This window comes from Aulonocara stuartgranti (genome assembly GCF_965226115.1).
Source record: "Aulonocara stuartgranti genome assembly, chromosome: 9".
NCBI lineage: Eukaryota > Metazoa > Chordata > Actinopteri > Cichliformes > Cichlidae > Aulonocara > Aulonocara stuartgranti.
Window position 1 is genome coordinate 9,267,700 of NC_138960.1, and position 72,089 is coordinate 9,339,788.

Below are 72,089 nucleotides of genomic sequence, written 5' to 3' on the forward strand. Positions count from 1 at the left end.
TCCCTCTCCTTGGGTTGCTCTTCCCCCTCCAAACCCATCACTTCCTGGTGTTCCGGCTTAAAGCTTTACCCTGTGGGGTCCCAACAGGCTGGAATAAAACACGAGTGGATGCGGCAAGTTGCCATGGAAACTTAATAAGCCGGCAGTTGTAGTGAGAGAGGGAGTCAACTACAGTACCCGGTGAAGCATGCGTCTGAAGGAAATAAATTGAATGCTGCGGAGGGGAAGAAGACGGAGGGAGACGGGAGGGGAGGAAAAAGAGGCAAGAGGGACCGGGTGCTATTGTGAAATAACCTTTTAAGTCGGAATTAAATATTTTGTCGAGAGCGCGCGACTCTGATGTCCCACCCAGGCCTCCCTCCGCCCCTCTGCGATGTGCCTGAGGAGGGTTGGAGGTTAAATGGTTGTCTGCGTTGTCACAAGGACACTCTGAGCCGTCTTCTGCCGTGCGTCTCAACTTGTGACCAAGGGGCGCCTGACTGCTACCTCCAGCCCCACCCCCCAGCTTCCCCTAACCTCACCTACAACTGTCACGGCTGTCGGGCCATTACGCAGGCGCTCGTCTCCAGGGCGCAATTGATGTGCCTTTAGCTGTCAAAGCTCAAAAGCCTCCAACATGCTACAATATTGCCGAGCATCCTTTACGCCACGTTCATTAACCGCCAATCTATCATTAATTATTGGCTCCTGGCATTTATGGAGAGGTGGGGAGATTGATAGGGTGGGGGCTGGGTTGCTGATTGAGCCTGTGTATAATGATTCACAACAAGGAGGATCCCTCTTAGCTTTTATTTATAAGGCATGGAGTGAGAGGGGGGAGGGTTCTTCTCACCACTTGCCAGAGGTGTTGTACGTCGGTCTAGCTAACCCGATAAGTCCTCACGGCAGCTGGAAAACAGCTTTATCTTCATTCTCCGCGTCTCTCAGGGTCCGTCTCCATATGTTTTTGGACAGCTCGATGATCATCTCTCTTTACCTCTGCGGGCTCCTCTTTCCCCCCGGCCCCCTTAACAGAAACAAATTAATTCCCCTCTGAGGCTTAAGCCCTGGACCCCGCAACTTTAAAGGTGATGAGCTTCCTGCTCTTGATTCAGGGGCCAGGCGACTGCCACCTTTCTGTTATTGGGCTTTGAATAGAATTAGCTATCTGCTTCAATAGCAAAAAAACCCCTAAATAACAGTGTCAATGACACTCTTATGTCGCTGTAGCTCTAAATACAATAAAACCAGGCCTTGCTGAGTCTATAAATCATCAGGAAACCTTGGCCTAAAAGTGCCAGCAAAAAAACCCAAAAAACCTGAAACGTCTTCCTTCTCTTTTTACACCCTAATTCTTTTTCATCCCCCTCTCTCCCCGGACCTAAAACTATTTACAGCTTTTCAGATGCTCAAGCCACCAAATTATAGCGTTGTTTTATCTTTAGACAAGTCGATAAGGGACCATATTGGTTTTCTGCTAAAAGCTACGGATTGCGCTGCCTGTATTGACTCATCAGTCGGGCAGTTCAGACCGCAGCCCAGGGAGGCACATCCGTCCACACACACAGGCACACACATAGTCCTCAGTTGCTCACAGCGTTTCATTTTCTGAGATTCACCTGGTGGAGAGAAAGATATTAAAACTAAGAACAAGGATCAGAGCCGGGATAACACAGTGTAACAAGAAAGAGGTAGCGAGCGGGAGCAAGAGAGAACAGAGAGGTACGAGACAGAGGCAGACGGAGTGAGACAGGGGAACAGGAATAGACATGAAATGAACACCCCTCCAGAGCGCTTCATCCTGCATTGTCACGCTCTGTTATACCAGCGGTCTGCTTGATATTTAGTGACAAAGACTAGATTAGGGCTGCCTGCCTATCGCTGCTGTCCCCAATCAACCCAGCGGTGCACAAGCAGTCACACGGAAACCTGCTTCTGCTGGGAGCTAGTGAAAGCTCCTGGAGGCATCAGGTGAGAGTTAAGATATTGTCAGAGAGGCCAGAGAGGGAGACGGACAGATTCGTTACATCGGTTATTATTCCAGGTCGCGTCACAGTGGAATGGGAGACCTCAGCAGGTTTCATTAAAGCCCCCAGAGTGAGTTGTTCAGCGGGCTGGTTAGTGTGCAGATTCTGGGAAAGCACTGAATAGATGGAGGGTTACTGGAGGTGACTGAGATAAAATGAACTAGTGTGTTTTGGCCCGCAGAGGTTATTATATGTTGTTGCACTGAGGGCTCACAAAAGGCTGGCCTGAGCTACAGCTCGGTCAAGCTGTTTATTACGAACTAGGTTGATGTAACCAGAAATATCCAGAGGCTGAGAAGCCAAATGGACAGCTGCCATTTAAAATAATAAAAAATAATGCATGGGTGACTATCACAGGCAACAGGATAAGCTTTCAGAAGATGATTTTATGCATTATTCTGTACCGTCGCTCATAAAAGTATTCCGGGAGATGGAAATCTGCCTCCGAAAGACTTTCATCTGCAGGCTGCTACGGTTCCCATGTTAACCTGGGAAAGATGAGTGTTGAGCAGCAGAAAGGCACAATAGTAGAATTAGGATTCATATAGTGTTGGCTTTACAGGTACTCTTCCAAATGACTCCATGGAGCCCTTCAGGCTACTGTCAGCAGAAACCCTCACAGGAGATATACAGCTTATATGCCCTTGGTGTTTCACAGCACTGGAGCAGATGGTTATGATATGGATTACACTGACAGTAAGTCAATAAGACCCAGATCTTGGGTTTGCACCGGATTAGTCAATTGTCTCTGCCCCGTCCCGTCCCCCACACACACACACTGTTTTTATGATTTTGTTTGCTGACTGTTCGTGCCTCTCAGCTTTTTGACTCGATTTGAAGCCACTCTGCCAACCAGGCTATGAAACAGTCTCCATGTCCGGATAAACAGGGGATGCTCATCCCGACGCCGTAACCCACCAGCACAACCCGCACAAATCTCATTTATTGCTCCCGTGCCATATGTTACATGTCCACATGCTTTTACTCTGATATATGCGCTCAAAACCAAGCTTGCAGGCCAGCTTTGGTTGCAATTAACCAGTGCACCATCCAACCAGAGCGCGGCAATTAAACAGCATCCAATCAAATTTGCGTGACAACCAGACGCCTTTCATCACAGCGGGAAACCAGACGTGCTCCGTGCAGCCCACCTGCCCCGAGCACTGTCTCGGAGATGGTCTGGAATAGCTAATTAGGCAGGGCCGCTTTCAACCATCCAGCACGGGACACTCACACCGAGCCGACACAGAAAAAAATTCCACTTGATCTCGTCGTCGTGCTTTGCTGTTTTTTTATGTGTCAGCATTCTCCTGTTTGATCCTGCATCCACGCAGGCAGAAGAGAGAGACGAGCAGTTATGGTTTGTTTAACAGAGTTTCAGAGGAGTTTGGAAACACCTGCTGTGCACGTCGCACCGCATGCTTTTCAACCGCAGTCCCACCCAGGGAAGGGGGATGGGGGGAGGGGTGGACTGTGCAATAAATTTTTTTTTAAAGTCTTTTCATTTCGGGAGGTTTTTTTGTAAACGGTGGACTCGTCTTTCTCAGCTAACACGTTTAAACTGGTTGTCATGTTGTTGCGAGAGCATTCGGGAGGTGATGCGCTGCAACTCCGGCGCTTTGAGCCGCAGGAAGTGCACTTCAAAGAACTGTGCCTCTGCTGCGAGGCTCTTTGGTTACACTTTTGTTAAAAGCAATCCATTTTTAGCTATTGTTCCAGGTTTTGTTAATGCAAAAGCATCGAGGGGTGGCGGTGGGGGGCTATCTTACCACAGAAAGGATAAATATATGCATATGTAAATAATTTCAACAAAAGCATCGAGTCAAGTCACCTCTCGCTTAGCTGTAAACAGACAAAACTCCTCTCCGTCCTGGTGTTTGGAGAGGTGAAGAGTGGAGTTCTCACTCACAGCTGGAAAACAATAAAGCAACAAATAATGTATGAGGGGCCAGCAAAGGGGGAGCGCACCGCAGTGAACACAAACACGAATTACTCATTATATATGCAATATTCGCTCAGTTTGTGTGAGTGAGCAAGTGAGCTCACCTCAGTTAATATGCAGTGTTTTCCATAAGTCAGGCAGGGTAACTCACCCTTGCTTCTAGCAGGAACCCTGTGAACCCACCTCCTTCTTTAGCTTTCCGACTTCCTCCCTGCCCCTACCCCCGACGTCCTGCGCTCACAATAAATTGATGCGAACGCTGTTTTATCACTAGAATACCAACTTGTCAGTAATGTGCAGGAATGTGCCCACAGTCAGCAAGCCTCTTTCCCTGTCCGCTTTCTTTAATGTCTGGCCTTGACAGGGAAAAAAAAGGCATACGTTGGGCCTCAAAACTGAGCAGCTCATCAGTCATGACATACCATTAGTGTTCAAAAGGCCAATTACAAAAACCTACAAGCCACTCCTAGTCACTAAACGGCAGACTTCAATTGGAGCTTGACCTCGCTGCGATTTGTGTGCACAGCTAAGCACCAAATAATAGATAAAAGATCTTTAACATAATTACGCTTTAATGGACGCTGAAGCCACGCTGTCAAAAATTGATATGCAGGCCTTGGTGCATTTAAGACGAGATGGCAGAGCACATTTATCTCCACGTCAAAGAGGAACCGAGAGAGAGGGGAGGACAGCTAGAGGAGTGACACACCAGGATGTGGATTGCACCACCCGCTGTAAGATCTTCTCCCATCAAGCAATTGTGTGTTAGTGCTATCTAGTCTAATTGCAGTGCAAATATCCACCCTTCACCCCTACCAACCCTTTTTTATATTTAATCATATCCTGCTATTCTGTTGACAAAGCCTGATGAACATCATTTCTACCGCCGGGTCTTCTGCCGGGCCGTATTAGCGCCAATGTTGACCAACTCCACCAAGGTGACCGCCAATAACTGTGGTCAGCTCCAGTTGGCCGCATTTAGCAAAGACTTTTTGTGAAGTCAGCCCCATTAAGTCAGGGATAATTGTGTGTGTGTTCTCCGTGGTGAATATTTGATCTGCTGTTTGCCCTTTGCTGGCCACACAGTGCAGAATAATGGCCCTCTTTGAGCGGTGCGAGGCAAAACCTTCGACTCCTTCGGCCCAGTAAGAGGCCAACGCAATTACTCTATCAATTATTAATTCATCATAAAGGTCGTCCCTTTGCTCCATTATCCACACCAGTCTAAGCATGCCAATGCCATGAGTGTTAACAGGCCCCCCGGGTCAAACGCCACCCAGACAGAGAGCTATACAGACACTTCACAGGATTCAACTCATTGTCAGAAGCAGTGGAAGCCATATGCGTATAATTAAGAGCGTGAAATTTTATTATTTGAAAATTCTGAGAGTAGTAAGGAGTCTGAATTAAACTTTAATTGAAGGTTTTACTAAAGTGTCATTTAGCGCTAGCTAGCTAACTGAAGGCTAAAGAAGGAGCAATTAGCTTGGAGCTGTATTGTACCAAGTAGCCTAGCTAGCAACTGGGTCTAGTGGACAAAATGTTTTATATTAAATGTGAATCTACAACATTTTGTTAGTTAAAGGTTTTGTTCTCTTCCTATGATATTTCACCTCAGTGAGCAGGCTTGCTACCTAGCAAGCTATGATATATGAGAAGGGGACAGACATGAGTGTGATAGACTGAATTTAAAGAGTGAAAGAGGAGAAAATAGGAAATGAGATTTGAAAACCTGTTGAGAAGAACAGGGACAAGACTTGAAAATGTCTTCAGAATTTAAAAAAAAGAAGAACAGAGGAGGATATGAGAGCAGAGGTGTCAGGAGCTGATACAAGAGAATAAAATATGCAGTTCATCTTTTGTGCATCTTAAGTTACTGATCAAAAATATTAATGTTTTTTTTTTAAAATATTTTCTTATTTCAGTGGAGGACATTTTCAGGCTTCAACGAGTGAAGCTGAGAGTGAAAGAAGTGAACGATGAATGGCAAGGAATATATAAGTAATACTGTAAGTGTGCACTATTAGGCTCCCGTTGGTCTGATAGTCACTTTAGTGTGGTGTTATTGGACATGATTAGATTTTTACACCGTACCTTCTGTAACTTAAAAAATATGAACATCAGAGAGATTTTGCCTTTGGTTTGGTAGCAGAGGGAAACATTTATTGCTTGCTGTGTTATTTTTGCTGGTTTTACAGTGAAGAACAACAAAGTATCTTTGCTCTGAAGCAGTTTTTTTCTGTCTGAAATGATAGACCTGTTTGACGTTCCATTAGCTCAGTTTAAAAATAACTTAGGAGACCTTTAGGGCTGGGCTAAAGGTCTCCCCAGTTATTCTCGTATCTAGTTACTGCTCTCAACCTGACCCTGGTTACAGAATTCAAACCAGTGGTTCCTAAACATTTTAATCCAATGTACTATGACATGCCAAACAACTCAGAACCTTGATCCAACAAGACATCCAGTCAAGCTCCAACAGCTTGAGGTCCCAGGTGCTAGCTGCGTGGCGAGTCAGGTTGCGGTGCATATGAGCTCAGACACACTGTTTTGGTCAACCTTTGAACTGTTTGGCCTCCAAAACATATCTAAAGCTCAGGCAGACTCATCAGCATTATGCTCACATTTGTTCATTTGAAGTAACTTTGTGTGTAACACCCAACGTGTAATGCATAACTTTGCATGTGACAAATAAAGTGATCTAGACTTCTTTCAGCATAGCTTCTACTTTTAGTTTATTTATGGTCAACCAATCATCTTAAACATTCATCCAAAACTGTTGACCTGCTATTTGAATCATTTGTCCACAATTTATTTTAATTACTAATACATTTAGCAATTAATAATTGTTCCATCCTTGGCAGCAAGAACTGCCGCCAAGTATTTGTAATAACTAGCAGTGAGTCGTTGATGGGGCTGTGTAGGTATTTTGGTCTTCTTTCCTTTTACAGAATTCTTTGAATTCAACCACATTGGACATTTTTTTAAACATGAACCACACGTTTAAGGTTACGCCAAAGCATCTCACTCTGATTTGAGTCTGGATTTTGAAAAGCCAACTGCAAAACATTTGTTTTTGATTTTGTTTGTCTTTTTCAACCATTCAGAGGTGGATTTTTTTGTGTTTTGTATTATTGCTGTGCTGCAGAACCCAAGAGTACTTGAGCTTCGGGGCACAAATCAATGGCAGGACAGAGGACTGCACCAGAAAGTCCTCAGAATTTGTCAATTATGGCAAATCATCCTGCTCCTGAAGCAGCAAAGCAGCCCCAGATCATCACACTACCACCACCATGTTTAACTGTTATTATCGGGTTCTTTTTCCATGTGGTGCTGTTTTGCCAGATGTAACAGGGCTCCCCATGTTTTAATGTTTGATGAGTCTTTGTGTTCTTCTTGGTCAGTAGTTTTTATCTTGAACTCTCCCACGGATGCCATTTTTGTTCATTCTCTTTCTTGTTGTTGAATCATGAACACTGACCGAAACTGAGCCAAGTGAGGCCTGCATTTGTTTGGATGGTTTGGGGCTTTTCTGTAACTTCTTAGATGAGTCATCAATGAGCTCCGGGAGTATTTTTGGTAAGCCGGCTCCTGGGAAAGTTCACCACTGTTCAATGTTTTATTGCCTCACTGGAGTCCCAAAGCCATAGAAATGTCTTTGTAACCCTTTCCAAAGTGACAGATTTCAATGACTCTCAGCTGTTCTTGAGTTTCTTTAGATTGTGAGATCTTTTAGCCCACTTCACTTTGTCAGAGTGTCTCTATTTAAGTGATATCTTGATTCAACAGGCAATAATCAGGCCACAGCATTTTGTACTTCATCGGGTCATCCTTGGCTAATGTTAAAATGTTTTTGATGACCTGAAACATTTAAGAGTGAAAATATGGAAAAGATAACATTTTTGGAAAGGGAGAAATGCTTTTCGTAACGCTGTATACAGCAGTCTCTCATGTCTTATGGGCACAGGCTAAACAGATTGACTGAAGCAAACCACATGAGCTTTGCAAGCGGATCAATCCGCTTTGACCATGACCAGTGGTGAGTTTGTGGTCCTGTGTGGCTACATGTCAGCGCCGTGGCAAATGTTAAATGTGTCGTCTGGTTTGACCTTTAGTTAATGGTGCTGGCGCTCCTTAGCAAAGGTCACATTCTACATTTCAACCAATCGCCGTTCATTGCATTAACCGTCTGCCCGCTGGCGACCAACCGAAACAACCCCCCCGAAAAGATCAAAATACACTACGTAGTATGTGGCCCATCTCACAAATAATGATGTGATCGGTGCGCGGTGAGGTGATGGTGATAATCAGTTTCATGAAGGATTTGATAGCGTGACATGCTACGACCTTTAAAGAGCCTGATAATGTATGTGTGCTGGGTCAGGGTTATATTACAACATCAATATTTATGATAATAACAGCTAAGCATGTTATTACCCTCTTCATCTGGAACAGACCACCTGTATTTTTTAGTGTGCTGTCAACAACTAGAGTGAATGCAGTTGGGGGAATTGGATAGCAGGAGGATTAAATATTTTTCCACACATTTACTGCCAAAGCAGATTTTCAATTAAAGCAAAGCAGTCTACTTTGGTAAATTATAAATTGTCAAGGCTGTCTTCATTAAATTGTATTATTAGTCGTATTAGCATTAAGTGCATAATTTAATACAATTATCCCTAATTATTCACATAAATTACATTTAGGCCACTGAAGAAGAAAAAAAGGAGAAGTTTCCGTGGTGTATTTTTCCTGCTCTAATTTGACTGTCCCGTTAAGAAGAACGCCCCCCCCCCCAAACAAAGCCAGCATTAATATTCATTTCCCACATTTCACTTTCACTGAGGAGTTTACAAAACTCCTCTCAAACTTTCTCTTGCTCGTCTATTAACAATATTTTTTATATAACATTATCTTCCAGAGCCACGACGTTGCTGCTGAATATGTGCAGCTTGAGCAATTACAAAGAAGTATGAGGACCTGACAGCTTAAATACCAAATGATATTTTTATTACTATCAATTCTCATGCAGTGTTAAATTGAGGGCGTAAAAAAGCATTAATACAGTTATAATTCATGACATGTCGTGATTCGTGACTGTGAACAGAGTGATGACTGCTTTTATAACCGAAACAGACCTACACGTCTCTTTCATATCATTTCGGCTCGCCGGGATACAAGAGCACGGGGGCATTTTCGTGCAGTGTGTCGCATCGTCATGGCAACATGGGAAAGCAAAAGCCAATATGTTTGAGAAAATGTTAAAAAGGACGAAAAAAAAAAGTGCCAGATCTTTTCTGTGGACTCGGTGAGGTAGTGAGAAAGTCTGCCAGCCACCGGTGGAGGAGACAAAACCGAAACAAAGCGGGCGTGTGAGCGTGCACGTAAACTGTGTGTGTGTGCAGGAAAGTGCTGACTGGGAAAATGTGGGGTTTCTTCAAGAGCTCACAAAGCCATGAAAGCGTGTGATGACAGAGTCTGGTGAACACACTCCATCACTGATGTGGGCACACATGCCCGCCCACGTGCACACACGCACACGTGCACACGAAGACGCATTCACACTCACAAATGCAATAGAGGCTGTCACAGCAGATGGAGACACTTAAATTTTGTTACAAGTACCTGCCTGGAATATGAGACCTGTTTGAAATCTGCGATACCATCTTGTAGCCAGCGTAGGTGTTTTGTAGAGTAACTGTATCCTCAGATTATACTGCGGTTATAAAAACAGAGGTAGTGCTTTTTACACGAATGCCGAAGCCATAAGCATCCTGCACAAATGTGTTTCTGCAAGGCCATTATTTATTGGATTACTGTCTTCTACAGTAGGCATATTTATCAGCACCTTTGCAGGCTATTACTTTAATTTTAGATGAAAAATAAAAGCACATCTCTATGTTTATATTTAGACACCTTGGGCTGTCGACTGAATATTCCTCTGTGATGGGTGGGCTGCGAGTAACACTTTACATAAAAGCCCTGAGACTCAAGTGACTGGCATGTTGTTGCACAAGAACCATTTTTAATAATCAAATTCCCCTGTGGCTTGAGAAAGAAATATGTTTGCGTGCATGCGTGCGCGTCTGTGTGTGCGCCCGTGTGTCTGTTCGTTCCTGTTCTCATTAGGATCTAGAGTACAGGGCGCTGCTTCAATGTTGTTTCCTGTATAGCCCATTACTGCTACCTGCCCCGGGGTTGGAAGTTGAAGCCTGAGACAAACAGCGAGCCGTGTGCAGCAAAATGCACCCGGGAGATTAGCGTGGCGAGGAAATCGGGGTGTGTGTAAGAGGGGTGAACTTAAGGTTGAGTCAACCTGAGGCCACAATGGGCTGTTGTGGAGAGACAATTTCCAGCAAGGCTTTTAGCGTGGAGGGGTGGTGACAAGTGAGAGGCAGAGAGAGGGATCATTTTGTGTAATTTAGTTGAGAAAATAGAGAGATACATTATTAAAAGTCATAGAATTGAGCAAAGCACAAAAAAGTCACCTTGAAAAAGGGCCACGCAATGCAAACAATATAAAAAACTGCACACACAACATTTCCTTTAATAAGGTCAGTAACTTTAGAGCCTGTTCAAATCCATGTGAAGTGAATGTTCCAGCCACAAAGTTTCACTTTTGAGTCACACAGGCAGTGTTAGTATGGTTAGCTGAAGCTAGCTAGCAATCAAAAAGCTGCATTTGTTTTTTAAACAGCTTAATGACGGTTACATTAAATTCTAATGCCAACGTTACATCAAGTAGACAAGTCGACATAAAAGTTGCCATTTGTTGGTCATTGCAAGTCTTAAAACTTCAAAGTTTGAAAACGTATCACAAAAACTATGAAGTATTATGCTACATATCTTAGGCTATAACGACATGCTTAAGCAGGCATTGATGCCACACTCATCACTTCCAGTCAGTGCACCTAACATGCATGTTTTTGGACCAAGAACGTTTTTTTGGGTAATTTTCCCTCAACATTCTTTAGTCAAAGAATCGAGGTGTGATTGAAGTGCAGACGCAGCTTGTGTTTTTGTACATAGTCGCCGTTTTCAGCGGCTCAAACGTAATTTGACAAGCTAACATAATTTTAAAGATCAGGATTGTTTTTACTACTGGTTTGAAAATTCTTTGCATTCACTGCCTAAAGTTTAGAACCCGTGGACATCACCAACCACTGCACGTCTTCCCTTGAGACACTCTGCCAGACCTTTACTGCAGCCACCTTCAGCTGGCTGACTGGCTGGCCATCAAAGAACATCATTTTCTTTGTCTTTTGGTTTTCTATCTTGTATCTGACTGGATGCAAAAACTCATCCAGTCGGTTTAGTAGCATTTGAATAAATCTGAGAACTACTTCTATTAGCAGTCATATCATCAGTAAGCACTAGTGACCTGGCACAAGGCCTTTTGGTTGTTATGTATCACATTGCCTCTAAAAACTGGAAACCAGTGTGCACTTCAATCAAATCTTGATTGGTTGATTTAAAAATAACCATGGCAGTGTACAGATGCAAAATTACAAAATATGTATACATATATGTCATTTTCCAAATGTTCTAGCTGAACACATGCTAGGAGAGGTGAGGCATGCAATGCTAAAATGAAGAATTTCCAAAGCATGAGGTATTTGGCAGGTTTTGCTGCAGTACCTGGATGCAATGAGATACGCCGGGTTACAGATGTGTCTCTTAACTGCCTGTGCTGGCTGCAGAAACGTTCCTAATCACACTGTGTGATTATGGATGAAAAATTCTGTCTGGGTTAGCTAGCTACCGAGACTCATGCTAATGCTGAATAAGCATGAGTCTCGTTAGCCTGCTACTGAGACTTATGCTAATGCTGAATTAGCACAATAAACAGACAGTACACCGCGTACCCATAGATGGGACCAAAAGTTAAAGGACAGGAAAGTTAAATGCAGAGGTGGAAACGGGCAGGTGTTGTAAGTTGTGCTTTAAATGCTGCTCGTACTTTTTACCATGACTTATCTGAGCAGCGATGAAATCTAAACCAACATGAGACATTTTGCGAGAAGAGAGGGTTAATATAGAAAGACAGCATGTGTCTGTTCTGACTCAGTGCTCTGTACACAGTCCGATCTGCCCCATATTCCCCTTCTTCAGTCACGGGCAGTACTTTCCCTCCACATTAATATCAAAAGGCTAGTCCGTTAGCATGGCGTGACTCAGCTCATACTATGCCTGTGTTGTGCCAGTTGCAATTTAGCAGGTGTTTGGTGGGGATGGCTCACACTGATACTGTCAGTCACCATGTTTTCCAATTACCATAGCCTGCACACCAACATGATTGCTTGATTGGCAGCGTTATTTCCGTGGCAATTATTACGATTTTGATTATGTCAATCATTTCACTCTTTGCTCCACGTGGCATCGACTCGCAGCAGCTCACATTGCTCCCTTCTTCGTTCCCCCTCATGTGTCTGATGGCTGAGGTATATTCTCTCTTTTTACAGTAGAAAAACTTTTTAAAAATTCATGCTCTGCCCGCCTCTAGCACTATTACCTTTGAGCTTGGTAGCTCATTCTAAATTACTAACGGCCTGTATATGGTCCCCATAATGATCATTTTCACTCTGTGTCAGTAATAATTGCGAGGTTAGTTCTATTTTAGTGCAAGCTCAGGGCTTCTAGTTTTATCTTGCTACTTCTTGTATTATTCATGTCATCGCTGTGTCTTTGACTTTTCCTACAGCGCCCTCCATTTAAACTGCAATTACTACTATTACCTCTTCGACACTCCTCCAGAAAAAAAGGAGAGGGAAAAAAAGCTATTTTCTTCATTACCGTCGTCATCACTGCCACCACCATCATCATCTATTTACTACATGATTCAATTAGTGAGCCATCAGATAAAAGGTCACAACCGTAATCAGTCCTTTAAGAACATGTTTTTCTCTGAACGCCTTCCACTGGGCCCTGGCTTTATATCCAAGGATGGCTAATGACCTCGCCTTTCTATTTTGTGACTGCGACTCGAACGCCTGCATTTTTTTAAACTAATGCAGTATCCACAGCAACAAATGTCTTTGGCTGTGAGGCCTTAATAGTTGGTACAGAATCAGCAGAAATGCAGATATTGGCCAGGCTTCACTCCCGCACTCTTCATGTGATGCTTTATTTATTAAAACCTTCCTTCCTGATTTAATTCTTTCTCATAAATTTTGCAAAGGGATTGAACTGATTGAAGCTTAATATGCAATATTCCAGCTCATGTCAGTGCTCTATGCTAAGGTGAATGTAGGTGGACATGTGACGGCTGTTTACCGTGTGTACTCTACCTGCAATTAGGCACACTTAAATAACTGCATGCCACATTTTTCTTATCCTTTATGAATGATCAGACTCCTTGATCAGACTGCAACAAGAACTACTGAATGAATTACTTTTGTTGCTTTGTTCAGGTATCCGTGTTCCCAGTGATGCATGTGAACCTTTAAGTTTTTACTGTTAAATGGACTTCCATGAAATTTCGACGTTCCCCAGAGGTTGAACCCTAATAACTTTGATGAGCTATTAGAAGCTCTGAGACTTAATTTCTCCCATCTACTGATGGAGATCCCATCCCCATTTTTTTGTTGTTGTTGGAACTGAGAAATTCTTGGAATGACCGTTATTATTTTTTAGTACCTACCTCAGGGTAAAAAACATTTTCCAGTCGTTGAGGAACCTTTGAGTGATAAATGTACGTTGGTCGGTCCAGGCACGCTCGCGTGCATCGACTACATCTCTGTAGTTATTAACTAGCTATTAAAGTCAACCTCAAAAATTCCTAAAACATGAAACTGACTCATATACGAATTACCAACCTGCTATTTCTATGTCCCTTCCATATTGGCGGCAATGGCAGTTTTATTTGTACAGCACATTTCATTACACAATAAAGATAAAAACATGAAAACCTATTTAGGTCTAGTATCGTTTAAGGTCATAAAAACAAAAACTTTACAAACTGGTTAATTTAACATACACACACACAGTATATTATCAAGTGTTATTAAGAAATTCTGTAAGTTTGTTTTTGACTCATGTCTAATTGATCCTGGGTCAGCGGCAGCTCGTTCGAAAGAACAGGACCACAGTAACTGAGACTCTTGGTGACTGGAAAAGAAAAAATAATCCTTTGAAGGCAGTGGCAGGTCAGGAGCACCTGGAATTTTCCAAGTGGTCAGATAAAGTTTAACAAGGTACCTGATGTAACGATTGGAAGATAATTTTTTATTAAAAAGGGCGGGGCTAAATGCTGAAAGTTAACTAAAAGGTGCGGGGTCACTCATAAATATTAGCAAAAAAGAAAGAAAGAAGCAAATACCTATTTGTATTGTCCTTCAATTTTGATTGATTTGTTAATTTGTTAATATACATTTACTTGGTGCTTGAATGTAAAAAGATTCAGTTGAAGATTTGAGCTCACTCTGTATCTCATTCTCTGTTAGGAAGGTTTTGTGTGTGTAGCTTTGTACATCTGTATCTGCCGTGAATGTATTCCCACTAGGTTTTCAGCAGGCTAACCATGCGGGCAAGAAATATACCTTGAAAACTCACAGATCAGGTATGCTGATAAATAATTAAAGGTGAATAAGGTGTCACTACAGCTTCTATAGTTATGTATTACGTCTTTTCTTAGACCAGGGGTGGGGAACTCCAGGCCTCAAAGGCCGGTGTCCTGCAGGTTTCAGATATCACTCTGGGTCACCACACCTGAATCTGATGATTAGTTCATTTCCAGGCCTCTGGAGAACTTCAAGACATGTTTAGCCATTAAATTAGCTTTGTTGGATCAAGGACACATCTAAAACCTGCAGGTCACCGGCCCTCGAGGCCTGGAGTTCCCCACCCCTGTCTTGGACAGATATCCATGCTTCAAACATTCATGCTCCACACAGGATGAACTAACAAGGTCCTCTAACATCTTTTGAACGTGTCCAGTCACTCAGCCACATTATCAGTCAGTTTGTGGATTCAAACTGACGACCTTTAAGTCACAAGCCTTTTTCTACAAGCTTCAATAAAAAGAATGCCAGATACACTTCTAATCAAAGTGATGCATTTGACTCCAAGACAATTTCACACTTTGGTTATTTAAGACAGAACCTAAGGTAAAGTTCATTTTATGTTATAGGGCTGAGGCTAATCAGCCTGATATACTTATTTGAAGTGTAATCCAACTGACACACTCTCCAGCAGTGACCTATATCTGAATGAAAGCTGACAGACTGCTTCCTCGCTCACACCCGCATGGACACACACACACACACACACACACACACACACATGCATAATCACCTTAAACATCAACATCTTAACTTTTCTGAGCTCACAGGCTGTAGTACGACTGTCTGATCAAAGCAAACTAGCAAACTTCAGTGTGTGTGTGTGTGAGAGTCCATCTCAGTAGCTGCTCTGTCAGCATACTCCCAGTCCAAGAGGGGATGGGGTGGGTGTAGGGGGGCACACAGCATGGCTAAAGAACTCATCAACAACCCCAGGCGCTGTGCTTGGTGTGTGGGATGATGCGCTGCAGACTCAGCCTCTCAGCCCAGAAACCCCCCCACCCAGTGCACACACAAACACATCATCTTCATCATGGACCCGTCTGTACACACATTAACATGCTTACTGTCTGCATTCATTCGGCAAATGTGCTTGTTCCCCACGAGGACGGGCATTTTTTAATGGGGGTTAAGAATCTGGAGTGCAGGAGCTTGTTATGAGAAACTAGAATTTGATTTGCTGTGAATGCAAAGCACACAGCGAAAAAGCTCTTGGGGTATTTAGTCTCTGGCTATAGGCTTAATGAGCTTGTGTGTGCATGCAGTATGTGCCGCGTTACAGTTGTGTGTGCGGTGCACGTGTGCGCGTCACTGTTTGTGCAAGTGCAAATGCCTGTTTGTTTTGCAGCTGTCAAAGGCTGGAGCTCTCTCCAAGTGTAATACACTTACGTGATGGCTAGTGGCTGGAGGCGGACGGTCTAATTCACTCTCGGAGGCTAATTCCATGCTAACAAGTCAGTGATGCCACATGCTTGTCCTTGCCCACAGCCCAGTGGGCCAGTCTCAAAGCAAACCAATTAGCCAGCCTCACTCAGGCTCTGTCAACCCCCCCGCCTTGAAAAATCATTCTAAACTCCCCCCCTCCCTCCACTCCTCTCTTGGAGGCTTTTGAATGAAGTAGGTCCGCGAGGAGAGTAAAGGGTCTGTGCATTAATAAGCCTGTATCGCTGGCATGAAAGACGCCTAGCAAGAAACATCAAATACACAAACCTAAGCTGCCTTGCCAATTAGCTAAAATAGCTATTTAGTGACAAATCGTCTAACCGGCGCATGAATCCACGGCTAATGTACAAGTGAGGAGATGAATACAGTTTTAATGGACGCATTAGCACGCCGAGGGATTCTTTGTGAAAACTTGCTCCGCTCTATCACTGCGAGTTTGAGGAAAGCAGGAAACATGACGGTGTCAGGGCTCGCTAAGTGGACTGGCTTGACACTGTGCTGTATTGCTGCAGTTCCACTGTGGGAGTAGCTAATTGGATGGTAATTAATGGAATGGAGGCCGATAAATACCTTTGTGAGCAGGCTTGTCAAGGACAAGGAGGTGACGGGAGGAAGAGAGGGAGAGACGAAGAGAAAGCTACAGGACAGGCACCTTTTCTTCATCATGACAGCTAATCCTCATCCCTTCATCCCTCTCCTCGCTTCCTAAATGAAACTACCCCTCCCTCATCACTCCTCCTCTTTTACTCTGCTCTCTTCCTCCCCCTTATCAGGCCCCCCTGCTTATTCTCCCTTGCCCCAACTTCAGTTGTTTCCATGGAAACGCTGAATAAAAAGAGTTACTTCTAGATTAAATCAAAGATTTCGAGGTTGCGAAAATATTACAAGCTTTTGAGTCGTTTTCCTCGAGTTCAGGATGATACTCTATTTTCTCCTTCCAGATACGGCATGCGTGCCCCTGCCTTCGCAGTGAGGAAAAAAAGGCCGAGCTGCACAGCTTATTCGCTCACTGATGCAAACTACACTCGTGTGTCTCTGTGGGACCAATGAATAGCTTGTGAGTTGACAGTTTCGCTTTCTTCTTGGGCTTTTTTTTTTTCTTCTCCTCTCTTTTCTGTGTTTCAAGGCTTTGTAGGTGTCCCGCAAATCTGTTTAACCAGTCTGTCAGCTGCCATCGAGGTGGTCCAGAGGAGAAATTTCATGCATAATTGAGTGCGTGGGCTGGAAAACGAACAAATCCTGCGATGTTTCAGTAGGACACTACAGATTAATAAGGTTGCTCTGTCTCTAAACACACAATAGGTTACTGTGACATGATGCAGGTTACCTTGACAATAGACTGTGTTGTTTTTAACTGTCGTCTCTTTTATCCTGATCCCCATTGTGTGAATGGAAGCTTTGGCTTGCTTAGCTTAAATAAACAGCGGCCTTTTTTGCATTGGTGGTGATCTTAACAGCACAGGTAGAGGTCTCTGCAGAACACGTGGTTGGGTTTGGGTTAAGGATCAGGGACATATAGGGCAATATAAGTAATTCCTTGCAGTGTAATGGTTTAGGCATTCCCAGTTAGGTTAAGGAATGCCTGTGCTGTGTCCTACATACAGTGCAAATCACAGCCTTTGTATTACAGGATAATTTGTGTCTCGTTTTCCTGTAAAATACATGAAATTATGCAATACTTAAAATACTTATTCATCTACTACCTAAGATTACTTGTTCATTACTTAAATTTACTTAAAGTATAAATATTTCTTTGTTTTGTATAAAAATCTGACCTGTTATCCTCTTCTAGTGTACCTACCTTTAAGTATTTCTAGTTAAAAGTAATTACGTTGTATTTTCAAATAAAATCCTTTGAAATGCCATTTAGTTACAGTGGAATTATGTCCTTAATTTCAGGCGGTATTATAAAGCGTTACTGTTACGTGTTACAATTATGTGATCCTTAAGTAAATGCAAAAGAGGTAACTGTGGTAGGATTTTTGTCTAATGTCCCACATTAAACAAGTGTGATATATACATGCTGATACGTAATAAAGGTTCGAAACATTCAAATGGCACATTACAGCCTACAGGAAGCAAACCAATACAAAAAGACGCATAAGTACAGGTACTTATTTTTTTGCATACACATATTTTCTTTTAAGGTTACATGCATAGAGATTACAAAATAAACAAACGTAATAGTTGGGTTATACATTCAATGTTCTGAGTGAGCTCAGCTCTGGAAGACATGGAACAATAATTATCTTTTCCTCAACATGAAATGGGTTTTCCCATTAGTATATTCGTAAGGCCTGTGCTGTAGCTATTAAGTCAGAGCAGAGAAAAGTCTGAAGTCGACTGAACTCAGTGCAGCTGACGCTTTCTTTACCACAGTTGGATTGGGAACTCTCTGCCATTTATTTCACCTAAACTGAACCCTATGTTACTCTTCACAGTTTTTTACAAACCTAAATGCAGTTCAAACGAGCTACTACCACAAGGGATGCTTGAAAAAGGTTTATTAAGAACGGACCCGTCTTCTTTTAGTTGCTCAAATGATATCAATCCACTTAAGTTCCCCACTTACATGATTCTCTCATGTGCACATGCTCTCAGAGTATCTGAAGTCTGAAGCCGTTTTCTTTCCAAGTTGCACCAACACCACTATCAGCTTTACTGACAGTGTCACACAGTGTGCGGTATTGCTAGCTGATAGTGCTTTGCTAGCACAGGGGCAGCCTGGTGGAAACACAGTAGCTGGTACTGCTGTTATTATTTTACTTTTCTACTTTTTTCACAATCATATTTCAGATTTTTTTTCCTGAATATTCAAATAAATAATACGATTTTGAATGATTGCTGTCAGTCTTTAAAGAAGGATCATGCATACCATACACTCCCTAGCTCACAGCCCCAACAGTCCACATGACCTTCAAAAAAAGAGAGACATGGCCGTTTTCTTCTATTGTGCCAGTGACCGGAGTATTTTTGTTGCAACAATTTTTCATGATCAAGCAAAGAGACTTTGAGTGCCCATAAACCTGTTGCCATTCTGATGTTCCTTTCTTAGACTAACACTGGTAGATACTATCAACTACATGTCAGAAACTCACAAGGTTCTTGAGACCCAAGACCTCCTTTGCCCAAAGATACCTGAACATGTGGCCTGGAGGAGGCTCTGGACCCAGGATTGAACTTGGAGCTGGAAATCAATTCAATTCAATTTAGTTTTATTTATACAGCACCAAATCACAACAACAGTCACCTCAAGGAGCTTTATATTGTAAGGTAGACCCTACACTAATACATACAGAGAAAAACCCAACAATCATATGACCCCCTATGAGCAAGCACTTGGAGACAGTGGGAAGGAAAAACTCCCTTTTAACAGGAAGAAACCTCCGGCAGAACCAGGCTCAGGGAGGGGCGGGGCCATCTGCTGCGACCGGTTAGGGTGAGAGAAGGAAGACAGGATAAAGACATGCTGTGGAAGAAAACCACAAGCTTTCTGACTCAGTCTCGCGTACGTCCCCTGAACAATCCCAGCCCATTCTTCTTTGCTGACTCTCAAGCTCCTCCAGATTTCATGGTTTTCTGTCATGGACCTTGGTCCTCAGTTCACCTTTGAGGATTTCAAGGGGACTCAATTCAGAGGTTTATACCGACCAATCAGGAACAGTCATTTTGGTCTTTGGTGGCATGTTTTGGGTTATTGTTGTGTTGGAAGATAAAGCGCCTAGTTTTGCTGCTAATCATTTTCACATATTCATCATTCTTCGTGATTCCTTCCACCATGTCGGGATTCCCCTGTTACTCCCACCATCCTGTTTCACTTTGGGGATGGTCTTCTTTCTTTCTCCAATAATAAGAAGAGTCTCTGTTTACAAAGAGTTTTGTCTCATCTGACCAAAGGAAACACTTCCAGTGTGCAGAATCTTCCTCCAGGTCGTCCTTAACATACTTACTTGAGTCTTACTTGAAACTGTCTCTTCTGCAGAAGTGGAGTTTCTCTTGGTCTGCAGTCTCGCAGTCCATTCCCGTGCAGGGTCCTAGGGTGATTGTCTTCTTTGAGACCACAATTCTTAGTCATTCGCTTGTGTCTTGGCTGTTGTCTTTGAGTCCTTGGTATCTTTAACTTCCTGCCTCTGCCAGTCGTTCTCTGCACTGTGCAGCTTTCAGCACGTTTCCTGATGACACTTCTCCCTCCAGTTCTTTGTATATCATCTCCTGCTTTGTGAGTTAACATCGTTGCACAGTAGAGGCTTGTGCTATGGCTTAATAAAAAGGTCAGTTTTTAGGTCAGAGAGCTAATAACATTGACGCTGATCATTTTTTATTTTTCTAAAATAATTCCATTAATATGTGCAAATAGAAATATTTATACCTTCTACGGACAAGTAGTTTGTTTTGAAAAGCTATGTTAAAAAGCTGTCTTCAAATATCCCACCTATTGACAGTTGCCATAGTAACATGCCGTGGCTGATCAGTATTTATCCATATCCACAGCTGACCATCCGTATAGCAACTATACGTCATCTCTTCATCACTTTTGCTCGGAGAGGACGAGTGACAAGAGATCCACAGTGACACTGGTAGCACAGAAAGCTTTTAACAGAAGCCGCCTGAGTGTGTCCCTCCTTCACACATGGCTGAGTCCTGAAGGAGACGAGGCTGCGCGTCACCTGAGCGGGGGTAGGCAGGTTCACATGTACAAGGACACACATTTGCAGACACACTCACACACACACAAGAATGTGGGGAATTAATGACAGAAGAGAGCTCGGCGTTTGGACATCTTAACAGCAGAGAGAGCACGCCATCAGTCCACAAGAGGACATGTGGTGAAAAAGCGGTCGTCTTTACTCTCAGTACAAAGTTGTCTGGCTGCTCTGTTGCAGTTTCTTCTCCCACAACTGGAAGTTTAAGGCATGCTCATTTTTTTTTCCATCGGACTGTATCTCCCTCCAAGTGGAGAACTCACAGCCATGTGAAAGATTTTCAGTAAGGGTGCCATTAAATGCTGCAGGACTTATGCATTTTTGAATGCATACATTTTTTATGCATGTTAACCAACTTGTATAACTTACATCCTCCTCCTTTTGTGGCTCTGATGTACTTTAGTCTCTGAGAGCAATAGCATGCTTCAGGGAGAACGGTTTTTGCAGACTGGGTTACATTATTCTGCTTGTGTCTCACCCCCACCCACCCACCCACCCATACAGTACAGTGGTGCAGAGCTCCCACCCAGCAGAGAATGATTTATGAGGTACACACTCGCCAAATTACACCTAATGAATTGTATTGCTCCTGACTGAATTTAACACACACACACCCCCCCCCCCCCCCCCCCCCTTTTATTTTACTGCCTTTGTTTAACACGGGTTAACTGCCACAAGAAAAGCAATCGATGCTGAAATGGTTAATGAAAGCATATGAAAGATTGATTTGCTCTTGTCCTAAGTGGGATTTATGGTGTGTGTTCTCACGCTAGGCCTGAGGATTAAGCCCACGAGGTCTGGGTTCATGTTACTGTATCCACATGTTCGGCCTGTAGCCCAGGAGAACCAGTGGATGCAAACACATCTGTCTGCACCTTGACCTCCTCCCTGCAACTGACTGAGGTAGAGAGAGGGAGGGATGATTTTAACGCACACCTGCGTCAAATTTGAGGAATTCAGCCGCACCGGAGGCCGGCGTTTTGTAAAATATCCTGGCGCTCTTGTTAACGTGTCACGGCTTTTTAAAGGGCTCTGCAAACAGCCCACCTGGGACTCGTGGGAAAGGGAAGGGCGAAATGGGAGGGGAGTGTACAAAACAGAACGCGGCCCGTCGTTATTTTCACAAGTCTTTACGACTCAATTTAGCGGGTGGGGAAATAAAACAAGCAGGGTGTCGGATCTCCGGGAAGGGGAGGAGGGGGAGCTGAGATGAGTTAGTGGGTGCTCCCCGAGCTGTCAGAGAGCTCGCTGTATCGGCGAGGGGGTTGGTGGGGATCAGAGGGAGGGATGGGGGAGAGATGAGGGAGGGGTGGGGGGCAGAGCCGTCCTAATCAAGCAAGTTTATTCAGATCAACGTCAGTCTTTAGCTTCGCTTCACATCTCAGCAAGTTGAAGCCTGAGTGGTTAGCTGAGGAAACCAGGGATTCGTTTCAAAGAAGCGAAGGCTTCGCTTAGCTTCAGAGTTATTTAGCATGAATTCTGCATAGAAAATTAGCATATTTTGTGGCTTTTCCTCCTCTTTTTCATCAAATTCTCCATGGTTTTCATTCCCAAGTAGAATAAGACGGGCTGTGGACCTTCAAACATAATGAATGACGTATATATTTTCTTTTCTTTAGCTTTTTACTTTCTTTGCAGTATGCTGTTAATATTGCCCTCTGATAGTGACTGTTTCCCACACGCTATGATAGTGCCATGTGTTAATGGCGCTGTCTGCCCCTCAGAAAGGCCTCGTCTTCTTTCATTCACCTATCTTCTGTTTTTTTCCCACCGCTGTTATTTCAGACCAATTGGGAGCACGCGCGCGCGCACACACACGGACAGGAGGAGAGTGTCGGTAATTAAAATTCTGTTCAGCATGACAACGCTGTTTCATGCCTCATTTTCCCCCCTCCCCACAAGTGGGATGAATACCGGATAAGCGCCGAGACTGTTTTTAATAGGTAAATACACTGCTGGTATGCGCTTATACCGCGTGCGGCGCTACCTCGAGCGCACAGGTGGAGAACAGACGCGAACCGCGCGAGCTTATTATCAGCGGCACCAGCGCGCGCGCCGTTTGGTAATGGCAGAGGCTGTTGTATTTAAAGTGTGCTTAAAAAAGATGAAAAAGGAAAAAAAAAAGCAGTGGCTGTAGCTTTTGAGTGCAGTGTGTTCCTCACTGACAGCTCGTATATGTTTGTGTGTGTGTAGGTGTGACACCAGCATGCACAGTTGCATGCTTGCATGTGCTGATTCTGTGATGTTTACTCATTGAATGGAGGGGGGGTGACACAAAGCCTCCTGGGATCCCGTCCACAGGGCTTGTCAACTACTGTCACTCAGCCATCACAAGCCCCCCCCCCCCCCCCCCAAATGCAAAACAGAGACAGGCAGCCACAGCAGCTTGATCCAAGGGGACCATCGCTCCACCAGTGTTTAACCTCTGACAGCTTCTCTCTGTCTCACTTGCTTTCCTTTGCTTGTACTATCTCCCCCTCCACCTCCTCGTCATCCTCTCCTTCATCAAAGCATTTCTGGCTATTTTGTTTCCCAGCTCTACAGAGAGTTATTGCTCATGACAACGATCACGGTCGTTTATTTTCTCTCCGCAGCCCAGCCTCTGTATGCATGCCGGGCTAGTATTACCCTATGATATTCAAGCGCTCTCTATTAAATATGCATGAACCCTGGAGATGAAAATTAATTTTGGGAATGTTCTCTGCCTCTTTCTCCCCTCGCTCTCTCTTTGAATGTTCAAATATGCCTTCATCTGCCTTTGTGTCAAGCCGTGAATTCATTATTTCATTTGCCGGTGACAGTTCGTAACTTAACGCAACGTGCTGGAGCGGAGGGTGAAGCGGCGTCGCGATATTGATCTTGTTAAAGTGAGGCGGGGGGGACGTAAAAAAACAAAACAAAACAAAAAAATCCCCCAGCTTTGGCCAAAAACACACGTACCAAGAAGGGAGTTTTCTCAGATTGGCCAAGTTTTGGAAAAGTTTGCCCCGAGCTCTTATCACTCATGAATATTAAGGGCCATAAAATGGGAAAATATTACACTGAATTATGCATGTATGAAGTAATGGAAATCTGCAGTAGGACACTGCAGTTTTTGTACTGTCTGTTTTTTTTATTTTTTTTTAAACATGATCATCTCGGCAAACCGCCCCTCGTTTCTGCTTGTGATGCGCTCTCTCGTCCTCCAGACTCCAGCACGTATGTGGGTGCTGATGCGCTGGTGTCTGTTCTGCTGCACGGTAAATTACAGTATTCCTCGGTAAAGAGTGCGCACAACAGTGAGAACATCAAAAGCGTTGCAGACACAAACAGCCTGGTTGAGCAGGCTGTGTAGGAGGTGAAGCCAACACAAGTTGAAGGATAAAACAAGAACCGCTTTAAGAAACAGTACACAGCAGTGAAAAGGAAGTCTGGGCTTTCTTATGGAAGATGCTGCAGTGTTTACTGATGTGCTGCTGTAGTGAGATCATCTTGATATTTTATTCTGGTATTAGTTGAGGAAAACTACGCTGTCGTTTTAGTGACAGTATGAAAAGAAAATGGCTTCACTCAGTCAAAAAATAGATAATTTAGGCTGCGTGAAACCAGGAGCTATGTTTTGATTTGTTGAGGATACTGTTACAGTTTTATTTGTGAAGGGTTAATGCATATGAGCCAGCAGCTGATTAGCCTAGCTTGGATTTGTCTAAAAAAGCTAGCAGCCTTTAAAAGTTTTTTTTTTTTTAAAAAGAGAAGGAGATGTAAAAAATTTCTGTTTTTATAATATATATATATTTATTTGTTTATTTGTTTATTTATTTATTTATTTATTTATTTATAAATAAATATATAAATAAATATATATAAATATATAAGTAGCTCTGATTTTGTCCTGTTGTGTAAAAGCAGCATCATTCTACCTATTTTTTTTTTTATAATGAAAAACCATCTTTTTGCTAACGCAGTTAGCACTTAGCATGATTGCGTTTGCATAGAGCTAACTGAAACATAAGGAAGCAGCTAACCTTTTATGCCTTTGTTTTTTGAGTTTAAGTTCTGTCTGCCAGGTGTTAGCTTAATTTTAAGCCTTTGTTAAGTACTGAGGGAAATATTTGGACTTTTAACTGCTAAATTCTCAAATTTTCCAATTAGCTACATGCTAAAGTTGTCTACCAGATGTCTGATTTTGGGTATCGAGTGCACAGTGGGTTTTAAGAGCCTTATCACTGACCTATGAAAGCAGTTAGAAGATATTTCAAAAATATATTTTAACAGGGAGTTCTTCCTCCCCGCCATCACCAACTGTTTTGCACATATTATATTTATTGTAGGCACTGCAATATATATATATATATCTATATCTATCGTAATTATTTGATTTTTGGGACTTGTGTACAGTGTCATTATTTCTTAGAAATGAGCACTAGGCATTATTGTATTTTAGTGTGACCCAGTGTGATATCAGGAAGTTTATGTTGCCTGAAAGAGCTGCCCATTCAGCAGACTGGGAAGCTTTGGGCTGCTCCACATCAGCCCCCTTTTGGCCTGTGTTCACTCACCCCAAGTCCATCTGCATAACTGCATCTTTCATGAGCTCTGGTCAATGCCTAATCCATACTGTATGGGAGTGTGTGTGTGTGTTCAGGTGAACGCCTGCACGTTCTCTCCTGGTCACGCGCTACATATTTTGTCTCGCTGTGACCCATAAAGCAAAGACTCACATGCGCTACATGGACAGACACAAAAGCATTAATGCGGGACAGAACTGTACAGTCTATCGTAGAGTAATCGTTCAGGTCAGCAAATAATGATCTCTCAATCGCTTAGCTGCGAATTAGCACTCTCACCTGTGTCTCTTCATCACCTTCATGGCTCCTGCTAGTGGCACCTTGTTTAAACCCAGTCAGTATCAGCAAAGAGAAATGCGGATGCCGGCAGCAGGTAGAAGACCCCTGTAGTTCTTATCAGGTAAAGTGGTTTTTGATTAGTGTTAATGGCCGGGACTAAATAGCGTTCAGCTTTTCCAGCAGCTATGCTTGTTATTCGCGTAAATGTGTGTGCGTGTTGTGTGTCTGTGTGTTGTAGCTCAGCTCAAGGACATGCTGGCAGTTCATCAGGTTGACAAAGCTATATCTGCTCTGCATCGACGAACAGGTTTTATGTCTGTGCCTGAACCCTAAACTTACACCATCAGGTTGCTTCTAGCTATTTTGAGAATGCTGCTGGATAGTGTTCTGGACTGCAAAGCATCTCCCCGCCGCAGCAGTGTCAGTGTGTCAGCACCGCCTCAATAAGAATGAGGCTTTTCTCGTTGTGCACGCTCCAGAGCCACGATCCACTCGTGGCCTAGAAAGACAGGCTTGCAGCACCCGCCCTCCAAAACGCTCGGCATCTGGTGCAACAGACAGCCTTGCATGTTAATGCCGAGTTAATATTATTCTTATGAACTGCGAGTGACTTCGCATGTTAGTGAGCGCTCTCTCTCAAATTTATGTCACTTCCATTAATGCCGCCGTCTATTTCACGTCACGAGCACGTCCGGGCCCAGGCACACCCCACACACACCCACAGTACAACCTCGTGCACTCAACTCAACGCTGGATACACACGGTTGTATCCAGCGCACGCCTTTTTCTCCACAGAAGCAACAGAGAAGAAGAAAATGAATGTCCTGACTCATTTATCACATAGCCCCAAAAGTACAGATGAATCCAGTGATGAAAATCTGTCCTGAGAAATGTCAGGAAGATATTAACTCCAATACATCAAAGAGGAGCTGCGGTCTCTGAGCTGACTGCCAGCCGATGCTCCCAGCCTTTTTGGTTAAATAGGTGGGGGGGGGGGGGGGGGCACCACACACCAGCGCCGATGTAATTTTTGCCAGCTCTGACCGTTTGTCACACAGAAACGAGTAAATAAAGACACAAGTCACTTCCGTCCACAGATTAACATCCGAAATGATGCAGAGCGAATTTCATTAGTGCGCAAATGCCATTCTTTAGATCTGTCTGATCTCAATGAAGTGTGAGAGAGTGAGGGGAAAGAAAAGAGGGGGAGAATTGCCCTTTCATGTAGATTTCACTAATCGCTTCCCTAACAAAATACGGCAGACTTGTACTAATAAGTAAGTTAAGGCTCAGTGGACAGATAGAGTGAAACACGGCACAGAGGCTAATGGAACTGAGAGCTTTCCATGCCTCCATGGGTGTCTTAATTGTCAAAAAGAGATTCTCAGATGAGCATTTCAGCCCTCGCCCGCTGGATTGTGGGAAGCCTAAATTGGAGTGCGACTGACTGGACTTGTTTTAAGGCAGAGCTTCTCTGGTGTGTGCGAGGCGGATCAAATCCCTTATCCTATGTCTGGAAACGGTTCCTGTGATTCACTCCTGTTTATTTTGCAGCCAGCGCCGGCACAGTGTGAGCTGCCCATGCAGCCAATGGGGACTGCAGTAGGCTCATATCAAAAATCTATAACTTCTGCTCTTCTGTGCTTTTTCATCTCGCAGCGAATGTATTGTGAGCTCATCTATTTTTTGCATGGCTCCTCTGGTTCATAAATATTCATCCCCGCAACGTCAAATAGGTGATTTATCTGAAAGCAAAAATATGGCTTTTTCGGCACCAGCCAGCTTGGATTTGTTGGCTCTTGTCGCTACTGTTACCGAGGCACCTTTATAGCAAGCTATTTTAGCATCGCACCTCTAATGCTAGTTGTTACAGCAGTAGAAATTCCAACCGCTGCGGTTCATTAGTAGTGAAACCGGAGTGCAGGGGGGGACTCCATGAGAGACGGAGAATGCACTTTTAATCTAAAAAGGTCAATGTGCATGAGCTATTTTGGAGATTCACTGCGAGCTTATAATTGGAGGCCTGTCTGAAGACAACTTGGAATTAAATGAAGACAAAGTTACCGAGCGTGTGGTTGGCCTTTGATGAGAATCGGGGAGTGAGGACCCTTCATTTGCAGCCTTTAATCAGTCCAGTGAGATCAGATTCACGTGTGATTGTAGGAGAAAAGAAAGGAGGGGAGAGAAATGAAATGGTAATGAGTATTGATTACCTATGTGCATATGACCCTTTAGTCTCCTCTTGCATTCTTAAATCAACCCAAATTATTGAATTTTCTAATTTCATGCTCAGAGAGAAGTAGCCGGCAACATGAAACTGCCTCCACAATGAACCATGCGCCCATTGGGGTCTGAGCAAATTATAGTGAAGAGAAACAAGGCGTCTTTTTGTGCAGAGGCGTGGGCGTGAACCTGAATTAAACGCACCGCTTTTAAGTTATGGATGATAATTATTCTGGGAGGGTCTGTTGGGAGTAAAGGTGATTCAGGTAGCTTTTTCTTCAAATTGCATTTCACGTCACGGCACTGTCGCTAAGCGATGGCCTCAGCACAGCCATATATGTATGTAATTGCTTGCCGTTAAGTTGGAGGAAAAAAGGTCCGTTTAGGCTGGAAAAAGAAGCCCAATTACATGTATACACAATTAATACACCCATGGGAAATAGAAATTTTCTTTCAAATGATAAGATTAATTCCTAATTATGGCCTCACACACACGCACACACACACGTGCACACTCACACAAGGCCTCACACAGCTAATCTACTTTAGTAATAAGCTAGTGTACACTGAAATAGTGAAGAGAGAAGTGGACAGCAGCTGATGGAGGGAATCCGTGTCATAGTGGACTCAATGAACCGGGGCACAGCGCAGGCCTGACGGTCCTCTGCTGCCATCTGCTGGCTGTAACATATATCATGGTTGGTGCAGCACAGAGGGCTTTTAGGAGTTTTTGTTTACCTCCTCCATGCCTGCCATCCCTGCATTTACTGAAGAGAAAAAGTGCATAACAACGATTGGTCCGTTAGTTGGCACCTTGTAACTGTTTTCAGTCTCTTTGAAGATGTATGGTGCAACCACACGTGTGCACTATCGTTTCGAATTACTTTGGCTCTTTTTGTGTCTCCCTTGTTGTGCTTCTCTTCATGCTTATATTTGCTTCTCTGTAGATTATGGTGGATTTTTCCTTTTCTTCGTATTTCTTTGTAGTTTGTTGTTACTTTGCATCCTTTATTGTGTTTGAACATTTTGCTTCTCTTTACAGTTTGCCTCTTTTTTATCTTGTTTTTCTATTTGTGCTGATTTTATTATGTATTGTTTGTTTATTTTGTGTAATTTAGTCTAAGGAGCTTAGAAAGAAAAGCGTCTGGACTTCTTTGAGTTGCTTGAAGACGTTTCACCTTCATCCAAGAAGCTTCTTCAGTTCTGGGGTCAAATGGTGGAGAGTCCCAGATTTAAGATAAGATAAGATAAGATAAGATAACCTTTATTAGTCCCACACGTGGGAAATTTGTTTTGTCACAGCAGGAAGTGGACAGTGCAAAAGTTATGACGCAAAAATTAGAATACAATAAGAATAAATACAGTACACAGCTGTACAGAATAGAATAAAATAATATACTATATACAGTAGAATAAAATAGAATAAAAATATACAATAAGATAAAAATAGAATACGAATGCTATATACAACTGAGTAAAAATACAACGATGCCAGAAAAGATTATTGCACTTAGTGTTATTGCACATGTGTGGATGTGTGTGTTTGTTCAGTTAAAGTCTTTGTTGTGGAGTCTGACAGCAGTGGGGAGGAAAGACCTGCGAAATCTCTCCGTCCCACACCGTGGGTGCCGCAGTCTCCCACTGAAGGAGCTGCTCAGTGCTGTCACAGTCTGCTGCATGGGGTGGGAGACGTTGTCCAACAGGGATGACAGCTTAGCCGCCGTTCTCCTGTCACTCACCACCTCCACTGGGTCCAGAGGGCATCCTAGAACAGAGCTGGCCCTTCGGATCACCCTGTTCAGTCTCTTCCTGTCCCCAGCAGAGATGCTGCCGCCCCAGCAGACCACACCATAAAAGATAGCAGAAGCCACCACAGAGTCATAGAAGGTCTTCAGGAGTGGGCCCTCCACCCCAAACGACCTGAGTCTCCGCAGCAGGTACAGCCTGCTCTGCCCTTTCCTGTAGAGGGCGTCTGAGTCATGAGTCCAGTCCAGTCTGTTGTTCAGATGAACACCAAGGTACCTGTAGCTGTCCACAGCCTCAATGTCCATACCTTGGATGTTCAGTGGTTGCAGTGGAGAATGCTTGTGCCTGCGGAAGTCTACCACCAGCTCCTTGGTTTTACTGGCGTTGATCTGGAGGTAGTTCAGCTGGCACCAGTCCACAAAGTCTTGAGTCAGTCCTCTGTACTCCTTGTCGTCCCCATCAGTGATGAGGCCGACTATTGCAGAGTCATCAGAGAACTTCTGCAGGAAGCACTGGGTGGAATTGTGGGAGAAGTCTGCAGTGTAGATGGTGAAGAGGAACGGAGCCAGAACCGTTCCCTGTGGGGCCCCCGTACTGCAGACGACCCTGTCCGACACACAGCCCTGAGTCCTCACATACTGTGGTCGGTCGGTGAGGTAGTCCAGGATCCAGGTAGTGAGGTGATGGTCCACTCCAGAGTTCTCCAGCTTGTCCTTCAGAACCGAGGGAAGAATAGTGTTGAAGGCACTGGAGAAATCAAAGAACATGATTCTCACAGTGCTTCCAGCGGTCTCCAGGTGAGCGAGGGAACGATGTAGGAGGTGAATGACGGCATCATCCGCGCCAATGCCAGGCTGGTAGGCAAACTGAAGTGGGTCCAGTGATGAGCTTGTTAGGCGCCGAAGCTGAGCCAGGACCAACCGCTCCAGGGTCTTCATCAGGTGGGATGTCAGAGCCACCGGCCTGTAGCTGTTGAGGTCCTTGGGGCGTGAAGTCTTTGGCACTGGTACAACACAGGAGGTTTTCCAGAGCTGTGGGACTCTTCCCAACCTCAGGCTCAGGTTGAAGAGGTGCTCCATCACCCCACACAGTTGGTCCGCGCAGGACCTGACGACCCTCGAGCTGATGCCATCTGGGCCCGCTGCCTTCTTGCCATTAATCCTCCTCAGTTCCCTCCTAACCTGGGTGGTTGAGAGAGACAGGCTGGAGCCTTGTGTTGAGTGTGTATTGGATGCTGTTGTTGGGGGTGGGGGGGAGTGAGCAGGGTGAATAGAGGAGGTGTGAAGTGTCTGAGGTGTCAGAGGTGGAACAGCAGCAGTGGGGGTGGGTGAGTCTGCAGCCGGTGTTGTAGACTGTCTCATGGTTGAATCAAATCTGTTGAAGAAATGATTCAGTTCATTTGCCCACCTCACATCCCTCCCAGGCAGAGAGTTCTGCTGTTTGTGGCCTGAGATGGTTCTGAGGCCTCTCCAGACTTCACCAACGTTGTTTTGCTGAAGCTGGTTCTCCATCTTCTGCCTGTAGCTGTCCTTCCCATTCCTTATCATTTAAACCCTGTGGGAGTGTCCCCCGAGAGGGACATGGACCCCCTATTGATCCTCTACCTAATCACACACGCCAGGGTGTGAAAACGGGTGTAGGTCACAATCAGCCAAGGTTTCGGGTGAGCCCATAGTGAAACCTAGCCCCACCCTATCATGTGATTTCCTGAGGTCAAATGACCCAGGATGTGAGTGGGCGTTAAGGCGACTGGGTGACTGAGAAGTGGATGCAGACATCGTGTTAATTTAGTTAGTTAATACAGTCGACACTATTGCCTCACAGGAAGGAGGTCCTGGGGCCTTTCTGTCCAGGTGCTCTGGCTTCCTCTCACAGTCCAAACACATGCAGGTAGTGGGGTGAGGGGAACTGCTTATCTAAATTGGACATAAAGGCTTAATGTGGCCGTGTGTCTCTGTGTTAGCTCAACACACTGGTGTCCTGTCCAGGGTGTGTCCTGCCTCTCACCCTTCAGCCCCTCCATGACCATGAATTGGATAAGTAGTTTGTCATTAGGTTAACTTTGCAACAACAAATATTTACACAGCTAATGAATGGCTCATTAATCTGACACTCGGGGCCACGAGCCTGCTAACTGGCTTCACTAATCTTCAGGCTTCACCAAGAGTCAGTCAACTGAAAGCGATTTTGATTATACAAGCTCTAGTTAAACCCCAAAAATGTCAATTAAATGACTGGAAGAACTGTAATAATCCCAGATGAAATAAAAGGACATCGTTTGATGGAAAGTGACAATCGTGACTCAGGCACATCTCAAGTATGATTTTATTCTGTGGGTCTCATATACATCTAACTCTGTTGGTGCAATATAACAGACAGCTACTCAGTACAGCAGTGCCTACATTTTTAATATATCCACATTTACAAGCAAAAATACTTTTTAAAAGATAAATATTAGTTTCCTTGTTAAAGCACAGAATGGAGTTCTCTTGGCTTGCAGCAAAACTATATTGCATCAGTCTCATATAAATATGCTTAACCTCACACTCGTTCTAAGAAGATACGCACTGGTTTGTGCTGCAGATAAAGTGCCTACTCTGCAGCTCTGCAGTCAGAGAATGTCGAAGCAACTCAAGACACAGAAAGTGCAATTTAAAAACACTAAAAAGATCCAGGGCGACGAGGACACACAGATGCATGGCAGGACAGCTGTGTGTGTGTGCATTTGATAAGAAGAGGAGAGAGGCTAGACTACAGTTGGTGAGTTTTTTTAAAACAAAACTGAGAGGAGCGCCACTAAAAGGAATGACAGTAACAGACCATGAACACAGCATGTGGCCAGAAAAAAAAGTGTTCATGTTGTAACAGGAGCTCATTTACAACACAAAGACTGACACCTCACAAAATTTCCATCATACACAAAGACTGAACTCAGACCGTCATACAGCGCGGGCCTTCACATGGCCACCGAAGCGTCCGAGTCTTTTGGTCGATTGTGTACGACGTGCTCGAGCTGTCCGGAGTCGGAGACGTCGTAGCTCGTCTTGTACTTAGCCAAGATCTTCATCAAAGGACGCAGCTTCAGCCACCACTGCTCCTTGGGGATCCTGTGACTGCACACAGATGAAGAAACGTCAGTGTCAGCGTTTATTTCGGCATTTCTTTCTCATTTTGGACTCCCGAGTTCTCTTCTGGACTAATCTCCCTGTGTGCCAGCGAGCTACTGTGATACATACACAAAGTCAGTCTCATCCTTGAGTTGGACCACAGGCTGGAAGACCAGAGTCCTGCGGCGCATTCCCAGCAGACAGCAGGAGTCCTCGGTGTTAGCAAACACTCGGCCTGCACACAAACACTGAATCAATCAAAGGTGCAAACACAGGAAGTCCCTGATCTTACAAACATGCATTAGGGTGGAATTAAAGCCACTGGAAACCCAAACCTACAACAGCGTTCCAGCTGTGGGTCTATGCAGTGCCGTTATTTTGGAACTTTTTGATCGCTAGATTTAACTTCCTACACCTCTGTGTGTCAGTGATTTAAAAGCCCACTGGTGAAAATGACTAGTGTCATTGTTTTTGTAGGAGAAACAGTGGACTACACTGGTGATCAGGGTTACCCTCACATCAGCAGCAAAGGATAACTGCTTCCCTTCTTAAAGTCGGTGATTTTGTTAGTTGGCACCAGAAAAACTAGTCGTTTCATTATTAATATTTTGTTAATGTATAAAGCGAGTTAACTGTAGAGTTGAAGCTGCGTCTATGTAGCCAACCACCAACAGCCACAGCTGCCTTACCAGCAGATGGCAGCAGCACCCCACCCTGCCTCTCTCTGTGATCGGTAGCTTTAAGAAGATCAATCACAGCAGAACATGGATCAGCAAACATACGACCCGATGGCCAGAACCAGACAACCAAAGGGTCCATCCTGACCTGCTTGATAGCTTTCAAAGAAGGGCGTGCATTTTGCACCTTTAACTGTATTTTAATCAGTTTTACAGGCCTGTTACTGTGGCTTGTACGCCACAGTAAGAAAAAAAGAAAAGAAGGGAAACTTCTTCTGTATTATCAGCAGAGGTGTGGACTCGAGTCACATGACTTGGACTCGAGTCAGACTCGAGTCATTAATTTTATGACTTTAGACTTGACTTGAAAAAATGTTCTAAGACTTGTGACTTGACTTGGACTTTTACACCAATGACTTGGGACTTGAATTGGACTTGAACCGGTTTACTTGAAAAGACTTGATATTTTACCCCAAATATAAAATTTAACATGCATATTATAGAGATTGAAAATGTGACGTCATTCACGGGTAGAACCGCAAAGGATTCTGGGAACTCGTGGCAAGCGGTACTAGCGCACGCAGGCTTTCAATTAAAATCAGTTAAACAGCGATAAAAAGAAACACAAAAATGTCAAGAAGCTGTTGTATTATTAACTGCAATAGCCGGTCGCATGACAGCCACGGGAAGCCGACGGGTAAAGAGATCGGTTGTTATCGGATTACGTCGTTGAAGAGAAATTGTTCAGCCATGTTTCCGAAGTAACAAAGACGCGACGGATGGCCTGGATTGCAGCCATTCAAAGATCAAATATAACGTCCCAGAACACTCCAGCTCACAGGTTAGTCTGCTCCAAGCATTTACACGAAGGTCAGTGTTTTTTAGTAGTTAATACGTCATTTTTCTTAACATAATTGGTGATATAGGTTACAAGTAAGTCTGGCGCTGAACAGAAATTGTCGCGCTATGCTCCTTTGTTTATTGTGCATAAATAGTGAATTGTCCTGACACAATATTGCGTTTCGCTTCTGTTATTATGGTACATTGACAAAAACATATACTTTTATTCACAGGATAAAACAGGTTTTTTGTATCACTAATTGCCCAGTGCGATTACAGACTGCAGTAAAGTGAGCCGTCATTTGTGAGCCGCGGTCAAGCCAGCCGCCTCCTATCCGCGCGGTGATTACAGCATACAATATTGTTGTCACTGCTACATTTCTGTAACGCTACCAGAAATTATTTCCACTACTAATTAATTACCGTTGAGCTCAAAGGTCCTATTAATAAACGGTTAATGAATGTGTATTTATGAAGACGATTTGTGAGACTGGTAAACTTATGATACGTACGATGGTCTTTCGTTCTACACGGTGCATTTCAAGGTCCTGCACCCATCCGTCGGTAAACTGTACCTGGGCTTGTTGCAGTGACCTGAAGTTACTAAACTTCATGAGTGTATGCACTCACTCCAAGAACCGTATAATTATAAATATGCATATAAATATGCTAAGATGAGATAGCTGACTTCATCTAACTAGCAAATGTTGTCCAGGCTACGTTGGTGATGCAGTTTTTTTTAAATATGTATGATATTTTTGTCATGCGATTTTAAAGCTGGTCCTACAACCGCATCCAAGAATAACATGCAGCTTATCTCAGAACTGTCGGTGAAAATTATTCTTGGAGCTAGGTTTAATTGAGCTGCATTTTAAAGAGGTGCAATTTCACAATTTGTGTATATTTTCTAAGTTCACTATTTTGTCATGTGTTGAGAAAAACACAGATTTTAAAATTACATGGTCTAATATTTACATTTAGCATAACTGCAACATTATTTTTTCGTTTTTTTTTTTTTAAAGACTCGAAAGGACTTGAAATTCAAAGTTTCAGACTTGTGACTTGACTCGGACTTTTACACCAGTGACTTGAGACTCGACTCTGACTTGCCTGACATTACTTGAGACTTGACTTGAGGATAAAGACTTGAGACTTACTTGAGACTTGCAAAACAATGACTTGGTCCCACCTCTGATTATCAGTAGTCAAATTTCTTTTTTAAGTCTCTATTTTGTATACGGTAAAAAAAAATCAGAACTTTTGAACTTTTCAATTCACAAATAATTTCTGTTTTTTAATTACAGTCCTTTTTTTGTTAAAGTGTAATCCCAGTGACTGAGCTCAGTTTTTAATGTTTTTGGACTTTTTTGTCTCATCAAAAAGGCCAAGGACTCACCTAAACTCTCAACTTTGATACCATTTGTAATTGTTATGATTTTTGGCTAAATTCCCAGTGGCTTTCACATTGAGAGGTATCTGGGGAGGTGGGGGTGGTTCACAGTGATTTCTTTCTACCAGCTAGTGGCTATCTGAAACATCATCATAAATGAAACAGCTGCAGTGTGGTTTAAGAGGATGAGAAAACTGAAGCACAAAGAGGTGTTGATATGGAAGCCATGAACAAAAGCAGCTGAATTGAGATAAAGCACCGCACACTACCAAGAAAATGTGGGAAAAGCAGGAAAAAGAAATGTGCGTGTCGCTCACACAGCCCATGCTTGCACATTTCCATTTCAGAAAGGACCTGGAAACAGCACTGCATGGTGGCTGCCGGTAAATTTGGAAGGCATGGGCAGATTGCATCCTACATGTGTGTAACAGAACAGTGAAAATGACACACACAGAAACACACACACACACACTGGGAGTATGGTGCTAAAATGAAAACACAAGATAGGAGCTAAATATGTAGATGGTCATGGAGCCAGCATGAAGAAGAGGATTTACCTTCATCTTATGTCATCCGAGTGTAAGAGAAATGGACACAAAAAAACAAAACAAAAAGAGGAGTTTTAACTTTAATGGCGGCCTTATTACACAAACAGTGTACAGGTCGGTTGTGTCGTATCAGATGAGGAAGCGTGTCGGTCCTCATTAAAATGCTACATTGATGAGTGTAAATGATCAATAATTCATTTTCTTTGTGAGGATAAACATACATCAAAATGTCAGACAGAGTGACTCCATGACAGATCTGCTTCACAACGGCCACGCCTCTGCAGGGAGGGAGGATCGGCTACCGCGGGTCTAATTACAGGCTGCAGGGAACATTAACCTTACCTTGTCTGAACGTCTCAACCAGCTTTTTGGAGACCCACTGCATGGCCTTGGCTGAGATCTTGGTCCCAAAGTTCCGGTCAAATGGAGACGGCGCTCCTCCCTTTGAAAAAAATTAAGAGTTTTCACTCATCCACCAGATCTTTCCCCCCTTTCTTCTTAATTGAACACATGTTTGCTGATGTGGTTTGCTAGCTGTGCTATCTTTTCATTACAAACTAGATTTTCCTCAGAGATCATCAAAGTTTTGTGTGTTCCAGTTTTTTTATGTGCTAATCTCAAGATACACAAATCCAAAATACAACAAAGACCAGCCATGTAAACTGAGAACATGCATATTCATGATACAAATATGGAAAATTGGCACTTCTGTACTCTGGAGGAGACGTTACCACTGATTATTTATACAATGGGAAATCAGCCCACCTGCTGCATGTGTCCCAGCACATTCTTCCTGCAGTCAAAAACCCCCCTGCCTTCTTCAGAGTACAGCTGATAGATGAAGTCTGTTGTGTAGTTCTCATTGCAGTTCTCATTCCTGACAGACACACAGTGAAAGTGTTAGCAGAGGCACACTCACGATGTGAGTTGACGCTCACGCTAGCTGGACGTCATCAGTGGGAGCCGGATCGTAAAATGTCAGCACTGTCAAAACTGTCGGCTTCACCACAACATTTGTTTACTATACAAGGAGCTTCAAACACCGAGGGATGGAAATGCATGTTTACACTGCAGCTCATTACAAAGAGATGCTGGCTGGAAATTTAAGGTGACTGTCATTTTCTTACCTGAGGACCAGACCTCTCTGAATGCTCGTCTTCATTTTCTCTGTCAGATGTTCAACATTGGCCTGTGGGACGAAGTAGTGCATGTGGCTGATGTTAACACATAGGTGGCTCTGTAAGGTCTGCCTTAGAACTAGAGTAGGGTGACATCTAGTGGATAAAACCAGGAATGACATGTAAAGAACTGAGCCTGAAACTTAAAGGGGACCTATGTTGCTTTACCTTATTTACTGCCCACTTTTTTAGGTACACCTCTTTTGCCTTCAGTGCTGGTACTAAGGGGCCTAAAGTTTTCCAAGAAAATCCCCCGACACCATTACACCACCAGCAGTTAATGCATGGCAGAATGGAGCCATGCTTTTATGCCGTTTATGTCAAATTCTCACCCTGCAGTCCCAAAGCTGCAGCAGAAATAGGCTCGACAGCCCAGGCAACATTAACTGTTGCTTCAGCTTGCAGTTGTAAGCTGACAGGAGTGGACCCTGCTGTGGTCCCCTGCTGCTGTAGTTTAACTTGTTGTGCATTCAGAGGTGTTCTTCTGTAAACCACGGTGGTAACGAGTGGTTATTTGAGTCACTGCTGTCTTCCTATTAGCTCAGAGCTGTCTGACTATTCACCTCAGACGTCTGGCATCAACGAGGCCCTTTCACCAAGAGGACTGCAGTTTGTCTGGATGCTTTCTTATTCTTTGATCGATCTCTGTAAATCCTAGAGATGGTTGTGGGTTCAAATCCCAGTAGATCAGCAGTGTCTGCATGCCAGATGCAGTGAGTAATTGTCATGTGACTGGCTGATTAGATATTTGGATTAAAAGGAATTTAAACTGGTGTACCTACAAAAGTGGGCATTAAGTGTATATACACTATAAATATAACAGATTCCATCATTATTAAAGTTATTATTGAATGTTTTTGTTTTCATACAGGATAGTTTTCTTTTTGCTGCTGTTTGTTTTGTTAGAATGTTTTATTTGCTTGCTTACTTCAGTGTTTATTTCTGAGCATTTATATAACACTGTTTGTTGTTCATTGGACAATACGAAAATAACTGTAATAAAGGGAGAATGTCCTTGGAGAGAGAGGAGCCAAAACTGTTTGTTTGTTTATTTTGGAACTGTGACTCATGCAAAGCTACTTCAGTCCAAGAATAAAAAGCTGGTGCTGAAATGACCATCACAGGTCTACTTTAAATAATGAATGCATACTGGTTCTGTGGTTGCGTCATACCTGCAGTTCTTTGATGTCAAACGGCTCCTCGTAGATGTAAGCAGCATCGGCCCCTGAAGCCAGGCCCCCCACCGTGGCCAGATAGCCACAGTAGCCTCCCATAGTCTCAATAATGAACACACGTCTCTTGGTCCCACTGGCTGATTGCTTGATGCGGTCACAGGTCTGACACACGCACATGAGCTCACAAAGTCAGTACACATTCAGCACTAATGTGTCAAAGCTAACCTCTGTAACCCTGAGCTCATATTTGCCCATCAAGGTAAACATAAAGATTAGTGTTAACTTAAGACTTTCCACACAGTAGAACAACAGCATGCTTATTTAGCGAATAGCTACATTTCAACAACAGATTCATCTAAATGCTGCTTTCACCAGACAGACTGGATCCTGCGAAAGACGACAGAACACGTCAGATGGTAACATTAAATTCAGAATTCATATGCAAACACTTGGTTAAATTCTATGTGGAAACATTTTTCTTCCTGTGCTAGATTTTTATTTTGATAGCCCAGTGCTGACAATCAGCTAAATATGAGATAATCTAGCGTCAGTTTAGAAGTTGCAGCAGTGGTAAAAATATAAAAATATGTGTTACTGTGAATTCACGTGCTCTGCAGAGAGCCCGTCTCCCAAAAATGGGAAATCGTGCTATAGTGTATCCTTGTGCTTTTAAATGAGAATGTGTTGAAACAGCACAGGGCGATCGTGGCTTATGAGTTGGGAGTTTGCCTTGTAATCGGAAGGCTGCCGGTTCGAGCCCCGGCTTGGACAGTCTTGGTCGTTGTGTCCTTGGGCAAGACACTTCACCCGTTGCCTACTGGTGGTGGTGAGAGGGCCCGGTGTCCAGCAGCCTTGCCTCTATCAGTGCGCCCCAGGGTGGCTGTGGCTACAATGTAGCTTGCCATCACCAATGGGTGGATGACTGGATGTGTAAAGCGCTTTGAGGTCTTTAGGGACTAGTAAAGCGCTATATAAATACAGGCCATCCAATAAATAAACTGTTACTTTAGCTTTTAACAGGGTTAGCTCTAAGAAGTAACATTTGTAACAAATCTGTTTCTCTGCATGGACACAAGCTAACAATTTTGTAAATCACTATCCTGGAGCCCTCAAAGTGCTTCAGCATATCATATATTTAATGTTAGAAAACAAACCTGATGTACTTAAATGTGCACAATTTTACTTCATGCTTTTGTGTATGATTTAAAAGAACTGAGAAAGTTGTGCACCAAACTTTTCCATCTTTCTCAGTTGTTTTGATGATGTGAGGGGGATCAGTAGGAAAACACTTTTTTCCAATTTTTCGCAGCAGCACATGAATGCACAGTTTATGTTTGAGTTAGTGTTCGGGCTAAGTTTAATTCATTGACTTTTGTTGCCTTTACTGTAACCTAAATCCAGAGAAAATAGTGTAGCACCTTCTGTAAGCGGACAGTTTGCTGAGTATTAGCACTGGACCACAGTTTTCTCTCTTGCACTTTCATATCATGCCTCACGTTCAGTGTCTTTGCACAAGCATCTTGAACAAAGCGCTCAAAGCTCTGCTGGCGGCGGTTTGACTGCCTTACCTCCACAATGGCATTGAGGGCCGTGTCTGCCCCGATACTTAGATCGGTGCCGGGTACATTGTTACTTATGGTGGCAGGCAGCATACACATCGGGATGCAAAACTCCTCATAGCTGGCGCGAGCCTCATACAGCTGCAGCAGACTCTCAAACGCCTGAAGCAGCAGTATACAGAAAACGCGTTAGACGACCGGTCACTTATAGAGAGAGAGGGGTGAATCTCTCTCAGTTTGCAAGAGAGTATCCCGCCATTCCGGCATGTTCCGTGTGATAGCGGCTATGGCTTCCCTTTGGCAGAAAGGACGGGAGGATGGGATTGTGAACAGAGTGGTGGAGAAAAGAAAATAAGAACAGAAAGAGTGGCAGAGCAGAGAGGGGAACGTGTAATCAGAACAGGAAGTTGATGTGCAGAGAGAGAAAGCAGAGGGAAGGATGATAAACAGGGACAGACAAAGAACAGATGAAGAGACAGGACAGAGAGACGTGTGCTTGTTGGCCTCAGAATGTGCTCCACGGTGACGCGGCATATAACAACCACATGACAGCCAGATCTGCTTATATTCAGCAGGACAAGCAGGGTCAGTCGAGTCTGCATACACAGCAGGAGGACATGAAGATGGCCAAGCTGCGATTCCAGTTTGAAACAGCACACGTTACCTGAACTACAGGCTGTTAAGCTTGTGTTCTGGCGATATGTAGACGTCAAAACCTGCATGCAGCCAGCCACTCGTCATGACGTGTCAGAGGACACTATCACAAACACACAGACAGGGAGAAGGGCAAGCAGAGCAAAACATGGCGGCCACAACACGTGTGCACCTCACAGCATGCCTCCATGTTGACACTCACTTACTTACCTGAAGGGAGCTTTACGTTTACCAGTCACGCCTCACGGTGCTGACATGACTCACTTTGTCTGTCTGAATTTCTAGTTTTTAGGGAGGCTTTTTGTGCCACGTGTGGCTGACAGATGCCACCGTTACAAGGATTTCTTCCGAATGATCCCCTGACAGGCTGGTGACTGGTAAAACACAACACTGTGGGTTTTTCCCCCTTGTTGAAACACAGCTGGCTGGCTTGTAAAGTGAGCGGATGTGTTTGTGTGTCTGTGTCATGTCTGTCTATTCCTGTTGGCAGGCCCCATCACTTACAGTAGTGATGGCGTTCAGAGCCGTGTCAGCGCCAATGCTGAGGTCAGAGCCCGGCACATTGTTGGAGACAGTGGCTGGGACCATGACCATGGGCACACAGAACTCGTCATATTTCCCACGAGCCGTTAACAATTCCAGCAGTGACAGGAAGGCCTGCAGGGCAGAGCCAAGTGCTTTAGTGTCTGCGAGGGGTTTGGAAGGTTGGTCTGGAAGAGAGGTGCTACTTGCCACAAAGGAAAGGGTAAGACATAAGTGGAGGGTGCCAAGGGGAGGAGCCAGGTCTATCACAACGGACAGCAGCGAAACAGACAGGTACCACTCCACATTCACCCTCAAAAAACACACACACGTACATCATACACAGGATAACTCATTTACTTGCATTCATCAAAGGAAAAGTAAAGCTGGTGAGCATCTATACAGGAGTGCGTGAAATGGCTGAAGAAAAGCAGGTGTTCTCTGTTTCCAAATCAGATCAAATCGAGTCAACTTCAGTTAAATAATCCAAAAACATCATGTTAAGGAGTCTTCTTTCTCACTATATAGCTATACATATATATCATATACCATTTAACATGTAATGCTAAATATTAGCTTCCAATGTTGCAGTTCTGCAGCTCTGCTTTTAGGCAGAGAATTGAATTTAAAGCATAGTTTTGTACACAGCTATGCATGGAACCATACAGAGGTGTGCTGAAATGAAGCGGGATAAGGCTGATGGAAACATTATACTGTTTATTGTAACATGTCATAAATATTCATAATTTAAAAGCTTTTAAGCTTGTACACAGACTTAAAGATGAGAAGCATCTACTGACAGACTCAACAAGTTAAAAGCAAAACGAGCAGAGACAAAAACTGAGTGTGAAACTTACCTCGAATCCACCGATAATCAGCAAAGCATTTATATTGTGCTTTCGCATTTGCTCAGCAATTTTCTCCACGTGTTTTGCAGGAAGTGTTCTGAGGATTACAAAATGAGTATTATGAAAAAAAACATTATGCAAATATACAAAATCATTGAAATACAAAGTGTATGGCTGGGAATTTAGTTTCTTAAAGCCGTCTATGAGGAAATTCTCTGGATACACTGGTACAGTGCTGATACAGATTCCATCACCTTTGTAGATATCTCAATTTAATCATCATTTTATAAGAAAAACTGAAGACTCTTTACCTTTTTGTCCCCAACAGGGAGCCACCCTGTCCCGTCCAACCTCCAACATCACCCCATTTCACCTCCTTAATCTGAAGGGTAGATGGATGAGACATATACGTTAGCTATTACTGATGAGTGGAGCTGTTCACAGGATGCTTTTATTTATTTTGTTTTGTTTTAAATGTTCTAATTTAGTGCTCTTCTAACCTGCAACGAGCTGAAAAGCTCCAAAAGCTGGTGCTTTTCTTTCTTTGTTGTGTTAAGAGTTGCACAGAGACTAATGAGTCCCAGTGTGGAAGCTGTTTTCTCCCCAATTTATTTTCTTAAGTTTGCATCTCTCTCACAGTTGTGTATTTTCTGTCCTATCCTCCTGGTTCTCAGGGCAGACATAGCAAACACCAGAGTTAATTTGCTGGACAATCTCTTTCATGTAGCAGCGGAAACTAACAAAGCGTGTAGCAGAGAGTGCTTGAGTCCTGAATAACAGAAATCCATTATTCCCTCTGCTCTAATCTTCTTGGGGTCAGTAGGCACAGTCTGAATCCAGGTCTCACAGAGGATGTTTAACTAAGCAGTGACAGTGGAGACATTCTGATAGAGATAAATGATCCGATTGTTTCTTAAGTGCTGTTCACTGAGCCGACCCCACACTCTGAGCGGTTTCGTCAAAGGAGGCTAGAGGACAGAAACTAGTTATACCAGTCATGCAACAAAGAAACGGTATCACCTCAGATTACATATCAGTACAAGTTTTCATTGTTAAAAGTCACACAGGTGCTGCTTGCTTTTACCCTGTATTCATAAATCTCGTGATATTGTGGTGATAGGTAATGTGAGAAAGTCTTTGACTTATCAGTACAGAGCTGTTTCTCAGCCCAGGGAGAACAGTCTGTTTCCCCCCACTGGATAGTTGTGGTACTGCATCGTTTCGACTGAGCCGAGCAGAGCAGGGAGAGTGAGCGTGAGGAAATTGGTTTACATTAATCTGGACAGATTATCCCCCGGGTTTCCCTGATTATGCTTTAGTGTGACTGTGCACTGTCTGACTCTCATCAAGCTAAGCCAATTCTCTCTGAGATATTGATTAAAAAATTGGAGTCACACACACAGAAGATTTTTATTAAGCTTGGAAATTATGAATGCATTTAAATAACATGAAATCTCATTAGTTTCAGGCCGATTATAATGACACGCAGTAGTGCAGCAGCAGTGCTACAAGTCTCACCTGTCCTTTGTAGAATCCCTCAAAGCCATCACTGACGGCAAACATCTTGTGCCCCTCAGAGATGCCCACCCTTACAGCTGAACGGACAGCAGCATTCATGCCCGCTGCAGGGGCCCCGACATTCAGCACTGCCACATTGAAGTTGCTCTGAAGACATAAAATGCACAGCAACAGGTTATCATACATTCTGGCTCTGGAATAATCCCACCAAATGATAAAGTGTGTTTTTGAACATGGATGATCACGCTCTACAGAAGAAATCAATAAATGCTTTCTGGGGTACTCTCAGCCACATGCTGAGCCTACAGTGGTCATTATCACAGAGGCAGAGGGTGGAGTCAGACCCTAAGGCAAGGTCCACAGCATGGAGTCTGTCAGGCTGCCTCTACACTTCGCTGATTTTCAGTGTAAGCTACCTCCTATGGAGCTGCAGCTCCTGGCAGGGATGATCAAGTCCAACCCTCAGAGGGGAGCCAGGTGTGATCTAATATCACTGCACAGCAACAGTGGCCACCCGGGCCGCATATGAAGCCCACGCTCACTAAACCTTAAGGCTTCAGAGTAAATAAGAACAACATGGTTAGAAGTCAATACTTGTTCTTATTATGTGCACTTTTCATCTTTTTATAATGAACAGCAGGGAACCACTGACGCATATGACTGCTGAATACTAATGCCCTCAGCCTGATGTCACACACCCGTCTACAGGACAATGGTAATAAGGTCACTCCCTCAGAAGGTGTGCAGCGCAGGCTCCATAGCTCAGTGGTTAGAGCACTGGTCTTGTAAACCAGGGGTCGCGAGTTCGATCCTCGCTGGGGCCTGATGCCTGGACAATACTTTTTTATTTGTTTTTGCCTCCACCTCTAGATAAATAAAGTATATGGCTTTGTTTTGTCAAAGACAGCTCTTAAAATAGCAGCAGCAGTAAGGCACAGCTGAGTCATTATTTGTTGGGCAGAACCTTAGGCTGACTTGGCTCCCTAAAAACAACCTGCTCTACAGGTATTCTGTGGGGGGGGCTCTGTCCTTTTTGATTTCTGTGTGTGTGTTAAGTGTGAGCAAGCAAAGCTGACACCATCACTTACAGTCGGCAGCTCGGATTCTGGTTTACGATGAGCCAGCAGTTTGTATGTCTTCAGGTTGTTTTCAAAGCTCCTGCAGAAAAACCAAGTGCAGTGAGTTCATCTGTTCCAACACTTCAATACACAGTAAACACTTCAAAACTAAGGGAGGTGTATTTGAAAATGAAGTCCATGATCCTGATTCTTCCCCTCTTTCCTCATCCTGCTGAACACTGAGTGTAAACAACAGACTGATGGTGTTCTAAAATAGCACCTTGATCCACTTTCCCTGTGTGCACTTAGAAACACCGGACTGAGTGAAGTTCAGGTCTGTCGGTCATACCTGCCCCGAAGCTTAACGGCCTCCTCAAAGCGTTTCTGGTCCATAGCTTTCTGGACCTCTTGAGTCTGGGGCAAAAAAAAAGAAAGGAGATTGTTTCATTGCTTGAAATCTGCATTTAGACACGGCAGCACAAAAGTACTTTTCAATTTGATTAATCTACACGATTTGGGAATAAACATCTGCATGCAAGGTCTGTGATCTTTGAAGTGTCACAACTGCTGCATGGAGGAGAAACTGCCCTGAAGTGTGGACAGAGGAAAAAATAACGTGTGTTTGGGCAAAAAAGGTGACTAATACGTAACCTGCTCTTCACCTCTAACATTTCCTGCTACATAACGTCAGTGAGGTCTTCACTGTGAGCTCTGTTAAACCCAAACAAGGAGCGAGAACGACAACAAAGCTTTTTTGTGCATTTCTATGGCGGTACACATCATCATAAACAGATAATGATTAACCAGTGGCTCCATCTCAAACAATGCACTTCTCTTGTGGACACTATTGCCACTCCAGACTCTGTGCTGTCTGAAATCATTACTTAAGCTCTTTGTCTTTATGGACTCTGTGTCTGTCTGTCCTCGGCTTCTCTGGTTTTGTAAATATGTGTGTGTGCATGCCTATTGAATACGTGAGGGTCTTGGACTGTTTCCAGCACAGAGCAGCACTTACCATCTGCACACACTCCATCAGAGGCACGCGCACCGATGTGTTCCCACACAGAGACACCACACAGGCCGGCGTGTTGGCCGTGGTCTCCAGAAGCGCGAGAACAGCCTCGACACCCATGCGGCTGGCCTGCATGTGAGACGCACAGATTAAACTGCATCTTCCTCACTCATCGTTTCTATGCCAACACATTCTTCCCCTGCTCAGGGTTTCTTTTGTTCTTTTAAGTTTTATTTACTTTAAATCTAAAATTGGTTTTAATTCTCCTCTTAAACATCCATCATTTTTTTGTTTTCATCTTTAGACGTTTTGTAGTAAACGGGAAGGATTCCTGGGATACACTTGCACGTGTGCAGAGCCACAAATCTGTTAATATGCTTAACGTAAAACCTGAGGGCAGCGCTCCTCAGACACACACGGGATTGAACAGGAAATGTTTTGGACAACTCCTCAAAACAATACATTTACTATAAATTCTCAAAAGACCATCTATTGAAACTGTGAAAATGAAATCATTTCTGATAATATAATGGCTTTTAAAATTAGGAATAACACTTTAAACACTAATAAATATGCTGCTCAAAAACATAAATGTGCCTATAAACTGCCAAAATAGTCAAAAATGTCAGTTGCAACAACCTCACGTGATAAATTTAAAAACATGGTTTATTTGACAGGCCAAAAGCAAAAGATACTGCTTGGAAAAAAAATGAAAGGAATCCTTTTTAATCAGAGTAAAGCATCAAGTCAGTTAAAGTTGTGGGCACTGATCTGGTCAGTTAAGTAGCAGAGGAGGTTGCTGATCAGTTTCAGCTGCTTTGGTGTTGATCAAATTAAGAACAGGTGCAAGAGCATGGAGGAGATCCCAGGAGAAGCTTGGTTACTCTAGGAGAGCTGGACGGGGGCGTAGAAGGTCCTTAATCCATCAGCAGGAGCGCTGTCTACTCCTTTGTGCGAGGAGGAACAGGATGAGCACTGCCAGAGCTACAAAATGACCTCCAGGAGAACACCTGTGTCGATGTCTGTGACCAAACACAGAAACAGACTTCATGGGGGCCTGAGGTCCTGATGCCCTCTGGCTTCCCCTCTGTGTTCACTGCCTGGCACCGTGGAGCCCGACTCACATTTGCCATAAATACTAAAACAGGCAGGGCACCGCTGCCCTGTGCTTCTTACAAATGAGGACATGTTCAGCCTGAGCAAATGCGACAGACATGAAAGGATCTGGAGAAGCCACAAAATCGTTCAGCATGACTGGTTTGTTGGTGGGACAGTGATGGGCTGGGGAGGCATATCCATGGGAGGACACACAGACCGCAACAGCTTAGGCAACTGCACCCTGACTGCCATTAGGTATCAGGATGAAATCCTTGGACGGACGCTCAGACTGTCCAGGAGTTCAGTGGCGCTCTGGTCCAGCTCTGGGAGTAGATTCCCCAGGACATCATCCTTTGTCTCATGAGGAGCGTGCCCCGTTGTCAGGAATGCTGACGAGATTGTGGGGGTCACACAAACTACTGAGAACCATTTTTAACTACTAGCCTGCAGTAATTTGATTTTTAGGGTGTCTTCTGGAGGTTGAAGTTCATTTCCATCAAATGATCTGGCATCATTTAATTCCTTATTTTTAAAACAAGTTTTATTTAACCAACAGGCCAGAGGCAAAGTAGTTTGACAGAGAAAAATGAATCCTGCTTTTTGAGCACGTGAACCCAACAAATGTTTGATATTTTGGCCCCTAAAGTAATTCAACATTTAGCAAAAAAACATCAGAGCACTGGCTCATAACTCAGGAGGGTGGACCTACCAAGATACGGTCAAAGGCAGATGGGGTTCCTCCTCTCTGCACGTGTCCCAAAATTGTCACTCGTGTGTCGAAACCCAAGCACTTGACCACGAGCTGCGAGGAAAAGAAAAACAAGTTTGAGCAGATGGCCTGGCATCACATCATCAACATTCTCATGAAAATAACAGCTGTTCATTTAGGTAATGGATCCTTAAAGAGGCAGTTCACCCTAAAATCAAATGTCTGTACTTTCCTCAGGCCTGTGCTGCTGTTTATCACCTATATTTGCTTTGGTGTGAGTCGCTCAGCTCCAATTGGTAAGTCTGTTTTCTCTTGAATATAATGCAATCAGATGATGTTTGCCTAGTGCTGATCAGAGAAGCAAAAATTTTATAAATACATGCATTTAAAATAAACCTCACAGGTACATGCAGGCTTCCTTCCACATAACGATACAACTGTTAGTCGGTTAAACAAAATAAATTAAAAAATGTGCGTGTGTGTTGGGGGGGTTCAGTGTTTGTTTTTTTAAATAAGCATTCCTGCTGAGCTTTTTAAATGGATTTTGAGCACCACAAATCGACTGAAGAGAAGGCAGACGGCAAAGTCATCTAGATGGATAAACAGCACAAGATAAATAGGACCAGAGAAAAAGATGTTTATGTGATTTATGGGTGAAGTGTTGCTTTACTGTTGTCTAAATTCATCTAATGCATATTATATATACACTAATAAAGGTATAACTGTGTCACTAATATATACAAAACAAAGGTATATGCAAAAACACATGTAAACAAACTGGCACATCACAAACTTGAACATCAACACGATCTGAAGCTGAAGAGAAGGGGAAACAACAAAGCACAAGCAAGCCGTTCTAATTTTTCAGTCATGTTAGAAAGGAGCTTTTAATTTGAAATCAAAAATAATTACTCTGCTACTTTAAATAAAAACAGAGTCTCCAAATAAAAATGTTAGTAATAATTACATAATAATATCATCATGATTCACAATTTACAGTTAAAAAGTCAATTTGTAAGGAAAAAGAAGGCTATGTGTGAAGCAGCTATAAGTAAATGCTATAAGACCTATAATAGCTGTGAGGTTTAGAAAAGGTGCCTTGCAGTGCTTTGGCAGTACAGTGTGGTGAAAGCCCTCTTACCAATCTAGCAAGTGTGCTTTACAGAGCATTCCAGAAACACAGCAACAAAGCCACACCAGGGCAGCAGTACAGTAGTAGAGGTCATTCAGGAGGGAGTCAAAGCTGGAACTGGGTACACTCTGTACTTACATTCTTAACATATTCAGTGGTAATGGGTTTGTTGTTACGATCAATCGCCCCTTCGGCTACAATTATGATATTCAGCCTTTTCATCCCTGCTCGGTTCTACAAGGAGGGCGTGGTGGAGAAACAACATGACAGAAAAACTGAGACTGTGGCTGTGACGTGGGCTTTCAGAAGCACGGGGAGGGAGCCGGACGACGGCGGCAGCCTGGGAGCCGAGGACAGATTTGTTCACAATAAAAGCCTGGTGTCACCACGGCTTGTGTTCACACTTAGTTATCAGGTGTATCCTGTCTTTATTGCTGCTTGTCCACACTTTGTTATTACGGGACTGAATGTGGATACTGTAAGAAAACTGTAACCAAAGATTTTGGCGGTGTGTAGCTCAGATGGCTGGCTTGCATCAGTCAGGTCTCCGTGCTTCTGGCTTCCCCTTTCTTAACACTCAGGTACTCACATCCTTGACAAAACTAGAGGTTATAGGCTTCCCGTGCCTGTCAATGGCTCCCTCTGCAACTATGATTATGTTCAGCCTTGTTCCCCTGGAACGGGTCTAAATCATAGAACATTGGCATTTTTTTTCAAAGCAGAAAAAACACAAAATCTCACAAAAGTCTTTCGTGATTTAAAGTCTGTGTAGAAAAACAAAGAAAGGTTTGGAACAACATGTTATCAGAGTAAATATAACATTACATCTCATAGAACAACCCAGTAATACTACACTTCACTGAGTAAGTCTGACTGTGTTACCGCAGATAGTTTCTGACACATCTTCTCCTCCCAGCCATCCTCTGGAGGCATTTCAGGGATCAGCACCCAGTCTGCCCCGCAAGCCAGGCCGCTCACCAGGGCCAGGTAGCTGGGAAACACACACAGGTGATAAAGGCCTGTGTCTCTGACTGAGAGTTGATGGTTCTGGATCTGCTAAGGTTTATCTATTCTTACCCACAGTGTCTGCCCATGACCTCCAAAACAAATGTCCTCTGGTGACTGAAAGATAAGGAGAGGAAATATGATGTAGGAACGCTGATGTACCCGAGAGCAGGTGTAGAAGATACCATGATAGTTAAACTTTTCTCAACTTCAAGGCGAGTGATTGAAACAGCTGCTGGTAAGAGTGAAGGATTATTATATTTGAAATGTACCCTGATAATTAAAGCCTGAACTAGCGACTGACTTGTCACATATGCAGCTTTCACACGTAAAGCTGCTAAAGGTGCTTATGTTGACTGCTCACCTCTGTGCAGTTGTCATAATTGCGTCCACCACCTCGATGATTCTGTGCAAAGCCGAGTCAGTGCCAATTGTCATGTCAGTTCCACAGAAGTCGTTATCGATAGAGCCGACCATCCCCACAATGTGAAGGGCAGAGTACTTCTGGACGGCATCGGCCTCAATCAAACCTGAAAGGAAAAGAAGCTTAGAGCAGGACTGGGCTTTTGTCTGAGTAACCACTCTGAGTCACAGCTGTTCCTACAAACACAAATCTCTGATATTACTGGCAGGAGATACGGTTTCTCAGTATGGCACCAAATGACTCCAAGCTCCACATGCTGTGCAGAATTGTTTTCAACAGTGTAACCACGTCCTCAGAATATATAAACTGCATTTTGTCTTGACTGGAAATAGGAAACACAGAGCCATAAAGCCTCCACTACCTTGTTCCACCAACTCATTCAGCAGCCCGCTCCATTCCTCCTTGAAGAGGTTGGCTCCCGTCAGACTGCCGTCTCCACCGATCACACACAGGTTGGTGATGCCGTGCTGCACCAGGTTGTGGGCAGCCTTCAGGCGCCCCTCGTGAGTGCGAAACTCTTTGCAGCGAGCGCTGCCAATAACAGTCCCTCCCTGGTGACGATAATGGGAACGTTTTAAAAGTGTCTCCGGCCCATATCACATGGTTATTCTTTTGGTTTGAACTCCTGCGTTTGTTCTTCAACAGGAAAAGCACTACTGATAACACACCGCCTACTGCGATGTTAGAGGTTGTAATGTTTCACCACTAAACAGCCTTATCGTCTGTGTCACATGACTTACATGTTCCTCCTTTGTGCATTGCTTCCTGCAAGATAAACCTAACTTTGATAAATACATATTTCAGTGTTTTTCCACACTTTTATATTTTATTTATGGTGGGTAAAGAGGGCATGTGGATGCATTAGTCACGCCATAATAAAAAGGATAATAATTCCAATTTATAGTAAACGTCTCAAGAAATAAATCTGATGTGAGGTTAGGTTATTTATTAATTATTAAACACGTCGATATGAAGATTGTTCCTCTGCAAAGTGCTTTGAGTAAAATAAGCTGCTTATCTAGTAAGATGAACTCTAACTGCACTGTCTTGAACTGCAGCTGGTGACAATACTCCAAAGTCGCCTCGGTGGACTTCAAAGCAATACATTAAACGGGTCTCCACTTGCTCCAGGTTCTAGTTAGAATGGTTCCTCAAACTCACAGAGGATAACCGGAGTAGCACAAGGATACTATCCCCAGCTGCAGTTCAAAACAGTGGAACTGGAGTACATCTAAATGGACGTGATCCTCTCTGGAGAAAGCAGCTGAATAACGCTGATTACCATCACAACAGTAGCCTGGTCAGAGAGCCAGGAAGAAAAACGATACAGGAAGATACAGGAAGGGCCAGAGTTAGCTTACTGGAAGATGATGAACTTGCAGAGTGAGAAGATCATAAATCAATCACACATCAAGGCGTTCCTCCACACAAATAAAAAGCTAAATGAGTTTTTGGACAGTTATTAAAACACCTGCCAGCCCATCCAAGTAATGTTTCCATGTGGGAAACACTGCACACTGCAGTCCAAGAACTGCAAAAGTATTTATTACTTTCGAATGTTTCCGATATAAGCCGGGAGCCCACAGGAGAGAGAACACCTGCTTATAAAAACCTCACTCTGTGTATGTTACATGTGTCTACTATAGACCATGATAATTACTCACCAACTGCAGCATGCTGGACACACTTTCCCATGTGGCTTCCTTTATGTTATCCCCACCATCCACCATACCCTGATATCCCTGATTACAGAGAAAAAAAAGAATATACATTTAACATTTATGCCTAAAATTGTGGCTGTAACTAATTTAATTAGATATAAATTACATGTAATAAACATATAAATTGCCCATGTAACTCTGTTACATAAGTACAACATGAAATGTTACATTTAATGGAATCTGGGCAAATAAAATTTACTCAAGTAGTATACATTCAGTTTATTTTCCTTACTAATTATTTATTTGAATACATGACCATTTGATTTCTGCTGCAATTTATTTCAAAATATTGCTTCATGGTTATGAGGCCAAAGAATCATCTTTCTGAGTGTTGCACGAGCTAAGCAAACAAACACACACTCCAAATAACCTCTGGCTAACAGCCCAAAATACAACGCAACGACATCCTATTGTCATCATGACTTGAAATAATCAAAATATTTCCACATAATTCAAAACCAATGAAACTTACATCATTAACTATAAGACTGGTGCATCCTCATACTGTGCTACCTTAGCTGGGTGCAGGGTATTCATATGAGGCATCTAAAGCCTCAGTTATGTAACATCACACTGTGTGTGAGCAGAAGCCACACGTACACAGATGTGCTGGGATCACAGGATGAGCAGACAGAGCATGGCTCTTCCCAAAGCTCTTTTAACATCTGCTTCATGAAAACAAAATAAACATCCCTGTATTGATACCGGACCCCTGGCTAGTACTGTACACAAATCCAACCATTAAAGTTGGGCTTAAATGTCTTCCAAATACTTTATAGTGATTTTCCTTGAAAATGCTACTATAGTCCTAAAGATAAATTTATGGCTCACCTCATGAATGAAATAAACCTTTGCCCCCACGTACAACCCCATTCGAACCACAGCACGCACAGCACCATTCATTCCTGAAAGAGAAAGAGTTAAAAGAAGAAATCTTAATCACAAAACAACTTGTTTTACAAGGTCAAACTTTAAACTATAGAGAGGGAAAACACATGTGTCTCAACTGCACCAAGTCATTGTAAAACCCCAATTTGCATGGCTCTCCCAGGGCTTAAGCTACATGGATATTTATTTAATCTGGGTGCAGCTGTAAACCTTTATTTATTTTTTTATGAGTATTTCTATGTCCTGGATGTGGGAGATAATGTGTGTAAGCCCAGCCTTTGCGTGTTTATAGTGTCTGTGTGTCACTTGTGGATTTTTTTGCCCCATCAGAAAGCCCTGCCATGTTTGGTCAAAAGGCTTTCCTAGCTCCTCCTACAGGTTCTGTGAGTCTGAGTGAAAATACTAACCAGTAAGACCATGCTCTGTGGCTTTAATGTCAACGTCAGGGTTAGCTTCAACACAGATGGGATAAAAACGTAAAGCTTTACCCACAGGAAGGAGGAGAACGGGAACTTGGCTAACTGGAAGAGTTGTAAACAAAGGGAAGAAAGGACTGGGTTTCCTTGTGAACCAAGCAGTACTGTTACTCTGCAACACAAAGGCTCAGCCCACTCGGGAAGCAGAGGACACAGCAGTGAGGGAAGGGAACAAATTAGGAGGAGGCCTCTGCAATGTGATCTGCTCATGAAGCCGGCAAAGCATCCAGAATTATTAGAAAAGGACCAACAATACAACCCAGTGTATAATCCATGGCACGCTGTCCTTGTTACATAACTACAATCACAGGGGCATCAGACATCAGAGTGTGGTGAAAACAGAGGCAGAATATATGAAAAGATGTTCGCGTAGATATCTCAGCTGAAGGTTTCAAAGTCTCTATCAAAGCAGAACATCTCTTCTTCTGCGTGACTGACTCTTTCTCCTGCTGACTGACTGAAAGCACTCAGCCAAGGCTACACAATGTACTCTGACATTGATGCACGGTCTCAGCTAGCATGCTGCAGACTCACTGCTTAACTCTGGGGCCAGCGCTGCGTGTTTGTTCTGCAATTAAGTGGATCAATTCACTGCTTCTGAATAACCACATTCACTCTTTGAGCTCCTGGAGGATGGAGGTTACACTACAGAATACCTGGTGTAATTAATAATAATGCATTATTAATAATTCTTCACAAATGCACTTACATAACAACAACAGGTGGTTTCTGAGAAAAGGTCAACATTTGTCTAAATTATGTATTGAAAAGTTTAAAACAGGGTGGTTATTTAGCAGAAGATTTTAACATAAACAACATTAGAAAATAAAGAAGCTTCTTTAATGCTGTAGAGCAGTGTTAGTGCTGCTGCCCTTTGTATCACAATCCAATGCTAAAAGTGGACACAACTTTGATGTGACCATGGCTTCTCAGGGTAATATTGGAAGAATATCTGGATCAATAAGCCAAAAAAAGCTGAAGTGCTTTCTGACTATTTTTAAAGCAGGATAAAGACGTTTTTTCCCCACAAAGATACAAAGCTTCTTGCTATTTTTGTCAAATTACAATTTACAGTTGGTTTGTTAATAACTTTCCATGCAGCATGAAAACAATAAGAAGAAAAAGTGTTTTAAAATATCCATATTTATTCATGTTTTGCTCATATTTCACTTTCTACAGCTTGAAAGCTATCAGGATGGATTCACTCTCTCTTTATGTTTCCTCTACTACACTGGTCACGTGTAGGCCTAATAATAAGTTACATAACAGGTAAAAATAATCACATCCTGTCTTTAAATAAAATCATAGTTTCGACTTTTGTTGTTTAATTATAAGATGATGTAACTCATTCGGATCAGCCGGCTGCCATTACAATGTGGTGTTACACGGCAGTAGTAGATGTACATGTGCTTAAGCGAAATTACGAGATGAGCCGGTGAGCACATGACCCGGGTTTCCTCTGTGACGTATAGTTGACTGGAAGAGACGTAGATGAGTTATATGCTGCTCATCACGTACACAGGATGCCGGCATCCCACAACCGCTGGCCTCCACTGTGCTAATAAAAATCCAAAGTCTCTAGTCTCGCTAAAACTGAACACGACAGAAACGCTGTGTAAGAATTTCCAACCTGTGCGCTAGTGGCCTACGCACACAGCGCCCTGCACTCCTGCGTATCTGGCTTCTGCACAACCTAAATTAATTGGGAATCTGCGCTAATTAAATGCTAACACAAGCCCGTCAGTTATAATGCAATAATAAACTGTGAGGAGGAAAGCAAACCGCGCGGCTCGACCTTGACGCATCTGTCTGAGCCGCTGGGTAATGTCACACATGCCTCTGAATCAATGACAGGATGATGCTGTTAGCGACTTAGCAGGGTGCGCGGTGTTAGCATGCCGGCTAACCGTGTAAATGGCACATAACATCACAGCCTTACTGTACCACCCCGCCCCACCGCGTTTTTAAATAAAAGCCAGGCTGACTTGACAGGCAGTCACTATGACACGGCTGTGTATCTTCGCCCTTTGCGGGCCTTTCCTCACTGATACGATGCTTCACACAAGTATCCACAAAAAGTGTAACTCGATACTCTACCTTGAGCATCCCCTCCGCTCGTCAGCACCGCAATGGCTTTGCCCGCTCCCGACAGGTTCTCAAAAAATATCTTCTTGCTGTCCGGCTGCGCCATTTTCACAGCAACTCAATATATAAATATAAATAAATATGTGTTTCCTGGCACAAGCCGATAAAAGAGAACACCGACAGTACGGAACTGTGCTGAAATGATGAAGGGCAACAATCTATGCCCTCTACCTATGTACAGTATGCCCGCTTTGGTCTCCTTCTCCTGCCTGTTCCGTATCTGGTCGCTGATTTGCATAGGCCGAGCGCGAGGACAGTTATTGGCAGAAGCTCGGGCCAATCAAATCATAGTTCCAGCAGCATCCGTTCGCTTGCAAACTAATGAGAGATGTGTGGGCGGGTCTATCATTAGAGGATGCCGGCGAGGTTTCAGTGAACCTTAGTGAGGAGGAAGCAACAGGCTACGAAAGTTACACACAGAAACACCTGAATCATACAGTGTAAAGACGAATAAATCTATTATTTTTAAATTAATACTATGAGTAGTAATAGCAATATAAATATTTTTATTTCTATTTCTAGGCCTAGATGTTTTTATTGCAGTAACTGGTTTGCTCTATCATCAACATTTTGGTAATCCTTGTGTTTCAACTGTGTACGTTTTATAGTATTCTAAATCTATATTCTTTCACTGTTGCTGATGTATTTGCCCAACAGTGTAAGGTAAAACAAACCTTCCACAGATGCGCTACCTTATGCCATTCTTCGTAAAATGCATCGTTTACGGCCCAGGCTGACACTTTTGTGAAGTGTATTATTGTGTTTTGATCACTGCTTAAATATCATATTTACATTTGCATCACTGAAACTGTGCGCTTTCCTTAAGGCCGAAATCCTTTTACACTGGAGCTATGACTTCCGTTCAAGGTCGTTTTTTATGAGCCACTGATTTTTGTTACTACCTTTATGTGTATGGGACTCCTAACACTACACAGAGTAAGTTAGCGTTGACTATTTAAGATTTTTCACAGATAAACACAAGAATGTAAAACTATGAAACACGCAATGAGGAAGGTTCCACTTTGGATCGTTGTCTCCATCATGTGGCCTTAAGGCCAAACTACAAGTGGAAAGCTATAAAACGGAAGTACTGTGCATGTTCTGTATTGGTCTCAAACAAAAAGTGTGAGTAAAGGTCTGTTTAGTAACATATAACATCAAAACCTGAGTCATCAGCAGAAAGAAAAAGAAATCAGTCATTTTGAATTATTCTCATCACACAGCAGACACCGCTGAACGACCTAATTCAATTATAGAGTACTTTGCAATATGATTTAGAACAAGCAAATGAGGCTACTGTGCTTTTAGTCCAGAATCACCCTATTATCAGAAGAACTGTTTTTCCTGCAAACTCAAAATCGATTCAGAAGAAAATAACATTCTGATATGCATGAATGACAGCCCTTAAGCTTCAGGAACTACATACAAGGACATATAAAGTGATCCTGCTAGTGACATCACTGATAGTTGTGCACCTTCTTGCCTCACATGTGTCCCCTCAGTCCCCTTAGACACTCCTACATCTTCCCCGGAGAAGACACTGTTTGTTTTTGTGTTAGTTCCAGTCAGTTATGAGAACTGTCTCAATTTGATCACACTCACTGTCCTGAAAAGTCAAATAAAAGTAAAGAAAATACTGAGTTAAATAGTCTTTAGATAGAAAAAAAACATTTAGTTTATTAACCTCCTAAGACCCAAACTCTTCCACGACATGCATTTTTAATTTCTCTTTGATATTTGGGCATATTGGGGCTTGATAAATGAAAAACAAAGAATTACCAGATTTTCTTTTTTACCTCATTTTTGTTTTTATGAAAAATCAGAGCCACATATGAGGATATTCGTTTAAAATTTTGATAGAACAGTAGCAGTATAATGTCCTCATAAATGGATATCAGGCCCTTGAAGAGCAAAACTGAGTATTTTGGTCTAAATAACCCAAAATGTGATGTCCACATATGTGGACACCAGGTCCTAGGAGGTTAAACTTAAATTGCATCTGCAGGTATATTCAAACAAATCCAGCATAGTGTTAGTTCAGACAGGCCACAAAGCCAAACTCAGATGCAATCTCTCCTGATCAGCTCATCTCAGTGCCAGTGTACATTAGCTGATACCCATCTACACATCCAATTTGCAAATTTCATGTAAAGCACTCTATTTAAGCTGCTGCACATCTGCAAGCCACTTAGCAACCCACCTCCATTTCAGCCCCTCCTTTCATGCTACATCTGTCACGGAGGAGCAGGGAGGACTCGGCACAGACTGAAATCTCAGAAAAACAGGTTTATTTACACACTCCAGGTGCACTATATACAGGTGAAGGAGAAGGGGGCCAGGGTTCCCAGGGGTGCAGAGCGGGGTCGGGAAAAGCGTCCAGAGTCTCCAAACCAAACACGAGAAATCTGCATACAGAGAACAAGGGTTAGCACGGAACTTTCACGGACAGAGCTCAAAACTGGCTGAGGCTAAAGTAGCACTGACGAGCGTTATTCAATAGTCCAGCGGCGAGGTGCTCTCAGTCACTGCCTTAAGTAGCGGGAGCAAACAAGGTGAGGAGCCACAGGTGATTGCCTACAGGTGGTGGAGGCCGGGAGCTCACAATGAGCTCCGCCCAGGCAGCGAGCAGAGAGAGAGGAGAGAGAGAAAAGACAAAACATAACATGTAGCCACACAGGGCCAGCCGAGCAGGCACGGGGACCATGACAACATCATGAAAGGAAGGGCTCACTTCCAAGATCCTTGGGGAGCATTACATAACTCATTAACACTAAAATAAATCAAAATCAGCACAAACTAACCATTTATAGCTGATGTGCCCAAAATCATGCATAACTCTGAGACTAAACACAGTCGTGTGTGATGACTGGCAACAGTCTAATTGGCCATTCAAGGAACAGCACATTTTGGAACTGTCAGTTTTATTTACAAGTGAGCTGAAAACCAAAAGGGTGCTCCCGTGGAACTGCAGATCAGTGACTTAAAGTATAAAGAAAGTCTCTAGGCATCAATTATGCATCTGAGTAGTCATTCTGTTGGGTCTCATCATGGCATAATTGCCAAACACAGTTTATTTGTGCTAAAAATACCATCTGTACATGTTACAGTAAAAGTATCCCAGTGAAAAAACACAAATAACAAGCTCTCACTTTTCTCATTTATCTTCCTTTTTTTAAACCTTCAAGTGGAGAGAATGGCTTCCTTTACATTACCAAGCCTCTCTGCCCTCAGGCACTTACAACCATCATATGGTCTCACTCCACGTGCTGTCGAGGCGACTTTGGTGTATACTGTTTTGACTGCCAGCTGGAGGCCCGATGTGGATCCTTTATCTGAACTCATCATTCTTTGCCGTCAGCTTTTTGCTTCACATAACAACGAAAGCTCTGTATCCGTCAAATTATGTCATCTGCTACAGTATTGGTTTATCGTCAGGCCTCAGCTGTAGCATGAAGCAGACGACGACAAAGAGCTTAATTTGTGTAACAAATAAGAGCAACTCTTACACACAACAAATGTTGTCGTTTTCATTTCTCCAGCACATCATATTGTGTGCAAGGTAACATGAGTACAGCCTACTGTAAGTATCCATTAGGGCGTTAAGTGACATGTAGAATTTCCAAGATTTCAATTACGCTAATCTCTTGGAAAAGCGTGAGAAACACCAGCATTATCAGTCGTGCATGTGAGCAGCCTAAAGAAAGGCCTGCTGGCAGGCAAGCTGCCATCGGTGTTGTTTTCTCACCGTACATGTGCGGACTTAAGTTACTCACTCCCACAGGAAAACCGGGGCTGTCCATTAAAGTCTGTTAGCTTCATCCCAGAAGCATGTAAGCGAATTGATAGTGAATGGAAAGAGAATGGTTGAGTAAACTGAGCCGAAGAGACGTAAATGTGTCCATGTCTGGTTTGTCAGAGGCAGCCTGCAGGTAAAACTCCTCAGACTGTAGGAAAAGACTGCTTTTAAAACGTCACTGCAAGTGTTGGGAGACGGGACTTGTAGAAAAGCAAGAGAAATGAAAGAATTGAAAGAAGTTGGATTTTTCATTTTTCTTTTTAAAATGTAGAATTTTACATCTATTTGTAGTTTCTTGTGTTTTCTTATCATTGTTGCGTAGCAGCCATTACACTTCTGTGTATTCTGTGCTGAAAAAAAGTGATTCTTGTATTACCAGTTCATTTTCTACTTCCAAGAGCAGCAACCAGACACCGGGGGGTTACGACACCAAAGAGGAAGTTGTGGTTAACCACAGATTTACTCTTGATTGACTTATTTATTTCCTGCATGGGCACGGGGAGAGAGAGCCAAAAGACATTTTTATTTTTACATATTAATAAACATAACACAGAAATGTAAAAATGCGCTATTTATTTGGGTGTGGAACACAGAGATGTTTAAAAACTAAATTCATAGACAAGAAATTGTCTGAAACATGACACGCTAATGATCTTGGCCCAATTGAATTTGATGGTAACATGTTATGCTCAGAATGATAAGATAAGATAACAAGTCAAGAACTCAGTCTATAATCTAATTCGATACAATAGTGAGATTACATGTAACGTAAATAAAGGTATTGTGTTTTGAGGTCAAATGTATTTTGCACCTGTCCTTGTGTTGGTAGAGTTCAAACAGATGTTAGAGAAAGTGTTCAGCTCTGGAACCATTAATTATCCACATCCATTCAGCTCAGCCCAGTCATTTTATTGACCTCTGCATCAGCTGATAGAGGAATTTTACAGTGTGTTGATTCAGACAGATTCAGTGACACGCTGCCTCACTGAGTAATATGGATGCTTTTCATCAGCTAGCACTACAGTATTCAGGCCACAGAAGGGTTCCCTTGCACTAACAGGTTCAAGAAGACAGCACTTTTCAGTCACAACTAATGCTGATCCTCCACATTTCTTCTTGCTGATCAGATTATAGCTCGTATAACTGAAGAATTTCTAAATCGCTGAAAACCAGGCAGACACACACAGCTGGAAAATGCCCACCATACAAAAAGCTGCAAGTGGCCACTTTAGATTGGCAACCATGCTACATGGTACAAAAAGCAGTTGCTGTAGAGTGGCTGTAGACTGTTACACACACGCAAGCACACAGTGTACCCTTAAAGCCTTAAAGCATAATGTTTCCACCCACATGCTTGACTATGTGGAATGTGTTCTTTGGTCATACTCAGAATTCCTCTTCTTCCAAACACGGTGGGTCGAGTTACTGGCGCAAAGCTCAACTTTAGTTTCCTCTGATCACAGCACTTTCTCTGAATCATTTTAAAGTTCACTGGAAAACTTAAGGCAGGCCTGTACATGTGCCTTATTGAGCAGAGGAATTTGTTATGACATAGCGTTACCATGATCCCAGGCTCCTCCCATGTAGTTTTGGGCTGATCCACTAGCTTTCCTAAGCTCATCCTCACCCCAGGAGGCGACTGATGCTCATTTCTTTCATTTCTGAATAATCGCACCAGCAGTTGTCGCCTTCTCACCAAGCCTCTTGCAGTCTTGTAACTTCTATATTTACATTTATAATATATATTTATAACTTTTTTCAGAATTTTTGGATGATATTCTGTTTCTCTTTATTAGCATAAAGCTACCATAAACATTACAGACAGTACGTGGTGTCATCTTCAGGAGACCATGAATATCACTTTGACAAATCACTGTGAAATGTCTACTGGTGTCTGAGATGTTTCCAGTCTGGACCAATTAAAATGTGCAATAATATACAATTTAACGGGACTATCCGGTAATCCCCCCCAGCAGCAGTCACTCATGACACCACTACACCTACTCAGCAGTCGTCTGTCCCTCACACAGAAACTCACTCTCTGTCAAATTACATTTCCTCCTTGTAATTTTACACCACAAACCTCATCCCTTATTGCCACACGGATCCCCAGGGAAATCCAGTGCCAATTTAGAACAGGTTTGTGCAATATAGGCTCGCATTGATTGTTTGTATATTGGCTGCAGGTTGTCATTCAGATTGGTCCTTTTTGTTGGAATGAGGTTTTAGCAGATGTTGTGACCCAAAGAGACAGAGCTCAATCTATTTCCATCCCAAGAGGCGAATTGCAGTCTCCAAAACTGCACTGCCTCCATGGAAAGAGTTCATTGTTGTTTTTTTATTTAAAAAATTTAAAAATATACGATTAGTTTCACTGCAAAATTCACTTCATTAAACCGTTTTAATTAGCAGTCCCCAACCTTTTTTGCACCACAGACCGGTTTAATGTCAGACAATATTTTCACGGACCGGCCTTTAAGGTGTCGCGGATAAATACAACAAAATAAAACGATAGGACCAAGACAGAAACTGTGGTGTTTTGTAAATATAATAATAAACACACATTCACTGTGTAATTGTGTAACTTTATTAGCAGCGTCCTCCTGAAATGTTCCAACAACATTAAGAGTAACGTCCTCCTCTCGGCCCCTTAATGCTCTCTGGTTGCTATGGTAACGCATAAATATTTCTTTCAAAATAAGACACACGACTACAACACAGGAAAAGACCCAGGAAAACCGAGTTAACGATAAAAACCCTGAAAATCATAAATTTCAAACCCGAGCCTCAACTCTCGTGGCCCGGTGCCAAACAGCTCACGGACTGGTGCCGGTCCGTGGCCCGGGGGTTGGGGACCGCTGGTTTAAACCATTTGCTGGACTTTTTTTCTTATTTAAATATTATTGGATCCTGTCATTGGCACTAAAAAGTCATGGTTAGGTCCCTCCTTAGACATTCGTCTGGGGAGAGAAGCTAGTGACTGTCCAAGTTCCCAGAATTGTTTTCTTGCTTTATTTACATTATTTACATAGTAATAGTAATAGTTACAGTAGTAGTAATAGTAATATGCAAAACTAATCTGGTTGATTTGGTTCTAATTTGTGCTTGGTCGACACCAAAGCTTTTACGGTATGCAGTACATCAGGAAATGACATAATACGGGTTGAAATTGAAAGTGTTAAAACAGTTCTGCCACTAATGAATTCAGCTTATTGCATCCCTATATAAAGCAGTCATGCACTTCCTGCTTTTATGATGTGGCAAGGATGCCTTTAACAGACACATGCAACACGGATGCTGTTTGTGTTTCTTCTCTTCTTCGTTTGAAAGGCTTGTTTCTACTTTAAAACAGGATCATGTAAAGCACACCGGACAGACATTGTGAGCTAATGGTCTGTTGAAAGTAGAGAGCCATGAACGATATCCTCTAAGAGGGGAATATGATTGTGCTTGTCGTCCTTGTCTGGTGACGTGATGCATCATTTAGGCTGATGCATGAGACTCATTAAGATATTGTATTGAGATGCCTAATGGCAGCCTATTTCACAGCTGATTTTCCAACGCAGAGTAACATACAGTATACGAGCAGTACTTAACCATGCTGATTATTTCTTCTTCTAAAAAGAAATCAATTGACAATATTGTTACCACCACATGTATTAAAAAAATACCTGATCTGGGGTTAATAGAGGTCACGTTTGGCATCAGCACACATTTGCAGCAGGATAAAAAAAGAAGAAGACGTGAAAGTAACAAAAAGAATACAAAGAGATGGTTTATAATGTTAGGTAATAGCGTAAAGGTGGTGAACTGATTTCTTTCCCTTTCTAATTGCCACATGGGAACAAATGAGTGAGCTGCCAATCTGCTGAACTGATTTCGGGGGGCCTCAGGTTGCTGATTAATGAAATGTGGGAGGACAAAAAGACGACTGTGAGCGGCGCCTACCCACAATCCCTCACTGCTTTTTCTGATTGGGCTAATCACCCCATTGTCCCTCAGAGCTCCGAGTCTGGGATTTTTAAGGGCAAGAAGAAAAAGAGCGACTGAAGGAATCACACAGAAAACTGCATTTCCTTTCTTCTTTTTCCCCCAAATCCTCCCACCATCTCCTCTTTCTGCCGTATCAAATCTTGCACCATTACCTCCAGTTTTTCCATAACGCCTCATGTGTCATCCATCTAGCTCACTTTAATGGCAGCCTCATAATTATTTAGATGATTATGTGTTGCAAGCCATTTAGCATGCTCAATGACACATGTTTAATTTATTTGCTGCAGCAGCTTCTCATAGAGGAAAGAGGGGAAAGAATTGAAGATGGCTGCTGGTGGTGGTGTAGCGGCTACAGTTGCTGCTGCCGCTAGTGAGGCAAATCCAGTGCCAAAATTGTTTGATAAATTGCAGCTGTTGATATAATGCGCCATGCCACATCAAAGAGCTAATGTGATACAAATAAGGTATGGTTTGTGTAGCATTGCAAGGCAACATTTGCTCGGGCTAATGGCGTGTGTCTTGGTTGACCAGTCAACCCACATAATGGACTGCACCATTGAGCAAGCTATTAGGACACATAATGGACAGAGCAGCCTGGTGCCGAGTGTGAGGTCGTTTCCTTCGAATCCAGCTGAAGCAAAATACGCAGAAAGCTCATTCTGTGTTTGCCTCTATTTTAAGAAAATCTCAATATTTCCATTGTACTGGCAAGAAAAACTGAAATTAGAGCTGGACACACTTGTCTGTAGAGCTCAAAGAAATATTTGAAAATATAGTTTTGGCATTAAAGCTTGAGAGATTTGACAAATGAAGGGAAAGTATACAAAAAAGCACAGCAGCTGTGACTGTTCGAGTGCCTACATGCTTCTGCATGGCTGCAATGATGCTAGGCAGCCACTAGAGAGTAGTACATCCCTGCTGAAAAGGTAATAGATGGCACTGATTCTCAGAGGTTGGTTTGGTCTCTAACATGAAATTGCTCTGCATATGCAAACAATATAATTACTTTATTTAAATTTGTGGATTTGATTAACTTATACTAGTTTCTGAAACTTGAGCTATCCATACGAAATATAATACTTTTGCCTTTTTACTTTTTATCACACGTATTTGACTCAAGACTGTGATCATTATTTCAGTCATGTTGTGTTTAGACTTTGGTTCTTGAGGGTATGTTTATATGTGAGATGAACAACATACAGTCGAAACATGGCCGCCCCTCCCTGAGCCTAATTCTGCCAGAAGTTTCTTCTTGTTAAAAGGATGTTTTTCCTTCCCACTCTCACCAAATGCTGCACATAGAGAGTTGTCTGATGAGTTGTTGAGATTTTCTCTCTATTAATGTAGATGCAAAACCTCAAAATTTTGCCTAAATAAATCATATTTTTCTAAATTCTAGTCAAAATATCATCACTATTGAAAAAGGGACACAATCAGCTACACAGTAACATTTCAGTGCGGTGTAGGAAGTGAAAAAGTCTTGAAAACATATCGTTTTGAGTCATATCTCACACAAAACAAACATTTTCTAGTTTTCATGCATTTGTTTTTAAGCTCCTGTGTTATTTGTAAAAGATGAATCATCTTGTTTCAAGAAATAGACCAAACTGGAACGACGACATCAAATCTGCTTTATCGAGAACTGCAGTCTTAGTATCTTAAGTACAGTGTGGTTATTTTTCTTACAATTCAAACAAACCATGTCAATGTGACATTGAAAAAGAGGCAAAAGCTGACATTAAGTTTCCGTCTCTGTTGTGTTGTGCTGGACAGACTTTGCTTGAGTTGTGATTTCACACTTTAGAAATAAAACTGAACTGAATCGAATCAATAATATTTACTAACCTGTGGTGTTGTGTGGTTTTTCTTAAAATTATGTGTTTCTGTCATAAGTTTGGCGCACAACAATATGTTAAGTTCATGTAACTTATCCTTCTTAAATACAACACGCTTAAAAATATTATATAAAAATACCCAACACAGAGAACAAACTAATTAAAAATGAATGCAGCTGAACTATATTCCTTATATTTGTATGACTTGAATGTTTATGGCCTACGGAAAGTGATCTGTGTACAAAGTTTAACATTAGACAGTTGCATGCTTGCATGGTCATAGAGAAGGAATGGATAGAAATAAAGGGTTTTGCCTACATGATAAAAAAAAAAGACTAACATTTAAAATAAGAGCATTGCCTATATGCTGAAACATTTCTGTAAGAGATCTTAAAGTACAAAAAAAGTTCTCCCTGAGGACCGAGCCGGGTCGATCAGCACAGATTTATGCTTGCGTGGCGCGGAGCAGCACAGCTTGCAGACACAATGTCGAGTGCAGTGTGCTGCAGCTGGGTCTTGACGTGCACTGAAGTCTGTCACTGCGCTCCAGGAGCGCTCTGTCATCACTAGCATCTGCCGTGACTTCTTGTTGGAGAAGCTTCTGGAACAATCACAGTTCTCTGGTTGTCAGCACCTGGTGTTCCTGTCTGCTTCCCTGCAACATGTCACTGTCACCCAACCGCACGCATTTCACCGCTCATATCCACGAACCAAACAAGCATGCTATTGTCGTGCACCTCTCACTGTAACCGCAGACACTCCTGTATCAATTAGTGCCTTTTTGAAAATCATATTTACACAGCTGGTTACTGGTATCATTTAAGACTAGATTTCATGTTTGAAGTTCTGCTGTAGTGGAATTTTCCAGCTGTATAATGTTGTTTAACAAAATCTAATTTCTCAAATGCAATCCAACAAGAGTATTCACAAGCATATGCCTCGGTGTTTCGCACTGACCCAGAAAGCATATGGACCATTTGTCAGCTCCACAGTGTGCCTCTTGTGTTTGTGTGGTTGATTGTATCAAACGTGTGCACATATAGAAAATATGCTTCTTTCACAGCTTATGTTACTCTTTGGTGGTGCTGCAGCCTAAGATTAAAGAGGAGCTTTTGTGTTTGCTTGGTTCTCAGCACTTCAGATGGCAGACGTTTTCAATTGTTTCTCAAAAATATGATACAGTAACCTCAAAGCATCTGGGCTTGATTACAGGGTTAGTGAGTAAATGTGAAATCAGCTGTGCTATCAGTGCTGTTCTTTGAAATACATGTAGCAAAATTGTACAAATGTAATTTCCTTTCTTTAATTTTTCACAAGGTTCAATAAACTCTTTGTTTCAAAAGATTAAAATTTTCTGGCTATTATTTTACACTTCAGACTTTCCAGGGCGTTATTATATGAATAAATTTCATCAGTGCAAGAGTTCTGTTGTTGGCAAAACCCGAAAAAAGTTTACTGCTGCAGGAAACTCTTATAATTTACAGGTGTGTAAAGTCCTTAACCAATTTATTATCTTCATGTGTTGTTTTTTTAATCTGTATCATGATTTCCACATTAAATAAGTTTGTGCATTTTATCTTTACAACAGTTAGGCTTCAAGTGCAGCAAGTACCAATCAAATTTGAAAAATGGTAGGTTCAATTTAAGTTTGAGCTTCACAGTTGAATCTAATTCCATAACTTTCATGATAAAAACATGCATTCATCAGACACTTTAATAAGTACACCTGCAAGTACTAGGCTGGACCCGCCTTTGGCTTCAGAAGTGCCTTAATTCTTCATGGCACAGATTTAACGAGCTGCTGGAAACACTGCTGGCTCATATTGAGATGATTGGACCACACGGTTTCTTTTCACAACACATGATTATCTGAGTTACAGTTGCCTCTCATCCTCTCAAAGCAGTCTGGATATTATGCTGATAGAATTAGGATATTTCCATTGCTTGTTAGGGTTTGAATATATAAACATTATATAAATATAAACATTTCTTAGTATTGTTATAATAACCACTGCTTAAAAAATGTATTAAAAACAAGAAAACACAAATAATCTAGAAATCTTTAAAAAAAAAAAACTTGTTTAAAACTCAGATTTACTGAATTCCCTGAACCCTTCTTGCTTTTATACCCACATCTGAAAATTATATTTTTTTAGGATTAAATACATCATTTTGATTAAAAAACTAAAGGAACTAGCCACATTTTCTGAACATTCATAAAACAATTGGCTCTTTCTGTACGGATTGGACAGTGACATGGACTTCCAGAAGTGCCCCAGCAGCCCACCTAACCAACATAAGTTCTTTAAACAAAATTAAATAAATAAGTATGCAGAAGTAAATTACTTATCCAATAAAATTTTGACCGGACGATGAGGACAATCATATTCAAAAGCAGACTGATGTTTTCATCTGCACTAATTTATGTTTGACACGGCGGCGGTGTCCCAGGACCGGACTCTTGGGTTGTGTAAGGTGGGACCAGCACAAAACAGAGCACCTACCAATCCCAACAAACACAACACTGATGAAATCAAATTCAAGACAAAAGGAGGCGGGTTGCAAAGTGGCTTGGAGTTGCACAGCAACAGCAGGCAGGCTCAAACGGCTTAAACAGTTTATGTGAGACAGTCAAATGAATGGTGTAGAGCTGAGCCACTGCCTGAGATCAGCTGATCTGATGGGACTGTTGCCTGCTTGAACCAACTGTATACTTAACTGATTACCACTAAACATAAACATGATACGCTATTAAAGGTGAAATCATGTGACATGGCGGTGTGTAGACCTGTATGAGGCCTGTGAGGTGACGCTCCTGTGACCCCCGGGCCAGTGAGATTGAAAGATTTAAGACTTTGATTATGAATTCCTTCCACTGTGCAGGAGCCCAGTTACAATGGGCTACTTGTCCTCAGAGACAACACCCCGTCCTTTCTAAGCTGTGATACAAGCTTAGAAAGGACAGGATGGTACATAAGGAAATATCTGAGGTAAGAGATGTACTCACTTTCCTACAAAGCAGTTCATTCTGTGGCCTCGGGATTCTTCATGATCCCAGTTCTATTCAAAGTGAATTTACACTGTTAAACAAATACGTTCCCCCTCCTTCACCAATTTGGCCATGTTTGATTTAGGAGCTTGCGTATGTACTCAAAAATACACACCTTAAACAGAAAAATGAAGGCTGCTGAATAACAAATCCCAAACCCTGGCTGTATGTATTTTAACCTTGTTAAAAGTTCACAGTCCTTTTGTTTTCACCCGGTAACTAAAAGAGGATTTTGTGGAGTCGCATCTTTTTCTCATCACCATTAATTAATGATTAAATGATGATTGAAAGATCCCTCACCTGACTGCGTATGGTGATGTATTTAGTCTGCTGATTGAAGTCTCTCAATCAGTAGCTAAGTCTGTAATCAACACCTGATTATAACATGCAAACATACAGTGGGACTCTCCCCCCCTCTCGCATCCTAAAAATCATCTCTCCATTTATTTCATTTAATCAGCTAATGGTGTTAAGGTTGGCAACTGTTCTACCGTTTGTATCCTCCCATTCTTTCGACTCCCTTTTTGTCCTTAGAGCCTGAACCAACCCATCATTGCTCCATCCCTCCATCAACAGACAGATTAAAGCAATAAGTTAAAGTCTGGTCTCTTTGCCAACATGTTTTGTCTCTGACTAATGGTGACGTTTAGGAGCAGTGAGAGCTGTAAAACACCCAGATAAAGTGAAACTGCATCCAAGATGGGTTTAAAAAAAGGTATTTCCATGACTAGCTGCACAGATTAGATTCTGGGACATTCAAATGAGTGACATCAAGTTTGTGTTTAATGTCAAACAGGGAAGCAGAAGACCTGACTGCTACCTGCAAATGCTGTGAGTACAATAGTGAGTCAAGAGTCTTTAAACAAGCAGAAGAAGCGTAGCTACATAAATCAGGGATGACACGTGTTACTACTGGCTCTGTACACAGAGCTTTTTGGGTATCGTTGCCTGCTTGTGTAAGTATACATCAAATCTAAGCGTATTTTTTGGATAGACAATTGTTTGGTGTCTTGACAGAGTTAGAGGAAAAGATTGATACAGTTCTCAATAAGCTTGAACCAAGAAGGATTAGCATTAGGAAACAGCTAGCCTGGCTTCATCCAATTAACAGTAATCCTAAAGCTCAATTCAGGACCTTGAAGTGCTGCAAAGATAAGATAGCATATTGGCCTGTACCAACAAGACCTTTAACTAAACACTCATATTGGTCATTTTGAGTTCTTAAAACACCAACAAAGATAATGTAAGAAAGCTGAAACTATCAGCAGCCTGGAGTTTTTTTTAATTATCTTTTTTACTCACAAGTTGATTTAATTTGGTCACAAAAACGGCATTTTGCAGCTGTATCTCCAGGTAACAATAATGGCTATTGCAGTGAAAACACACTGGAGTGCTTGTTATTGATTAAAAGAATCATGCTGTTAGTTAATTTAAATCTGTGAGGGGCTGTTGCACCTGTTGCATCATGACACTCATGCAAGATTTACATTGTTTTAGTTTCTTTCTTGAGTTTTATTTCAACCATTCTTGATAAAACATTTCCTAAAGTCCAAATTCTGACATGTGATTGACACGGTGTGTTAAAAATACTAACCCACGAGCTAAACCCCCTGACCGTCACCACCTGGAGCTTAATGAAAATCCTGCAGCAAAAATACTCCTGCAGTTATTTGTGTGCCGTACAAAGACAAGGTTCGACAATAAGTGCTGACAGTAAAATCAGCATCACTCAAAGGAAAACAGCAAATTAGACTTCAGCTTTATGTGAGGATTATATAAAATACTGTGCAAAACAACCTTAATGTTACCGCAATATAAACACAAAGTCAGATTGAGCAGCCTAATTCTAAATAAAGTATTTTGTGATACGGACTTCCTCTGTTAAAAAGTCACCACTTAATAGATTTCCAATGCAAATTCTGTTTCTGGTGTACCTTGGTGATAAGATCATCAAACAAACAGACACCCTCAGTCCAAGTGACCAGTTAGTATTTAAAGAGACTGAAGGAGCAGAAGAAAACGCGTCCACAGAGCTCAGTGGAGCAGATTCATGTTTTCCTTCAAGCTTGCCAGCTGTTGTGTGTTGTGTTTGTTGTGAGGAGTAAAATAACTGTCAAACTGTTGGACTGCAAAAATGGGCAGAAATCCAGCCTGTGCAGTTCGGTCTGCAGTTAATACAGTGAAAAATTGTCACAATATACAGAGAACCACCTGAGCTGCCACCATTCCAGCTTCTTCTCCAAGAACCAAAGGTACGGATAGAACCAAAGGTTTACACCGATCAGGAATAACATTGTGATCACCTGCCTAATGTTGTGTTGCTCCCACTTTTGCAGACCTGATACACTGAGGCATGGACTCCACTAGACCCCTGAAGGTGTGCTGGGGTATCTGCACCAAGATGTTAGCAACAGATCCTTTAAATCTTGTAAGTTGTGAGGTGGGGCCTCCATGGATTGGACGTGTTTGTCCAGCACATCCCACAGATGCTTGATTGGATTGATATCTGGGGAATTTGGAGGCCAAGTCAACACCTCAGACTTATTGTTGTGCTCCTCAAACCATTCATGAGCCTTTTTTGCTTTAAGGCAGGTGCATTATCCTTCTAAAAGAGACCGCAGACATGAGCTGATACTGTTCCCAAAAAAGGGTGTACATGATCAGCAAAAACGCTTACATAGGTGGTACGTGTCAAAGTAACATCCACATGAATGTTTCCCAGTAGAACATTGTCCAAAGCATCACTCTGACCATGCTTGCTTGCCTTCTTCTCATAGTGTATCCTGGTGCCAGGTGACTCCCAGGTAAGTGATGCACACACACGGCCCCCAAAAAACCAAACAAACAATGGGTAACTCTGATTCTGACAACTTTCTATCAGAACCAGGATTAAGTTGTTATTGTCCGTCACTATGTTGACTTGTTATTAACAGGAACTTGTTTGTTGGATTGAACCACACAGCAGCCTTTACTCCCCCACGTGCATCAGTGAGCCTCGATCCTGTCACTGCTTCATCACTGTTCCCACCTTGGACCACGTTTGATAGATACTAACCGCTGCAGACCAGGAACACCGCACAAGAGCTGCAGTTTTGGAGATGCCCTGACACAGTTATCTAGGCATCACAACGAGGGCCTTATCAAACTCGAACTTGCCCATTGTTTGTGCTTGTAACACACAGAGGTGGCAAAAGTACAGACAACTGTAGTTAAGCAGAAGTAAGGATACAAAAAATACAAAATTGAAGTACTGAATCAACTTCTTAGTAAGTAAAAGTGAAAAAGTACAGACTATTAAATGTACTCAAAGCAAGAAAGTAAAGAGTATCTCCTTGAAGGACAATTCTTCCATCTATTTTTATGCACAGGTAACTGGACCGTCTACTATATTAATGTAAAACAAAAATAATATCAGTACATGAGAATACACATGTTATTCACGTCTAAATTCTAACTGTAATGAATGTGCTCACCTTGAACCTTTCATTTAGGAGACATGCAGTAAAAGAGAATTAAAAATAATGATTTTGTGTTGCCTACATGGCAGAGGGCGACTTTACCTCCACACCTAAACAGAAAAATGAGAAGAGTCAGGGGTTAAAGTGAAATGCGGCAAGTGGGGGAACACGAAGATCTGTTGTAGTGGCTTAACGTGAGGAAAATACTAACAGCTCACAATCATTTGTAATGTGAGCTTCTGTAGGTTAGTGTACATGCTGTGATCAGCTGACCTGCTACTTTTTGTGGATTTCAGCAGATGTTTCACAGCTAACACGACACTAACAGTATAATTAATCTCTGCTACACTTGATGTAACCTAACACTGACCACCACAGCCACTCTGTATCAGTCCAACACAGACCTTTACTGTGAATTCACCACATTAATGCAAGCTAACCTGTTTATTCTGCACATAACTACTGAACAGTTTTTTCATTTCAAATTTGAATAAAACAAAAATAGCATAGCTTAGTTTGTTTTTGCAGGATGTTTCACAAAGTGAAAATCCATAATAATAAACCCAACAGGAAGTGTCATGTTGTTAGCATTTAGGCATGCATGTAACAACTTTGCACTTCTTTTGGGGGTTTTCTAAAGGGAGAATTATTGTGATGGCAATGTAATATCAGCATATGAGCATCACAGCGTGTTTTCAGGGTTTAAACCACCTGGGTGGTGTTTCCAAGATTTCAGCTCTCTGTTCTGTAAGAATCAAGTGCAAGTCATTGTAATTTTCTTCATGAAAAGCATTTTAGTGAGATACTTAGTACCTGACAGAGGGAAATG

General features: G+C 42.6%; 1 protein-coding gene and 1 long non-coding RNA gene across 6 annotated transcripts; both read right to left on the bottom strand.

Annotated features, from left to right (window-relative positions):
- Positions 1–31,752: 31,752 nt before the first annotated feature.
- Positions 31,753–55,364, bottom strand: pfkpa (phosphofructokinase, platelet a). 5 transcript variants are annotated; one of them, XM_082545990.1, is made up of 23 exons: positions 55,082–55,364; positions 52,452–52,525; positions 51,564–51,641; positions 50,261–50,450; positions 49,840–50,005; positions 49,548–49,592; positions 49,353–49,461; positions 48,609–48,704; positions 47,339–47,431; positions 45,535–45,660; positions 44,869–44,933; positions 44,550–44,619; positions 43,462–43,608; positions 42,255–42,325; positions 41,953–42,040; positions 41,078–41,230; positions 39,929–40,081; positions 38,358–38,522; positions 37,135–37,196; positions 36,773–36,884; positions 36,350–36,449; positions 32,682–32,787; positions 31,753–32,558 (listed from the first exon to the last, which is right to left on the bottom strand). In XM_082545990.1, exons 1-23 carry the CDS (start codon positions 55,173–55,175, stop codon positions 32,402–32,404), a joined length of 2,520 nt encoding a protein of 839 aa, XP_082402116.1. In that variant the 5' UTR covers positions 55,176–55,364; the 3' UTR covers positions 31,753–32,401. The 5 variants fall into 5 exon arrangements, with proteins under 5 accessions (XP_082402116.1, XP_082402114.1, XP_082402115.1 ...); XM_082545988.1 differs by lacking the exon at positions 39,929–40,081; XM_082545989.1 differs by lacking the exons at positions 39,929–40,081; positions 48,609–48,704 and adding an exon at positions 49,060–49,155.
- A 2,036-nt stretch (positions 55,365–57,400) lies between these two features.
- LOC309714848 lies at positions 57,401–57,831 on the bottom strand. The gene is made up of 2 exons (XR_014279053.1): positions 57,614–57,831; positions 57,401–57,534 (listed from the first exon to the last, which is right to left on the bottom strand). It is a non-coding gene; the product is annotated as an uncharacterized lncRNA (long non-coding RNA).
- Positions 57,832–72,089: the final 14,258 nt, after the last annotated feature.

What these genes read in the sequence shown, in the direction of transcription:
- pfkpa (XM_082545990.1), bottom strand. Translation starts at nt 55,175, where the DNA reads ATGGCGCAGCCGGACAGCAAGAAGATATTTTTTGAGAACCTGTCGGGA. An exon ending in GAGCGGAGGGGATGCTCAAG is followed by an intron (nt 52,526 to 55,081) that starts GTAGAGTATCGA and finishes TTTCTCTTTCAG; the next exon opens with GAATGAATGGTGCTGTGCGT. An exon ending in CTCTGAACGCCATCACTACT is followed by an intron (nt 40,082 to 41,077) that starts GTAAGTGATGGG and finishes CTGCTGCTTCAG; the next exon opens with GCGTTTGAGAGTCTGCTGCA.